Source organism: Malania oleifera, chromosome 4 (genome assembly GCF_029873635.1).
Source record: "Malania oleifera isolate guangnan ecotype guangnan chromosome 4, ASM2987363v1, whole genome shotgun sequence".
Lineage (NCBI taxonomy): Eukaryota > Viridiplantae > Streptophyta > Magnoliopsida > Santalales > Ximeniaceae > Malania > Malania oleifera.
Window position 1 is genome coordinate 101,180,025 of NC_080420.1, and position 72,089 is coordinate 101,252,113.

Genomic DNA, 72,089 nt, shown 5'->3' on the forward strand with positions numbered 1-72,089 from the left:
TTAATCATCACATCATTTTGCATATTTATATACATCATGAAAATTATCGGCCTGTACGCCGACATTTCATATTTTACCATAGCTCGGCCCGTACGCTAGCACATCATATCCATAACTCGACCCATACGCCGACACATCATATCCATAGCATGGCCCATACGTTGGCAAATCATATACATAGCACGGCCCGTACGCCTGCAAATCTTATCCATAGCTCGGCCCGTACGCCGGCAAATCATATCCATAGCACGACCAATACATGTAAAAATTCTCGGCATTTACGCCTATTTTTATTATAAAAATCCATATCTTTATCATATTTCCAGAAAACAGTATTTCATTATAAATTCTACTCATGCCACACGAAACAAGTTTTATACATATTTAAACATATCATCTTTTACAGCAGCATATCCCAAACATAAATGATATATAAATATATTTATTTTTCTAAAATTAGATGTTGTAATAACATACATACATTTTCATAAAATGACTAGCTTAGTTTATCCCCTTACCTGATTCATGAAAAGCCTCTAAGATAATCAATCCCGCGCCCGCAGGGTTCCCCGTTCAACACCCTGAAAACCACGTCTCTTTGAATTAAAGTTCAATATTTCTATGCGTACTACACTTCCTACAACTGTCAAGAAATCAAATACTGAGTAGAAAGTCTTACCCTAAATTTGGGATGGATTCCAGCTCAGCCCCATTGACAATCCACTCCATCAGATTTGAAGAGAACCCTCCCAGGAGTGTCGTGGTGGCTTCAGATCGTCAAACCGGTGGAAATCCGGCCCAAAAATTAGAGAGAAGAGAGGGAAACCAAAGGGATGGAGAGAGGGAAATTTTGCGGCAAAAATCCACCAAAAATGGTATTTAGAACTATTTATACACTAGCCCTTGTCGACGAGCCATGTCACCTCGTCGACGAGGTCATGAAGACAACTCGTCAATGAACTCTCTCCTCATCGACGAAATTCAAAATCACCCAAAACCCCCCTCTCAGTATTTTCTCGTCGATGAAACATACCCTCGTCGAAGAGCCCAATTGTAACTTCGTCAACAAGGCCTGCTACCTCTTTCTTTTCCTTTCCAATTCCTATTTCCTCCCTCTCTATTATTATTTAAATATTATAATTATTCGGGTCACTACATTCTCCCCTCCTTATAAAATTTCTTCCTCAAAATTTATTATCCATATAATTCATCCTCCCTTAAAGAAAAGTGGTCTACTTATTATTACTTACCCTCACTTATGGCGGAGGAATACTATGGTTACATTCCGAATCCTAGGAGATTACATAAACAAAATAAAATTCTCCCAAAACTAAAATACCGCTTACTAATAGAACTATTACATGTACCTACAAAAGAAATATTACCTAACTACCTAAGCTTCTTGAAGTAATTGTGGGTACCACTGCTTTATCTATTCCTCGGATTCCCAAGAAGCCTCTTCCACTACATGATTCCTCCATAAAACTTTTATCAGAGGAATCTTCTTGTTACATAATTCTTGCACTTTCCTATCCGGAATCTATACTGGTACCTCCTCATATACCAATGAATCACTGAGCTCTAATTCACCATAACTGATAATATGAGAAAGGTATGGGACGTATTTCCTCAACATAGATACGGGAAAAACGTTGTGAATCCTAGATAATACATGTGGCAAAGTTAACCTGTAGGCAACCGATCCCGCTTTATATAGAATCTCAAATGGACCGATAAACCTAGGGTTAAGTTTACCCTTCTTTCCAAATCGCATAACCCCTTTCAACGAAGCTATCTTCAGAAATACATAATTACCAACATCAAATTTCAAATTCCTACAACGATTATTAGCATAACTCTTCTGTCCCTTCTGAGTTGCACTGATTCTATCTCTGATAAGCTGAATCTTATCACATGCTTGCTACACAAGCTCTAGCCCCACTACTCATCGTTCCCCCACTTCATCCCAAAATAAAGGGGAACGACATCTCCTTCCATATAGTGCTTCAAATGGTGTCATGTCAATGTTGGCCTGATAATTGTTATTTTACACAAATTCCACCAGCGGCATGAACTGAGTCCAACTACCCCCAAAATCTAATAGGCACGCTCGAATCATATCTTCCAATATTTGTATCATCCTCTCAGTCGGTCCATCCGAGTGAGGATGGAATGTCATGCTAAAAGACAACTGAGACCCTAGTGCTTCCTACAAACTCCTCCAAAATTGTGACGTAAAATGTGGGTCTCGATCTGACACAATAGACACCGGCACCCCATGAGAACGAACTATTTCCTAAATGTAAATCTTTGCCAAACGATTGAGAGAGTAGCTGATCTTGATAGGCAAATAGTGGGTGGTCTTAGTCAAATGGTCAACAATCACCCAGATGGCATTATGGTCGTGCAACACCGTCGGCAGTCCTGACACAAAATCCATAGATATATGATCCCACTTCCACTCTGGGATAAATAATGGCTGCAACTGCCCTGCTGGCCTCTGGTGCTCAACTTTTATCTGCTGACATGTCAAACACTGAGCTACATATTTAGTAATCTCTTTCTTCATACCACTCCACCAGTACGACTCTTGCAGATCCCTATACATTTTCGTACTACCTAAATGAACTATGTACAAATATCTATGAGCCTCCTCTAAAATAGTCTTCCTGATTTCAGTATTGGCAAGAATGCATAATTTGAAACGGAACCGCAAAGCTCCATCATCTGCAATATTGAATTCCTCCCCCTGACCACTCTGTACTCTATCTATCACCTCTGCTAACTCTGGGTCTTCTTTCTGGGCAGCTTTAATCCTTTTCTGCAGAGTAGGTTGCATTATTAAACTGGCAATATGAGTCGGAGAACCACTCTCGACTAATTCGATGCCAAGTCTCTCTAGATCCATCGTGATCAGATACTGGATCTCCATAGCAGCCAACACTGGTTCCCTGGATTTCCTGCTCAACGCATCAGCTACCACATTTGCTTTTCCTGGGTGATAACTGATGATACAATCGAAATCCTTAATTAGCTCCAACCACCTTCTCTGCCTCATATTCAATTCCTTCTACGTGAAAATGTATTTCAAACTCTTGTGGTTGGAAAAGATCTCACACCGCTCGCCATACAGATATAATGCCTCCAAATCTTCAACGCGTGTACTACTGCAGCTAATTCAAGGTCATGGGTAGGGTAGTTATTTTCATATCCTTTCAACTACCTAGAAGCATACGCTACCACCCTATCATGCTGCATCAACACACAGCCAAGTCCTTTCAAGGACGCATCACTGTAAATGACATAACCTTCACCCTCTGACGAGATGATCAATACAGGTGTTGTGACTAGCCTCTACTTCAATTCCTGAAAACTTTACTCACAGCTGTTGTCCCACTCAAATCTAACATTCTTCCTCGTCATTCGTGTCAAAGGTCCTAATAATGCTGAGAATCCCTCAACAAAACGATGGTAATACCCAGCTAGTCCCAAGAAACTTCTGATCTCCTAGACATTCCTCGGTCTAGCCCAATTCACAACCACCTCAATCTTACTAAGATCCACAGAAATATCATCTCCAAATATAACATTCCCCAAGAACACGACCTTCTTAAACCAGAATTCACATTTACTGAATTTAGCGTACAACTTCTTTTCCTGTTGCATCTGCAGAACTTGCCTCGAGTGTGCCTCATGCTCCTCATAGCTCCTTGAATAGACCAGTACATCATCAATAAACACAACAACAAACTGATCTAAATATGGATGAAAAATTCTATTCATCAAAACCATAAATATGGTAGGAGCATTCGTCAGACCAAATGACATAACAAGGAACTCGTAATATCCGTACCTGGTCCTGAAGGCTGTCTTTGAGACATCTTCTGCTTTCACTTTTACTTAATGATATCTTGATCTGAGATCAATTTTCGAATACACTCATGTATCCTGGCGCTAGTCAAAAAAATCATCTTTGCAGGGTAGAGGATATTTGTTCTTGATTGTAACTTTATTAATTTCTCTATAATCTATACACATCCTCATAGACCCATCTTTTTTCTTCACAAATAGAACTGAAGCTCCCCACAGAGATACACTGGATCGTATGAAGCCCTTATCAAGCATATCTTGCAACTGATTCTTCAATTCTTCCAATTCTGTTAGCGCTATTCAGTAAGGAACCTTGGAAATCGTCACTGTACCTAAAAGTAGATTAATAGGAAAATCTACCTCACGGTCAGGTGGCAAGCCTGGTGACTCCTCTAGAAACACATCTGCAAACCTTTTACTATAGGCGTGTTAGCAAGTTTCAATTCATTCTCTGACATTTCCTTCACAACTGCCATAAAGCCCTCACAACCACTCAGCAGTAGTCTCCTGGCCTGGATAGCTAAAACTAACTGAGGCGGGGATTGCACTCGCGACCCTATGAACTTGAATTATGCTCGTCCTGGAGATCTGAATATCACTTCTCGTGAATGGCACTCTATGCTGGCAAAATTAGCTGCTAGGCAATCCATGCCGAAAATCACATCGAACTCGTGCATATTCAGTACTATTAAATAGGCAGACAAGATTTTCCCCTAAATATCAACTAAACAACCCCGAAGCACTTTACTACATCTCACTGTTGACCTAGTCAGTGTAGATACCAATAGTTCAGTATCTAATAACTGTGTTTCTGGCCCCACATAATCTAGTGCACTCCAAAGACACAAACGAGTATGTAGCTCCTGAATCAAACAATGTTATAACTTTAAAAGAAAGCTTGCTAACCATACCAGTCACCATGTCGCCGGCTGTCTCAGAATCACCCGCGTCAGATCGAACACTCTAGCTGGAGCCGTATTCCTCTACTGGCCCCCTCATGGCACCTGATAACCTCCCCTGTATGGTATTGGAGCATCAGCTGCATCTCGTGGTGTAGGGCAATCTCGCACCATATGACCCTGCCTACCGCAGCGGTAGCTCACAACTCCTCCTGTGCAACAATCTTCCCAATGTCTCCTTCCACAAGTTTGGCAGCTGGAGGACCCTGCACTACCTGAGCCTCACGACCTCCAATCTCCTGTCTTCGTCCTCTACCATGGTTTCCTCTCCTCCACTGATTCTATCTAAGACCCTACTGGTAGCTTGTAGATGTAGATCTTTTCTTCTATCCTTGCTCCTCTACATCCATGCGCTCACCAACCTCTACTAAGGCTACTCTGTCAACTAGTTCAGCAAAATCCTGGATCCGCAGCACTACTACCTACTTGAAGATACCTCGCCTTTTTCTCCTCAGCAGGTATAATATACAGAGCGAAGTGAGAGACCTCAATAAAACATGCCACATACTACTGGACTGATAACTGTCCCTGCTTCAGACTTAGGAATTCCTCCACTTTAGCCTCCCAAACAATAACTAGAAAATATCTATCAAAGAACAACTCTTTAAATAGATCCCAAGTCATGGCTATCGGCATAGTCCTCTGCTGCTCTAGAAGCCGCACAGCAGTCCACCATCTCTTAGCCTCTCCTATCAGTCTATAGGTGGCGAAGAGGACCCTCTATTCTTCCGTACACTATAACACAGCCAAGACTTTCTCGATCTCCTGCATCCAATTCTCAGCGGCCGCAGGATCGACTCCTCCTGAAAAGGCCGGAGGATTCATTTTCGCAAACTTCTCGATAGTGCATCCATGGGCAACCGACGGACCACCCTGCTCCCTAGAGCTCCTAGTGATCTCAGCCATAACCTACTAAGCCACGCTATGTAATACTGCGTCAGAGTCAGATTCGCTTGCACTCGAGGGCCTTGCCCCATTACTGCCACTCGCATGGGCACTACCTCCTCCTGGATCCATCCTGAAAACAACAAACGCAACTTAGAAATTCTGTCCTTATAATTTACCCGTCTAACCTAACCTTTTCTTCTAACATTCTCAACTTACTTCTAACCCCAGTCCTACATTCTAGGAACATAACCTGACAATAATTTAGTATGGTTTTCCTGAAATTGTCACCCTAGGAAAAATACAAAAATCACTATGGAAGTCCTGCCTCTAGACTATAGAACAAACCATAAATCATTTCCTATACTCTGGTATCGTTTCCGCTACATTCTAAAGTTAACAGAACCTATCAACCTAGGCTCTGATACCAAACTGTAACGACCTACTTAATTTCCACTTATATTTTTTTTTCCTTAAATAATGCAAATCAATACAATAAACCCAGCAAATCATGATCAACCTAAACCCGTGGGTACTAGGGATATAACATAAACACAAACGGAAGCCTAGGTAGCTGAAAATCATAAAACCATGCACATATCTTAATATCATTTAATACAATACCAGAGTATACTATATCCATAATACACATCTCAAAACAACCAAAAACCAGCCCTAGGGTTAACACCCAAAAATCCATCAGACCCTAGCAAACGACTTACCCTTCAGATAGGGCAGGTCAGCTAACTCTAGTGCTGCGGAGCTTTATCCGCTCTTCTATCTAGGGCTTCTTAAATGTTTATGAAATTTTGGGGTGAGACACCTCTTCATAAGGGAAATAAACTAATACTAGTGTGTGGCAACATGAGTCTTTATGTGTTATACACATAATCATATGCATAAACATATCCAGTAAAACGGTATGTATCATATCTAGGAAAAAACATGTATACTCATTTCAAAGCAGAACATAATGGATTTCTACAAGCATAATTTATCTCATATCATAACAATAATACGAAAACAACCCTGGTAGGTTAGTTGGTTGTTGTCATGTATTACCCCCACATGATTGGGTTATGCGGTCCGAAGGCGGGATCTGACAATGGTTGGCCGACCACTGTCAAGTCAAAAGTATAGTCTGTAAGTCCGATGGATCTGCCAGACCTGGTCCATACACTAGGGGCGCTCACACTTCTTAAAACCACATCAACCATCTAACCTCACACCAATTCGTACAGCAACGTTAACACAAATATCATGATAAATCATAAACACATAGCATCGGTACCGTGCAAGTGCTAGTCTAGACCAAGCTAACCAGGTTCTGATACCATATAGCATATAATCAAACTGTGTTACATGGATATTTCATACTAATATTTGGCAAGTTAATCATCACATCATTTTGCATATTTATATACATCATGAAAATCATCGGCCCGTACGCCGGCATTTCATATTTTACCATAGCTCAGCCCATACGTCGGCACATCATATCCATAGCACGGCCTATACGCTGACAAATCATATACATAACACGGCCCGTATGCCGGTAAATCTTATCCATAGCTCGGCCCGTGCGTCGACAAATCATATCCATAGCACAGCCCGTACGCCAGCAATACATGTAAAAATTCTTCGCTCGTACGCCAATTTTTATTATAAAAATCCATATCTTTATCATATTCCTAGAAAAACAGTATTTCATTATAAATTCTACTCATACCACACGAAACAGGTTTTATACATATTTAAACATATCATCTTTTACAGCAGTATATCCCAAACATAAATCATATATAAATATGTTTATTTTTTTAAAATTAGATGCTGTAATAATATACATACATTTTCATAAAATAACTAGCTTAGTTTATCCCCTTACCTGATTCTTGAAAAGCCCCTAAGATAATTAGTCCCGCCCCCGCAGGGTTCCCCGCTCAACACCTTAAAAACCACGTCTCTCAGAATTAAAGTTCAATAATTCTACGCATACTACACTTCCTACAACTGTCAAGAAACCAAATACTAAATAGAAAGTCTTCCCCTGAATTTGGAATGGTTTTCAACTCAACCCCACTAACGATCCACTCCAGCAGATTTGAAGAGAACTCTCCCAAGAGTGTCGTGGTGGCTTCAGATCATCAAACCGACGGAAATCCAGCCCAGAAATTAAGAGAGAAGAGAAGAAAACCGAAGGGAGGGAGGGAGGGAAATTCTGTGGCAAAAATCCACCAAAAATGGCATTTAGAACTATTTATACACTAGCCCTTGTCGACGAGCCATGTCACCTCGTCGACAAGGTTATGAAGACAACTCGTCGACAAACTCTCTCTTCGTCGACAAAATTCAGAATCACCCAAAATCCCCCTCTCGGTATTTTCTCGTCGACGAAACGTACCCTCGTCAACAAGCCCAAATGTAACTTCGTTGACGAGGCATTGTAAAAACCCCAAAAAGAGATATAAAAGATTAGTGGATTGATTTCCAAAAAAATAATAATAATTAATTAATTAATTAACTAACTAATTAATTAATCGGATTTAAAAGAAAAAGGAAAAAAATTAATTAAATTTATTTTTTATTTTATTAATAAAATATATTATTATTAATATTAATTAAATATTATTATTATTATTAATATATATATTAAATATTATTATTATTATTATTAATATATATTAAATAATTATTATTAATTAAATTCACGCCCCCCCCCCGGTATTATCTTCTTCTCCTTCTTCTTTCTTTATTTTCATTTCTTTTATTATTCTCTGCAACTCTCTGAACTCTCTCTCTCTCTCTCCTCACGTTCTCTCTCCCTCTCTCCTCGATTTCGTGACAGATTTTCGCCCGATCGAAAATTCGAAGATACCATTGGACTCCATTCGCTGCTGCCGTCATTTCTACCGAAGCGGATTGGTGGTAGGAGCGGCGTAAGCGTATTCCCTGGGGTAAGTCATTTTTTCCTTTTTCTTTAATTTCTTGTAAAACATAAGCCCAATTGACAAACGGACACCACCACGAGAATCTAAGGATGATTCTCTACAAGTTTAGTGGGACGGAATTCTCGTGGGGGTGTTAGGCCAAAACCCCAAATTTGGGGTGCGGCGGTTATTAAGAGACTTATTTTTAATTAATTAGCATTAATTTAGAAGTGCTAAAATATTAAGCATTTGAGACTGAAGTAAGATTTCTAAAATTTAGGGCCCGGGTGAGCGCCGCGGGTGTAGTTTTGGGACCCGCAGGCAAAATTTGAAAAATTAAGTAGGGATGTTAAATAATAGTTTGAATATTAATTTGAGGTATATGGAGCCTAGGGAAGGTTAGATGAGTATTATTTTAGAGAAATAGATTAATTAATCTGGGGAAAATATAAATTTCAAGAGTTGAATTTCAGGCGCTAAGGGCGTAGGATTTGGGTCCTAAGGAATTTCTCAATAGCTAGGTAAGGGAATAAACTAAAGCAGATGTTTTCCATGCAAGTTATTATTATTTATGAGCACATTTATTTTCGAAAAAGCCTATGTTATATTTGTTTATCATATATGAAACGTATGTTTGGAAAATACTGCTATTATGAGTAAAATGTATATGTACGTATGAGATGCTAGAAAATCATGATTTTAGTACAACTTTTAATAGAGCATGTGTGGCATGAATATTATTTTACGTGAAATGAGATAAGATATGAAAGTTTTTATGAGTAAAACACATTTTCAGGTATTATGAAACGATGAGTTATATTGTGATGATTTTGACGATTGTATGATGAACGATGTATTTTCAGAATGTATATACCTGAAACAATTTTGGTGCGAGGCCATATGTATGTTATCGGCACGAGGCCGTATTTATATTATTGGCATGATGCCATATTTACTATGATTTCGGCACGAGGCCATATGTATGATTTCGGCACGAGGCCGTATCTATGTTTTCAGCACGAGGCCGTAATGATGTTACGTATGATCATGTATTATATGTTTTCATAACCAGGATGTTAGTTTAGTTCAAACCAGAAGCTCAGTACCGTAGCTATGGGTTAATTTTAGCACGAAGCCTTATTAGTGCTACCATCCCATGAGGGGATGGGAGATGGATAGTCGATGTGGCTTTCAGTAGAGTGTGGACGTCCACCTAGCAGTCCGGATCAAGGTGTGGCGGGCCCATCGTACTTACAGACATGTTTGATTCGGCAGTGGTCGGCCAACCATTGTCGGGTCCCGCCTTCGGGCTGCACAACCCGTCATGAGGGGTAATACATGACACCAGCTAGCTATTCATCCTGAGTTTGTTTTCAGTACTACAGTTATAATAGATGATTTTATGTATGTTATGATTTATTAACAGATGTGAAAATATATGTTTACTCAGTACGATAGGATGATGTTTATAAATTTATGAAATGTACTATATACGTATAAATGCATTGAATATTCATGTTGCCACATAGTTGTATTTAGTTTATTTTCCTTTACTGAGAAGTGTCTCACCCCTGAACATTAAATGATTTTCAGGAAATCCAGTGAGACCTGCGAGCTAGAGCCGCCATTGAGTGATTGGAGCTTCCCTACTAAAAGGGTAAGCATTGAACTAGGATCGGAAATTTTTGTTATTTAATCCTAGTGTTATTTTGACTTTTAGAGGTTGTATATCATAACAGTATTTTAATGTTATAGAAAGCTCTGGTATTATGTTTTATGATTGGATGTTTGAGATTTTATGTTTACTGCTGCTAGGTTTTTCGCTGTGTTTGACAGGTGTCCCTGCTACCCACGGGTTCGGGTTGACCATTTTATTTATTATGTGGTATTTTATGTTAAGAAATTGAGGGAGGTTACAGGCATGATGCCACTTTCTTTTCCTTTTCAATTTCTATTTCCTTTCTCTCTATTATTATTTAAATATTATAATTATTCGGGTCACTACAAGGATTATAGCGGAATCCTTGAGTGGGTTGCTCAAGGTGAGGACGTTGGTCAGGTTGGCTGAACCTCGTAAAATCGCGTTTGCATTCTCTCTTCCCTTATCTTTACTTTCTGCACTACATTTCATTAATCGTAAGGCATGTGTATGTTGAATAACTCTACACGCACTTAATTGGGTAAACATAACTCATTGATAAAATAAATTTAATTCAATCTTAAATCCCTGCAATTGGTTTGTTAAACATACAAATAGGGATTAAGTGGTAAATAGTTTCAAAGAATTTTTTAAAATACCCAATTCACCCCCCTCTTGGGATTACACCTTAATCAACAAACTAGTCGACAAGTGGTCTTCTCTGTCTCGTCAACGAGTGCCCTGTTCTAGTGGATGAGTGCTTCTGGGCTACGAGAAAATATTTGAATTTTGAATGTAAATGTTGTGACGGTTTTGGATTTGGAGGGAAACCTTCGAGTGCTTGTTATATATGTTATTTTGTGCATATTTTGGCAAGTACGAGAGTGAAAGAGGGTGAGAGAGGGAGACAAGATCATTGTAGTGTGTAATCTTTGATCTTCATAGTAAAATCTTTTGTCGATTGCTCCCGTAGATGTAGGCTTTGCCGAACCATGTAATTCCTGGTGTCGTTGTCTTTATTATTTCTCTCTTTATATTGTTGTGGTTATGGATATATTCTTTATTCACCATTTACATTGTATACAAGTGTATGTTTGATCCTTTACAAAAATATCGTCATTCCGCTACGTATTATTGGAAGAGACCCTATTTTCACAACGTCAGTCATCCATTATATTGGTATCCTTGAATAAAAAAATAATAATGATTTTATTAATTATAATCATGAGTAAATAGGTCTCCTTAATGCTAAAAAGAAATAAAAAACAATAGTTACATCACTATGAGCATAGTATATACAAAAAAAAAATGTATGTCAAAGATAAACATTAAAATAATAACCCTATAATTGCGCTCGTCGCTCTTTCATAGTCGTCAATTATAGAATTAGTGCTGAATCAATGAGCAATTTCTTTCTCAATGTATATACCTAAGGTGTAACACCCCGAACCCTTAAACCCGGGTCTGGTGCGTTACACCTGATAAAATCCTGATAATCCATAAATCAATACATACGCAGCGAAAAACATAATATAATCTCCATATAACATTATACTGTAATACCATAATGACGTAATACTAGAGTTTACTATTTTCTATCTATAGATCCTTAAAATACAACCATCACTTGCATTTCCATAAATACATAATTCCTAAAACATTTCAATATTTTCACAACCATTCTTTACTCAACATCCTTAAAACATAAAAACATAAAACATAACATATATATCCCCAAAATATTATTAACGTATACCATTTCTCTTTACAATCCTCGAAAGGCTAAAAACCCTTGAACTCCCTAAGCCCAACCTCAAGGATGTCCTGAAAAAGAAACATTCATATTCGAGTGAGACACATCTCAGTAAGGGAAGAAACAAACATATTAAAACAGCATGTGGCAAACATGAGGTAAATAGATATTATTTTAATTACATTTTCAAATCATATCGTAACATTGAAATCATTTTCTGAACTTAAACAATCACATGCAAATATTTAACCCACGAGATTACCCAAGAATAGGAGTGATTGCCCGCTCATACAAGTAGCACCCCTCTGCCCTAATACTTAGGAAACCCTAAGGTCACAACTAAAGCAAACCAGGGTATTCACCTTACTCAGTAAGCCCTCAAGTATTAGATTAATCTCGTACTCACACAGTTCAACAATAATTTACCAGCAAAGGCACCAAAAATAAGGAAATCTACCCACTCATACAAGTAGGTTCCCTCTGCCCTAGTACGTTATGCAGCAACTGCCACATCTGAAACTACTAGTATACTCGCCTTTCTCAGCAAGCCCTCGGGCGAAAAGTATGCCCCGCCCAAATCATAGCATATATAAATACTTCTAATATCATAATACATCATTTTTTCTGACTTATTTAATCATACACATCCATTCATGTTCATAACTTAACATTGCATTGCATTTCACTATAAGTGACTCTTTCCCATTTGTATCGTTCATGTTTCACATTTTATTTCATTGCATTGTCATTTCATTGCATAACATTTTCATTTCATTCCTTCGTACTACAACTGATCTTTAGTCATCATTAGTTAGTTCACATAGAAATGCGGTAGAATCTGCTAACATGGCTATCTTTCAGCTGTCTTACATTTACATGGTTGCATTTAACATACACAAGCAATATTTATATTTTATTTATAAAGTTTTACTTACTTAACCTGCATCTCGTACATATAACATATATTTGCACTGAATCTCATGCCACACAGTTTAACAATAAAATTCATATATATATTCTTGTAAAATAGGTCAACCCACATTTAACATTTTTTCATTGAAAATACAATTTATTTCTTACATAATTCCTCAAAAAATACTTTTCACTTTCATCTGTTTGCTTTCACATATACATAGCTACCTAAGCAATCCTCGGCTCAAAAAACATAGTTTAACATGGTTGGCATTTTAATATCTCACATCAAAGCATATATACTTAAATAAAACATATTCTATTTTAATTTGTGAAAAACCTGATTTAATACATAAATTTCCCCTTTACCTGACTTTCGAGCTACGCTGATATGATCCCCGAACTGATACCCACAGCGTTCACTTGGACCCTGAATCCAAAAACCCTAGTTTAATTAAATAAATTCCAATTAACTCATATCTTAGTAAAAACACATATTTACAACTTCCTAGGCTTCAAATAATATTATTTGTTAAGGAATTCCCAAAATAACTTACTTACCCTGATTTTGGGATGTTTCCCAAACCCCTCAAACCAACGATCAACTCCTATAGCCTTGCGGAGAACGATCCTACGAACTCGTGGTGGTTCCAGATCATCAAATCAGGTCAAATTCGGCCCAAAATCGAGGAGAGAAGGTGGGAAACCAGTTTTATAGAGAGAGAGAGAGAGAGAGAGAGAGAGAGAGAGAGAGAGAGAGAGAGAAGAGAGAGAGTTTAATGAATTCTTGCTGAAAAATGAAAAACTCTTTATTTATAGGCAGGGCTTCGTCGACGAGACACGTAAATTCGTCGACGAGGCGCTATAGAAACTTCGTCGATGAGAAGATACCTTCGTCAACAAAATTCAGAGTTCCAAAATATACTCTCTCGAGATTCCTTCGTCGACGAGCTTAAAAGGACACTCATCGACAAAGACAGGACATTCGTCGACGAGGCCTGCTTTTCCTTCTTAAATCCTTCCTTTCACCCCTTATTATTCATTAATCCATTTCATTCATTATATTACCTAATTATTTTAAATTTCTGGGTCATTACATAAGGCATTCGCAAGATACTCATCTTCTATCTAATTGTGAGGTCTAATTTTAACAAGACTCATAGTTTAAAAAGCATGCTCAGTTGCAGCTGTAAAAATAGGGAGAATCAAAACAAATCGGATCGATCTATTAACAAGATGATAGATTACAAACTTTCTTGTTTTCACCAGCTCTTGACATAATTCAGAAATGGTTGATAATTTTTGAAACTTTGGGCACTGACAAACATCAAGTTCAAAATGTTGGAACTGATATCTTAAATGCAACTTCCATTGCTCAGTAAAATCCTTAGGATAAAATTTATTTTCAAGTTTGCAAATATTATCAACATTGAAGGATTTGTAACCATCTGTAACCATCCCTTGGATCCAATGTTGAGCTAAGAATAAGCAGTTCTATCACATCATCTTTAAATCTTGTATTCAATTCTTGCAACTGAGAGTGGATGGTAGCAAGAAACACATCAACTTAAAAACGATGGCTTTTTGTAAGAGGTTCTTTTATATGACGAGGTCGACCTCAACCTATTGTATATAAACAACTCATATTAGGAATGTTTATCGTATGTTTTTCACAAAATGCTTTCACCTTTTCAAACAATGAATTTCATCCATCTCTAAACTCTTGAATGAGACTTTTGGTTGTTGATACTAAATGTATTACATTCACTGTATCTTGAGATTGGCATTGTAATGCTTGACATAGATCATCAGTGATCCATTGATCTCTCTCATCAAATGAAGGATTAACTCAAACTCAAAAGAAGTGATTGTGTCATAACTTGCACTTACATAATCTTTTTGAGAAAAAGAAGCCCCTTCAACAAGTATATTTTTCAAGATAGAACAAGTGACTTCAAACATATTTATCAAGTTGTGAATAGAGCTCAAATGAGAACTCCAATGAGTATCACTAAGGTGCTTAAGAGTTCTAAATTGATTTAATCCCTTAGTAGTTTCAAAATCTTCACTAGCAAGTAGCTTTTCAATTTCTAAAGGTTAAGCAGGTTTCAATTGGTCATGTCGTTTGCAAAAGGAATTAACAATATTGACAAAAAATGCCAACTTAGCGAAAAAAATAATGAATGGATAAAACTTATTTTGATACCCCAACTAATGCTAATTACATACGATAAGCAAGGCAATAAATGTAGTGTACATAAGGACACTCACCAGAGAACAAAACTTGTAATTCATTCCACTCTCCATGCATATTACTAGTCCCATCATATCCTTAGCCTCGAATATTTTGCATGCTTAAGATGTGTTGAGACAGTAAAGAAGATATCTCGTTCTTTAAGGTCAATGATGTAGTATCAGATACATAGACAAAATCAAAGAAATGCTCTCGAACATAGCTATAAACATTAACATATCACAAAACCAAAGTCATTTGCTCTCTTTCAGATTCATCCTTTGCTTTATCCACAATATTGCAAAACTTTGCATTTCCAATCTCCTCCCTAATGGCTTTTCATGCTTTACTAGCAATGACTTGTAATATCTCTTTTTGAATTCCATAAGAAATGTAGGATGCATTTTGTGAAGCATTATTAAGTATAACCGATGCTACATTTTCATAGTAATAGGCTAAAATCTTATCCATTTCAATAAAGTTGCCTCGATTCATTGAATATAAGATTTCATCATAACCTCTTAAGGCACAAGATTGAAATGTTAGCCACTTAACCACATCAATTGTGGTTTTCAACCTCAATCGGTTATTAGCAATTTGTTGGGAGGTTTGCTTTTCAATAATATTTTCAATGTGTTGTGCTTAATTTGCAAGATCATGGCATCATTTCACAACACTTTTGTGCAATGAATTAGGAACTTTCCCAATATGATTTAGAAAAGCACACTTTTCTCCATCATTGACTTCCTTCCAAGATTGAAATTGTTGACTTTTTGAATCCGGTCCCTGCTTTGATGCTGACAAAGCAGTTAGATCTAATATGTGAGTCTAGTGTTTTGAACAGGTTTACAATTTAGAATGCACACACAGAAGAGGAAGATGGAAGCTAGAAAGAACTTAAAGCTCACATCATCCTGGTGTATTCCATGAAGATTGAAGAGCAAAAGACGAAGACATTTATTTTAATTTGTAATGCATTTTGTTTTTGTACTTGGTCTATAATAATGCATGTATGTGCATGATATGGATGAAAAGCTCAGATGACCATAGATTGACCTTAGGGACCTAACCTTTCAGGAAAAACCTTTTTCATAATTGCCTAAATCTAACACAGGTTTTTGAAATAGATTTAAGGTCAAAAAACAGGGCCAAAATTAATTTTACAAAGACAAAGGTCGACCGACATTGCATTTTTAGTCTTAATTAAAAAAGCCTCGATTGATCGACCCCAAATTGAACTGAAATGCTCAGCCAACCAGCCCTATGTATCTGGCCTCTTACCCAAGCCTCGGCCTACCAAACTTTTAGTTCAAAAATGCCTCGGCCGATTGGCCCTGAAGAACCGGCAAACCCGCCTTAAGCTTGGTCGACTGAACCTATGAAGGTTTGGTTTTCACTTTTGGCTCAGCCGACTGGCGTTGCCCACAACCAACCGAACTCTATTTGAAATTCAAAATTACTGTGAGTGTTCAGCCGACCAATGCCAGTATCGGTCGACTGAACCTCTCGAGTTGGCTTATTTTTTCAGCCCTTGAACATAATTAATTTTAATTAATCTTTTATGAAAATGACCAGCGTGTCCCTCAATGGTCAAGTTTTCTAAAAATCTATAAATACCCCTCTCATAACTCCAATTAGCAACTTTGATTAGCCAATTTTTTCTCTCAAATATTTTTAGGCTACTTTCAAAATCAAAGTCCCCCCCCCCCCCAAACACACATTTTTTTTTTTTTATTGCAAAAATTCTTCTTTGTGGTTAATTTTTACACTCTCTCAAACTCTCTTTCACTCATTCTTTAAAAACCCTTTTTAAGAGAGTATTTTGTTTGGACATTTGTTTTTAATGGTGTTTATTGCAAAAACCTTTTTAGAACACAAATCCTAACTTGTCCAAACATATATTATTGTAAATATTTGTTGGAGAAAACTTTTATGGCACTTAGATCTTTGAGGTCCTTATTGCATATTTCACCTTACATCAAAGATCATTTTTGTAAAACCACTTGAAAGCAAAAACCCTAAGTTCCTCTACTTATTGAAAATATTTTGGAGAAATATTTTATAGGATTTAAATCTTTGAAACATTTTATCATATATACTATTTTTCAAAGATTGAAAGATTTATTTTGAGAAAAGCACCCTTACTCTCTGAGCTTATTTCATATCATTAGAGAGTGCATTTTGAGCTTAAATGTTGTACATCTCTCCTTGTATTTTCAGAAGCATTTTATATGTACAAAATATTTTATTCATGTACCAATTGGGTTCAGCCCGTTAATTGAACTGAGGAGTCTTTGCCCCATAAGGGAGACCGGTTGGATTCAGCCCGAAATTGAACTGGGGAGTCTTTGTTCGGTAAGAGAGACCAGTTGGACTTATCCTGGTAATTGAGTTGGGTTTTGGCACCGCCCGTAAAGTGTGGCTAGGATATAGCTCCGCCCGATAAGAGTAGCTAGGGTTTACCTTGCCCCATAAGGAAAGGTTGTAAATGGCTTTTATTTCGCCCGTTTAAGTGAACATGAATAGTGAAATCCTTGGGGGTATGCCCAAGGCGGGGACATAAGCTGGTTTGGTCGAATCTCAATAACAAATCTGAGTGTGTCTCTCTCTTTATCTCATTTAATTACTGCACTTTAAAATTCAGTATATGTATGCTTGTTCATTCATGGATATAATTATTTTGCATGCACACATTTAAGTTAAATGAGATTCGCTCCACATGTGTATGTTTGCATACATAGATTAATCACTTTACATATACAGCTATATTTGAATGGGATATGATTTGTGGTGAATTAGCGAAATGTTTAAATTAGCTAAAATATTTTTAAATTTTCAATTCACCCCACCCCCCTTTCTTAGGATCACACCAATTACATAAAAAATCCCTCAACAATAAATGCACTTGATCTAGGAGAACCACTCGGCTTGTTAAAAAGATAGCAAGGAAGACAAAATGCAACATTTTTTTTTTTTTTTTTGGGAGTACTCCAAGCAATCTGGAAATAATTTATACCAAGATGCTTGAAAACGACGATGATGTTTATCATCAAAGGGATAATTTGAAGAAAGATGTTGATATGGTCTGATTTTAATATAAGGTCATCGAATCTCATCTAATTGATTTAGATGATTGCTGTATGAAACTCGAATTTGCACAACGGAAATCAAACATAACAATCAATGAAAGAACAAATATAGAAAACAACCACAACAAACAAATGAAAGCAAGAACAATACAAAGAATTATGTGGTTCGGCAATGCCTACATCCACGAGAGCAATTGGCAAAGAAATATTACTATCTTGTGTCAAAGACACTTCCAATGTTACAAATACATCATAACAAACATATATATAAACACCAAGGAGGCTTTCTCTCCAAACCCCCAACCAACTTAACGTTCCCATTCAAAATTCCAAATCAGCGCCGTTGCCTAGAACGAAACTGTCGATGGTTTGAGATACCAAGAGCAGACCATCTCTGCAAAGTTCAGTCAGCCGTCGACGGTTCCTTCGACGGATAAATACCGAGAGCTAACATTCTGGAATTCAACCAAAACCATCGACAGTTTCCCCCCAACATGCTAATTTTATTATGTTTTTCTCCTTATGTATGTCATCCACTCAAAGATATGAGCCACAAAACACAATAAGGATAATCCCATATAGGTGGATGCTTTCTTGGATTGTGTCCTAATGAAGAAAAACCAACCTCATTTGATTCGATTTGAGGAACTAAAGAAGGGCATTAAGAAGAAATTAAATGTTCAAGATTTTATAGAGATTGAAATGTAGAAGCGCAAGGTCCAATCCAAGTTTGTTGGCTAGCTTCTACATTTTGAGAATCCCTTCTTTTGAAAAAGGCATCAATCGTAGTTTTGTTTACCATAATTCACCTAGAAAAATATTTTCAAATTATTTCACTACTCATTAAAGCATAAACAATAAATAATTCTTAACAAATTATCAAGAATGAGAAAGCACACTAAGGGGAGCATGCTCAAACTCTAACTTCCAAGGGGATTTTACATGTATTTATAATATAATTATCAAAAAGATTCTCAAGCTTAAGAAATTAAGAGAAAGTATAAGAGAATGAAGGTAACTCTACTATTAATGTATTTCCCTAAAAAGTTGAAAAAATAAAAATTTGTATAACATTTTATCCCTAAAAAGGCATTTTAGGAACCTTCAATAAGACATTTTTTTTCATTTTAAAGTTAATTTAAGTTATAAAACAAAGATATAATAATTCCAAACACGTTTTTAATTATCTAACTGTTATAGAAAGTATTATCCCTTTTTTTCTCAAAACACAAAAATATGTTATACTATTTACAAATACACCACATATGCAAATACATAACAAAATTACAATTTACGTAAGCTACATAACAAATTCAATTTTCACATCCACTCAAAACAATTATGTCATTATTTATTTTAATTTTATAAAAAAATAGTCTCCATAATGATTTATTTACAAGCACATTCTCTAAATATTAAAATATCACCACAATAAGAGGTTAGGACATGTTAGCCAACAGGGCCTAAAGGAGCTAGAGAAACAGGGGCTGCTTGGGGATAGGAAACTTGACGAATTGTCATTCTGTGAGGAGTGTGTCTTCGATAAGTCTACTAGGGTCAGGTTTAAGAAGTCCACTCACACCACAAAACAAACTCTTGATTACATACATTCAGACTTGTGGGGCCTGCTACAGTTAGTTCTCATGGTGGTTCTAGGTATTTTCTGTCAATTATAGATGACTTTTCTAGGAAAGTATGGGTTTATATTCTAAAACATAAAAGTGATACTTTTGAAAAGTTTAAAGAATGGAAAACCTTAGTTGAAACTCAAGTTGGCAAAAAAGTTAAAACATTGAGAACAGACAATGGATTAGAATACTTGTCAAATGAATTTTCTGAATTTTGTAAAGCTAAGGGCATAGCTAGACATAGGACTATTAGGGATACTCCCCAACAAAATGGATTAACTTAAAGGATGAATAGGACTATTCTTGAAAGGGTAAGATGCATGTTAACCACTTTAGGTCTGCCTAAGACCTTTGGGGCAGAGGTTGTGACCACTGTTGTATACCTTATTAATAGGTTTCCTTCCTCAACTCTAAACTTTAAAACCCCTCAAGAAATCTGGTCGGATAAGCCTGCTAATTATTAGGGTTTACAAGTTTTTGGGTGCATAACCTTCCCACAATAGAACTGATAAATTAGAGCCTAGAGCTATTAAATGCATTTTTGTGGGATACCTAGAGGGGGTTAAAGGCTATAAGCTCTGGGTTACAGAAGCTAAAAAATTAAAATGTATTATTAGCAGGGATGTAGCTTTTAATGAAACTGAAATGGGGGGAAAACCAAAAAAATTCAAATGAAAGTGTTAGGCACTCTGATACTGGTGACTTACAGCTTGAGGTGGAGCAACCCTCCACTTCTCATAACCATTTAGAAACAGATGCTGCAGATTTTAAGGAGCAAAACTCAGAAACAAAAACCTTTGAATTAAGTTAAACCTACCTTCTAGCACGGGATAGGGAGATGAGGGTCATAGGACCTCCTTAAGGTATGGGGAAGTTGATATGACAGCTTTTACTCTTTCTGTTGCTGAAACAAAAATTGAGGTGTAGCCTAGGACTTTTGGAGAGGTCATGGATAGTAAAGAGATCGAGATATGAATTCTTGCAATGCAAGAAGAAATGGAGTCTCTAAACAAGAATAAGACATGAGTGATGGTACCTAGACCAGAAAAACAGAAAGTCATAGGATCCAAGTAGATCTTTAAGAGGAAAGGGGGAATCCCTAGAGTTGAACCACCTAGGTATAAAGTTAGGTTAGTGGCTAAGGGATTTACACAAAGGGAAAGGGTAGATTATAATAAAATATTTTTTCCTGTTGTGAGGCATAGTTCAATTAGAATTATATTATCTTTTGTCATTATACATGACTTGCATTTAGAATAACTTGATATTAAAACTGCTTTCTTGCATGGTACTTTAGAAGAAACAGTTTATATGCAACCTCCTGAGGGTTTTGATACAAAAATGAACAAAAATCAATATGTTTATTAAAAAATTCTTTATATGGGCTGAAACAATCACCTAGACAATGGTATAAACGATTTGATTCTTACATGATTCAAAATGATTTCTATAGAAGCAATTATGATGGCTATTTATTATAAATCATGAGATAAATTTCATATATATTTGCTATTATATGTTGATGATATGTTGGTTGCTTGTGGAGACTTGGATATGTTAAATCAAGTTAAGTGCATGCTTAAATCTAAATTTGAAATGAAAGACTTAGGACCTATTAAAAGAATACTTGGTATGGAAATAACTAGAGAAAAGAATAAAAAGTTTCTCTACTTGTCTCAAAAGTCTTATATTACAAAGGTGTTAAAAAGATTTGGAATGAGTCATGTTAAATCTACTTTTGTTCCCGTTGCACAGCATGTTAAATTGTCTAGAAAACAGTATCCTGAAACTGAAAATGAGTCACTGTTTATGAATAGAATACCTTATGCTAGTATGGTTAGTAGTGTAATATATGTTATGGTATGTTCTAGACCTGATCTATCTTATGTTATAAGTTAAGTAAGCAGATTTATGAGCAAACCTGGAAAACCACATTGGCATGCTTTGAAACAAATTTTTCAATACTTGTCTGGAACAAAACAGTAAGGATTAATATTTGAAAAAATGGATATGCATTGTGAAATAGGGTTAAAAGGATATGTAGATTCTGACTATGCTAGAAATCTAAATACCAGGAAGTATTTGTCTAGTATGACCTTTTCTTTTTTAGGTAGTGCTATTAGTTGGAAATCACGCATGCAGTCGGTGGTAGCCTTGTCTACCACGGAGGCTGAATATATTACCATGACTGAAGCCTTTAAGGAGGCTATATGGATAAAAGGACTGTGTCTAGAGTTAGGAATGTATAGTGGAACCGTTATAATTTATTGTGACAATCAAAGTACTATTCATTTTTTTAGGAATCATGTTTATCATGATAGGTCCAAGCATATAGATATTAGGCTGCATTTTGTGAGAGATATTATTTCTAGTGGTGAAATAGAAGTAAGGAAAAATTCAATAGAGGATAATCCTTCTGATATGATGACTAAAGCAATACCTAAATCCAAGTTTGAACATTGTTCAAACTTGGTTAACCTTGGAAGTTACTAGTGTTTGTTTTGCAGGAATCGCCATAAGAGATGCTAAGGAGGTGCAAGCCAAGGTGAAGAATTGTTGGAGTGTCAAGCTTGAAGAAAGGAAAAAAAATTTGAGTCGTCCATCTGATTGAGAGATCCAATGGCTGCTATGTGTGTGTTTTGCATTTAGGGGCATTGATGTAATTTATTTGTTTTTTATTTGTAAACAAAACAGCAGGTTCGGGGGTGATTTTGTTGCTTGGCTGCTTCAGAACAGATTTCAGAGAGAAGGGGAGACTTCTTCCATTTCAGAACCGAGAGGAGAGCCTTCACCTGCGAGAGAGACCTACAACTCGAGAGAGCCGTCACCAGCTAAGAGAGCTTTCAACCGCAGCGCAAAAGAGAGGGAGATGGCAGGAGGAGGGTTCGGCGTTTGGGATCTCGAGCTACCAGCGGAGGTTCACGCATGGGTAAGGGAAAGGTAAACACAGATCTAGGTCATGGGAGGGTTGCTTTCAAGGAAATCAGGGAGGAAGATAGGAAGAAGCCTAGAGCTCTTTGCAGGTGCGAAGAGGGGTTTTCTTGGGTCGTTCTTGAGTTGATTTTTAGAGGAGATCGGTAAGCCATATAGGTAAATCTGTGTACATGTATTTATTTCCACCGTCTTTAAAAAAGCTTCTCCAAAGGTGAGTTCCTGTTGTGGATGTAAGCCAATTTTTGGGCCGAACCACGTAAATGTGTTCTTGTGGTTTTTGTGATTGTGCATGTTTATATTTTTCTAAAATTATCATGGCTTTGCTGAATATTGTTTGGTGAATAAATATTTTTCTTGATCAGGCTTGACACACACGCACACGTTGAAAAAAGCAGGTTTTAGTTTAAGTTTGGTTGTGATTGCTGCAAAAACAAAATCAGATTTGCATTGTGGTTTATTTATAATTGATTAAAATCTGTAAATTAGTAAAAGCAATCAGGTTATTCACACAACAAGTGGTATCAGAGCAATTGTTGGAGAATTGGGCTTACTCCCATAAGGGAGATGATTTTCGTTCAAGGGGAAGCGGTTGGAACTCACAAGTGAGGGGGAAATTGTTGAGAATTCCACTTGTAAGCTTGTCCCACATTAGAAAATTTGAATGGATGATGGGTACTTATATACATGGTTGGGCTTAAGACCCAATAGGCTTAAACTTTTGGGTCAACTTGGTGTTCACCCATGTGTATTAAGTCTACCCATGGGCTCCTCTGGTCCTAACAAATATCTAAATAAAAAAAAAAACATAAAAGATTAGGGAGCAAGGGAGAGGATTCTTCGTGACCGGTGAGACCGTGAGGGAGATCCGGAGAATCAGAGATAGCCAAATTGAGATAGATTAGGGAGTAAGCGAGAGGCTTCTGTTGGAGTGCCACTGCTCGACCCTCGTTGTTGTGAGCCCGTGACTGTGTGAGCCATGAACAAAGAAGAGCCCTTGTGTCCTCGACAGAAGCCAATATCACGATCAATGAAGGCAGAGACGTCCAGCGAAGAAGACTATGAGGCTGGTACAGAGGCCCGAAGGCTGGAAGGATGGGGTCGCGAGTGCTAGGGTTCAATCCTCACAAACAAAGGAACTCGTTTCTTCTCCGTTTTAATATGCTTTTTCTCATTCATCTTTTAAAATTATTAAATTTATTCCTATAATTACCCAACATTATTACTTAATATTCCTTTACCCATATTTTAAAATTGTTTTAAAATTGTCAATCAAATTCTCAGATTGAGAATCTAAGATAGATTAGGGAGTGAGGGAGAGCCCAAGAGGCTTCTGGTCTACAACTCCAGCTCTGCCTGCTTGACGCTTCTGCGCCGCGTGCGTGCTACTAGGGTTAGGGATTCGTAATTGTGGAAGGAACAAGAATAACAACTGAGGAAAGTTTCCAGTTTTCTGCTTGACAATAGTTCACAAGCACTAGAAGCCATACAAACGGACATCATCCCAACACTGTAACCTACATGTGCACTTAGGGTTTCAACCTTCCTCACCCATTTAATAAACTAGTCGAGTCTAGATTAACCTGTTTATAAACATATCAACTTCAATTAACCAAAATCTATTTAAAACAAGTGGATCACGTGTCAACCGACCGACTTATAAACAAATCATGAATTATCTTTAACCTATTTGCTACTTCAATCATGGGGTTAATAAGTTTGGCATCATGCAGCCTAGTTAAAAGGTGATTAGTTATGACTATCAAATTTATAAAAAAAAAAATTAATAATCAATAATTAAAATTTAAAAATAACCAATTTACTTAGTATTTTTAGAGCTAAAACAAATTAAACTAAAAGCATAATTGGAATAAATTTTTTTTATTCTTACTTCAAATATCAATAAAAATATATATAATTAAAATAAAAAAATACAAAGGAATACAAGTTTAAAATTATTTAATAAAAAGTCATTAAAAATACTTTAGACAATTATTATATTTTTGCAATCACTTGTCAATGTTTCAAGAACAATTTACCATACAACTGAAAAATGACAAAAATATAATAGAAACAGAAAACTAAAATATTAAGAAACATTTTATGATTACATATTTTTTAACTATATGATAATTCAAAAAACAAAATATAAGAATAATAGCAAACCCTGAATTATAAAGAGTCAAGCTGCTCAATTACAATGGTCAAGTAAATCAGATGTAGAGAAAAGCCGTTAAAAATTTCATAAGAAATGCAAAGCAGTATAATAGAATTCAACCAAAGCCTTTGCATATAGACACTGACCCTCTGTTTGAAAAGGCCTTAAATCTGAATTTGTATTAAATTTGAATAACATGTAAAATAAAATTATATTAAAATTTATGTAAATTCATTTAAATTTTAATCTAAAGTTTGAAATCTGCGCTCCCAAATACGGGATGAGAGTTTCTAAAATCCAGACTCCATAATTGTAAGAAAAATTCCACAACAATACAACACATTTCAACACCCAATTTTGCAACCACGACGGTTAATCTCAAGTTCAAAAGAACAAAATACAGGAGCCATCTGCAGAAACTAAGATTGACGAAATCAAAGTACGCACAATTTCACAATTTCTTTGCTCCAAATTTCCCCCCAAATTAGATGTACTTGACTCTGTTACTAATTCCAATTTCTCTAAAATTCCAGATTTGCAGAAAAGGAAAAAAAGATATATATAAAGAGAAGAGTTACATTCAGAGAATTCAAACATGACAAAAGTCTTAACCCACTCTGGTCTGCTGTTCCTGGTTGCCAAGAATGATTTTTTGCCATTCTCCATGGTCCCAGAGCAATGAAGATCAAAGAATTAATTGCACAAGCTAAAACTTCATTGCAGCAGCTGTACCAACTATTAGTGTACAAAGCAGAAGGATACGATTACAGCCTTTTCTTCAAACCCGAGCTTACCAAGGGAAAAAATATAAATGTTTGATTAGATTCTGATTTTGGCCCCCTCAACCCTAATTTTTACAATTCCCAGCATATTAAAGTGAAACTAAATGAACCCCAAGTTTCCCTCAATGGTCGCTTAGCAATGTGCATGGTTGCCTCTTCTATCCAGCAAAACCAAAATGTCATACTTTCGTACCGAGGAAAGAAGACTACACAGCAATGAAAGATTTTTGAGTCATTTGAAATAAAATAGAAATTTGAATGTAAAAATAAATTATTAAAACAGTGTCATGCATGCCTGTCAATGAACAATCTGAAAGTACAGGCTAAAATGTTAAAATAAACAGTATTCCAGAAGAGGCCTCAGCATGATCTTTTGCAAGATGAAAGCAAAATTCTTCAAGAAATGTCATGCAGGCAGTAGCAACTTTCCCAAATAAATTAAAAGACATCTGAAACGATAATGTGATTTTATTAATCAGAAGTTCTTAACAAGATGGTTGTCTAGAACTATGGTGAAATCACAATTCACTAACTTCAAAGGTGTACCAACATTGCCTTGTGATGTCGAATAGGATGAATAGGATATTTCTTTAAAACGTATCTATGCAATTAACTGAAACAATACAAGCCTAGCCAAAAAACAAACCAAAACAATGCAAAGTCCATGTAAAAATACTTGCATTATATAATCACCAAGCCCTTGTAAACATTACCTCATCGACAACATTACCTCATCGACCATAAAAGTTTGGGGTTTTATCATCATGCAAAGATGTAAAGTATGCACTTTCACAGAACTCCCTATTGCTCTCTTAATTAATACAATTGTAATGCAAGTTTCAAAACAAATGCCATGACAAGACAGCCAAACTAGCAACATTTAAATTTTGAGTCCTGAACATACAATTCAAATCATGCCTTGTGCATATTTTCTGAGATAAAAGTAAAACTGGTTAACTAAATATACACCATATTGTAATAATTGCCAACTTCCATAACCTTTCTTGAGGTCAAGTCACTTTCTTTTTGCGACAAAATTTCCTTCTTTTGTTTGATTTGACAACTTACAAAATTTTCCTACCTTCAAATATGGAGATCTAATGCCTAATGAAATTAATCTATTAATCTTTTGTTGGTTCAATGGAGTACCACTAACCTTTTATTTACACTAGGTGTGATTTTGTCACCTAATAACTGTCATTTTTTAAAAAGAGACTAAGCTAAAGCCCAAGGCAGGTTTTTAGACTACTAAACAAAGCCGAGTTCGGGAGTATTGTCAAGGAAAGTATTAGCACCCCCAACACACTCATTCCATGAACAGTAGCTTGATAACTTAAGATTCTTTCAAATTTTAACTAGGCATGGTCCTCAACTTACTCATAAGACATAAGGGTGGCCTTCCATGTGAATATTGAGATATAATGCACCCCTTACAATAGCCCAACCAGGCATGCAAAGATTCTCTCACCTCAAAAAAACAAAACCCTGAGAGACCTAGTGCGCCTCAGAATTTTTGAATTTGAAACCTCAGGAGAGGTTTGCATCTTTTTACCAAACCTCAAGGTAGGTCCATGGGATTTTTGAAACCTCAAGAAGGGAGATGCGCATCTTTTTACGAAACCTTAAGCTAGGTAAGTGTCTTTTTTCCTCATAATAATAAGTTTCAAAAGTATTTAAGAAATAGGATGTGGCATAAAACTAGTCATAATTGTTGCTATTAATTGTTTTTCGCTATGATTTGTTCATAGGTGATTATGACAGTTTCTTCAATATATATGGGTGTTTTTGTGTATCTGTGTCTGCTGACATCATCGGTTCAACCACCAGTTTGATCCACAAGTTCGATGAACACGACCAATCCAATGGCTTCACGGGGTTAATCACTGGTCCAGTTCTTAAGTCAATACCTCACAGATTCAATTGCAAAGATAATACACAAATCCAGGGTTGCATACCCAAACAACTAGGAAACTTTATGTAGACCCTAGAAAAATGGAAGATTAGAAAATTAGCAGCATGAGCCATTGTAGCCTTGTAATGCTCGTGAAGCTTTGTTGGCAAATTCTCCAGAATTCTCACATGCTCTGTTTTAGGTAATGAAAAGTACTCACAGAATCAGAATCTCCTCTACAGAACTTCTGCTCACGGTTCATCTTGCTCTAGAAGCATCCTCAAGCAGTACCATGCCTCCATAAGGGCCTCAAATGGATAGTGGAACATGGGGAAAACATATCTTCATGGAAAGATCAGTGGGTGCGCTCAAGCTCTAATGAAGAATAGATGCAGATTTATATTTCCACACAGATCACCCTAAAAATATTGGACAGCATACGCAAAAACTGCAAGTGAATCTTACACTCTAAGCTCTTCCTCCTCCAACCATGTTAAGAAACAAATAGAGAGCATTCCTCTATTTGGGATCCAACAAACCAGAGGCTAGCTAATCTGGTCAGGACATCAAGATGGTATTTTCTCAACAAAAAAGGTCTGCACTCTAGTTTCAGAAAAAGGGAGTGACAAAAAAGACTGTCAAGTCTGAATATCTGGAGAATCCAGTTCCCTCCAAAAGTTCAAGTTTTTTTGGTTCATCTTTCACAAAAAAATTCATTGGAACTAAGAGTGACAAGAAACATTATCACAGATCCTACATCCCCAGATGATCTGTGGGTTCAGAAACAGTGTACATGCACTCGGAGACTACCCAATTTTATAAAATCTGAGAAAGAAACATTAACAACCAACTTTTCCCATAGTTATTTTAAGTTTATTATTACTTCCCAACACTAAAATGTCACTTAACGACTAACCTGTTTGAAAGTAAAGTAAAAATAATTTTATCCTACAAAAATCAATTTTTCTATAAAGTAGTCATAAGGAGCTTTTAGTGCAAGCTGTTTGAAGGGTACTAACAGGATTAAAAGGCCCTTTTTTTATAACAAAGGATATATTAAGAGAGGAAAAGGAGATTAGTAGATTACAACATAAAAGAGGATGAGCAATCCTCAAAATAAAATAAAATAAAAAGACTAAACTAACAAATGACGTAAGAAACGCCCTCTTTAAGCCCTTCACTGAACACTTCAAATTTGCTAATTCACACTGTCCCTTCTTCAATTTCTTTTTACCTCCATCCAAGTAAGCTCTGTTACCTCCAAGAATGGAAAACCACAAACCCATCTCATCCATCAATTGCTGAGTTTCCAAGTCCTCCCGATTGGAAGGCTTTATTGAGCTGACTGTTTATTTTTATGTTTCTCCTGATGAAGATTCCTTGTCCTCTTAATTGTACATTCTCTTTCTTTCTTATAATATATATATATATTCTTTTTCTATCAAAACAAAATAAAGCTGCGCCTAAGGGGCACAAAAAGAACTTCAATGGAGCATCACCCAAGTACATAGGAATGAAAACAAGAGATAAACTACCACTGTATCTTTAAAGGAGATTGTTTAAGTTGTTACAAAGAGACCTATCAAGCCAGAAAAATAAGGCTGAAAATCCACTTCCCCTGAACTCTCCACTGTGTTTTCCATTTCTTTGATGCTCTAGCATTTCTCTCTCTATCTCTCTTCAGATTTTACCCAGGGGCCAGAACAAAGCAAGATGCATAGAGTCGTACAGATCCCTATTCTTGTTCCTGGACCTCCTCCAAGCCTGCAACTTAGCCCCCCCAAATGCATAAACTAAGCCCCACAATTACCAACCCATTTACGATGAAACAATAAATGATTAACAGATTCACCTTGATCTTTGCATGAAAAGCTCCAGTCAACAGTGTGATGCAGGGCAGCATCAAGGAAGGATCTACAGCCATGAGAGAATGTAGGAGAGAAGGGAAGAAGGAAGAAGGAAGAGGAAGAGAGAGGAGATACGAGGGGGAAAATCACACATTCAATTCAATTAAATTCATCAACTATCTACATGGCTTTCACACACTATTACAAGAAAGCCTCTAACACATGAAATTGCCCATGTACCCCTAAAACCACATTAAATTACAAACATACCCCTAAAATACACAAATATTGCACAAGCTGCCTAATACATAATCCTATACTAATTAAACTAAGCAAATAATAACTACTAACTAAACTCATTAATCCCTTGAGTCCTTGACCCAATTCTTCTTAATTAGTCTCCAACAAGAATCTTCCCAAGGTTTTCTTATCATCAACAAATCTATCCCAAATAGAAAAAATTCGGCCTCGAATTTTGAAATGTTGCAGGATCAGAAGTGAGAAACAAGCTTGGCATCAATAGACTTGAATTGATAGTTGGCATCAATAAACACATTGTGAATGACAAGTTCAACAATAGGAATGTCTAAATGACTTTGGATGCCTTCAAAAAACACATTCCTTTATTTTCTTATAGAGTCTTCAAGTTGAGTATCTATGACATGATCAATAATCTCTGATTCTTTGTTCTGGTTGGTTGGTAGCAAGCTTCAAAATGATTTTCTTCCCATTATAGAGGAAGGCATGTGTTCTCTATAAAAAAGTCACCCATTTAGATAGGAACCAAACATCTTTCTCAATCATGTAAAATAGAGTTATCAACCCAAGATATTTTGTAAGGCTTTGGATGGGGTTCCAAATGAAGTTGCATACGAATGACTCCATTTCTAGAAACCACATTCAGAGGGCATCTTCCATCAATGATGATATTGCAAAAATTTCCTCCACACTAGAGAAAGGTGTGAAAAATCTTGAAATTATGCCCAAACTACGATAAAAGGCATATATTTTTCCAATGGTTTGTCGCCATATTGCTGGATTTATACATATATACTGCAACTATGTATCACCAAAAGTCCTTAACACACTTTAGTCACAATTCTCAATCTATTCATGTATAACCACAAGTTTGACTCTCAATTTTCAAGAGCTGTCTTCAAGTCACCTTTAATCTTGAGTATCACATAGAATTGAAACAAATTCACTTAGAAGACTCACAAATTGCAGCAAAAACAAAATCTGATTTTTTATGCTGGTAGCAACATTTCTTCACTTTTATAGCAAACTATCACACTTGCTTGCAAAATATCCAGTCCACACGAAAAATATCATGCCGCAGATCAAAATACCACAGAAGAAGCCCAAAATATTGTCGCTGGATAAATTACCGATGAGTCTGGCAGTTGCAGGGCATGACGGAAATTTTTCTTACATGCTTTCGGCAGCGCATGAGTTGCCAGCGGTGATTTCCCAGCGATGGAACTCCAGGCAAAGGTAGATCAGGGAAAAGGATTGCAATGGTGGTGGCAATGTGATGAAAAGGACAGGAAATCTTGTTTTGGAAGGCCAACGACAAGGTAAGTTAGCTCTGGAGCGTGGGGCCACGCAGCTGGTCGGATGGTGATGAAATTTTAGAAAGCTTTGGGGGGAGGGATCTATTTTTAATGGGATGAGTGGTGTTGCAGGCTGATGTCTAGAAAGTGTGTTCAATAAATGGGGACACAACTAGAATCATTGAAAGAGTTCAAAACTGTTTCCCCTTTTTTCCCACTGAAATTTGAGGGCAGATAAGATGGTTGAGGGGGATGAAATCTGGTATTGGGATTTTGATTCCTAGATGGTTTCAAGATGGACATTTTGAAAGAATAACAGATGAGATCAGGAACAGAACATAGACGAAGAAAGAGGAAAGAAAGCTGCTGGGTAGCAGAGAATTAGGGACAGGACAGAACAGAAAAGAACAGAAGGAAAGGAGGAGGAAGAAGAAGAAGGTAGGAGGAGGAACAGAGAAACATAAAAAAAGGCAGTAAGAGAGAGAGAGAGAGAGAGAATGAAGAAGAGAAGAGAAAAAAGAAGAGAAAAGGAGTGAGAAGGAAAGATAGGGGACTGAAAATGGAAGAATGGAGATCGTGCTTAGGCTCTGTTACCAAATTATGTGGGACAGCATCCAGGATCTGCAGCCATTAGAGAATGTAGGAGAGGAAGAGGGAAGAGGGAAGAGAGCAGATACAAGGGGGGAAAACTATACATTTGATTCAATTCAAATTCATCAACAACTACCTACAAAATGGCTTTCACACAACATTTATAAGAAAGCCTTTAACACATGAAATTACTCACATGCCCCTAAAACTAAATTACATTACAAACATACCCATTAAAATACACAAATATTAGAAACAAGCCCCCAAATACACAATCCTATACCAATTAAACTAAACACACAATTAACTACTAACTAAACCAAACAATCCCTTGACCCAATTCTTCTTAATTATTTCCCCAATAAGGATCTTCCCAAGGTCTTCCTTTTATCATGCATCACAGTGCAAACTCCTCTCTTCATCAGATTAGTTGCCATAAGAATCCTTTCACGTGTGACATTCCAGGTGGAAAAGCCACATAGTATGACCCTTTCTTTTAAGGAAAGCTAGTTCCTCAGCTTTTCAACCAAGAATAGCAAGATTTACCGAAAATGCTTCATTATTGGAAGGACCCACTCATCCCACTTTCATAAGAGTTTTCAAGAGGATCATTATTCATCCCTTTTGAAATTTATTCTAAAGCACAGGTCCAACCTCACATGTTCCTCATCCTCCTCCTTCACAAAGCAACAGCTGACAGCAACATTCTTATCGTAGGCAAGCCCAAAATGTCTAGGAAATTGATTTTCAGCAGAGTAGCACCACACCAATGCCAACATCATGCCAAGAGAACATAAGCATGCCATCTCCAATTTTAAAAGTTGTGCCAGAGAAAGAACTCTTCCCACCGTCTATTAATTTCCATTTTCCAGCAATCAAACTCATGAGGGGTCCTGCTCCCCCTCACTCCAGCCATTGTCGATAAGTCCATTTTTTTCCTCAATTGCTATCATCCACCACCAGCTCTCTCCAAATCCATTCAGCAAGAAAGGATTTGCTCATCACCTGAAGATCCAAAAGACCAACTGCCCTGCCTACCCATCTGGTAAGGTGTTGTGACAGTGCTCAGTGATGGCTATCTTTTTGTTCATTTGGATGAAGAAAAAAGCCAGAGTTTTAAGGAGTTAGGCCTCTTTCTCTTAACTTGCTTTGGAATTGTTAAAGCTCATTGTTGGCCCACAACCTAACAGCTTAAGCTCTTATGTAAAGTGGTATTCTAACATTGTATCATAGGTGGTTACCAGGAGGTCCTGGGTTTTGGTCCAGTTGCCTGCGTTTATTTTATGTGGTCTTTAAAAAATTATCGTATTCCTTATAATGGGTGTTATCTAACATGCGTTCATCTCTCCATGTGTTGTTGGGCTGCACATGCCAGGGAGTGTTAAAGCTTGATATACATTGTTAGCCCACAACCTAACAGCTTAAATTTTTAGGTAAAGTGGTATTCTAACAGGAATAAAGTGGTGTTTCTTGTGTTGTTGAGGGTTTTGGCGAACAGTTTCTTTCACACTTATCTTTGGCAGATCTACGATGGGATTGGGTTGCTTTGTTCCAGTAGAGCTGTTTTGGGAGGATATTTTATCCCCTCTGTTTTCTAGCTTGACTGCAAGGCCCACCCATCAAGCAGGGACGAAAGTTGGTCATAATGACCTGACAATGCCGAGTGGGAGGGCCATCACTCTAACAGATAAAGTTTATCTAGGGATAGCAGGCTGGTCTTCCTCAAGAGCTAGCATCGACAGGAAATTTGGCACCTCGATGTTGGCTCTTCACCACCTGGGGCTATATGTTCCAAGGGTTGGGCTGTTTGCCCATTAAAGCGCTACATGAGTTGTACTCTTCCTTTTTTTTTTTCTAACAAACTTATTTCTATACATATATAGACACCACCTACCCAGATGAAATTTAGACACCTCTATTTCTAGTCAAAAGAACCTCTGAATTTTTTGACCCTCTTGGCCACTGAACTGAACATGCCCAAAAAATTCAAATGCTCAAGGGCAATCCTTTCATTCATCCATAAAATTGTACCTGATTCCTTTTTGCTTGACTTGCAGCCAGATATGACCATTATTCCTGTTTTTAGTGTAGAATTCTATTCACAAGGCACTTTCAAGGCTCCTACTTTTCCAAGAATTCCTACAGATGGGAGAATTTAGCTACAATCAGTGTTTTAAAAGGCGAAGGCATAAGGCGGGGCATTTTACCCTGGTGAGGAGAAGCATAAGCCTCAAGGCATATGCCTTTCTTTGATTAAAAGAGCCATGTGCCCCTAAAAATATAAAACGAAATACATCCCCACGACGGATTTCATCTCTTGACTCTTCTTTCTCTATCAACTCTCTCGTCTATCAGCATCTCTAGATTTTGTCTCCATCTCTCACGGATAACGCTGGATGGAAGGCTGGATTTAGGGCACAGATCTGAAGATCTGTGGTTTATTGACATTTGAAGCAGGCCAAGGGAGAGAGAGAGAGAGAGAGAGACGATTGGGAACGGTGGTGCTTGATTGGCTCAAAAGAGATGACAACCTAGTAGTCCTGTTGGAGGAGTCTCTTGCCGAAGAAGGTTGACTGAGGGAAGGGGAGTGTTTGTCGACGTCAAGGAAGCTGCTTCTGCTTTGCAACTTGCACGCATGATGGGGTCTAAAATGCATACACCTTGTCTGTTGAGGATTGAAATGCAATTTTTCTGGGCTGAGGCATATGCCCAACTCCAAAATGCATGCGCCTTCGGAGACTTTCGCTTTTTAAATTTGCATTGGGGTGTTTAGCTTCAAAACACATCAAGGCATGCCACGCCTTTTAAATCACTGGCTACAATTCCTATTCTTCCACCACTTCATATGAGGATCAAATTAAGCATTGTTATCTTGGTGGTCTCTACATGACCCTGTCAATTAATTGTCCAAATATTTTGTACTTAGTGCGAAATTCCACCACATTAATCCTGAGTCTTTGACATCTTTGGGCAGTAAAACTCTCAAGAGTGCAAGTTCTTCTTAATCATGGAGAATTGATGGAGACTAGCAAACTATTACACACATAAAATACACATACATGTAACCCCTGACTTTTTTATAGCACATGAAAATTTATGAAGAGAGAGAGAGAGAGAGAGAGAGAGAGAGAGAGAGAAGTATAGAAACTAAAGGTAAACAAGAGATCCTCAGAGATAAAATAAATAAATAAATAATTTTTTTTTTAATAAAAATTATTTTAAAAACCCTTCTTCAAATCCTTCCTATCATAATTTATAAAGTACTTCAAATTATCCAAGTCTCCAACATTTCTCCTTACTTTTGCCACAACCCAATTACACCTCTTGACCTCCTGCAGAAGTCAACCTCAAGTCTATGTTATCCAGTAAATCTTGAGCTCCAATATCTTTATACAATTATTGTCCCACTTTTGCAACATAGGAGTTGGCAAAATGCCATCTCCTGTGATAGCAATTCCCTGCCCTGCCCCAACCAACTCACTTTCTTCACAAGCAAAAAACTTCCATCCCTGTTGTTCCCTCAATACATTTTTTAAAGAAAGGAACTCTAGATTACCCATTTTGGGCATGTGCATTTAAAAGCTGTTGCAGGGCCTCATCCCCTACAAACCAAACTTCTCTGCCCAAGATATGGCTGGCCCAAATCCAACACAACAATAACCATACCAGGCCTGTTCCAACAAACATCAGCCACTGCTTCATGTTCTTGCCCAGAAAACCCCAGCCGCAGCCTCTCTGCTGCAGCTACAAGTGTTCCATCCTCATGTTTCACTACATTTTCCGCACTACTGCCCACCCTTTAGTGCTTTTAACTTATCTACCTCCATCACCCTCCTTCATTCCATCTTTTAATCCCATCATTCATCCCAATGTTCCTTTCATCCCTGAAAACCACCATAATAGACTCTATCAAACCCCCCAGAGTCTTCAAACATCAACAAAACCCCTCTTAACCCCATGCACAATCCCTAGGATGAAAGATGGAGTGGTCTTTTCAGTTCAAACTCAATCCAGCTTCCAGAGCATATGTGTCAGTATTCCTAACCAACACAAAATAATTAAATCTTCCAAACTTCCTGCGACATACAAGTGCCTCGAAGTTACTTTAGTAATCTATTTAATGAAAACCAAGTAGAAGACTTAAACTTAAAATTGAAAAATGAGGTGAAGACTAAAAATATGAGATTATTCACAAAATTAGAGATATTGACGTTAAGTTTACACTAAAAAAATGAAAAATGGAAAATCTAGAGTGGATAACATCCCAATTGAAGTTAGGAAACGCCTAGGTGATAACAGAATTATATGGTTAACTAATTTACTTAACACAATTATAAAAATTAAGAAAATGCCAGATGAATGGAGGAAAAACACTTTAATACCTATATACAAAAATAAAGGAGATATTCAAAATTACAATAACTATTATGGAATTAAACTTATGAGTCATACAATGAAATTGTGGGAAAGGGTAGTTGAACAAAGATTAAGGTTAGAAATGAAGGTCTCAAAAAATCAATTTGGTTTTATGCATCGAAAATCTACTGTAGAAGCTATATATCTTTTAAGAAGATAAAGGAAAGACAATTCAGGTGGTTTGGGCACTTGCAATGTAGGCCACATAGTATATTAGTGAGGAAGAGTGAATTAGTTACTATGAGGGGCAATAGAAGAGGTAAAGGTAGACCTCAAATAAATTGGGATGAGATATTGAGTAAGGATTTAACAACCCTAAATTTGTTGAAGGAAATTATCCATGATTACATAAATTGGCAAAAAAGAATTAATGTAGCCGACCCTACCTAGTGGAACTTAAGGCTTGGTTTGTTGTTGTTGTTGTATTAGTAATTATTATTTTTTCATGTATATTTTCTAAAAATATAAAAATAGATAGAATTATTTTTTCATATTGATATGAATTGGTTGACTCAAAGCAATTGGACTAGTTGGACTCGTCAATTCAAGAATCGATCAAGTCTCTTATTCGCTTATTCAAATTTTCAAACCATCATATTAACCAATTTTCTATTTAATTTATTAAAATGATGTCATTTTAAAATATTAATATACTAAGGGCAAAATTCAGTTTTCACATATACTTGAGCAACGGTCAACTAACAAAAAGTTCGTTCGGTAGTTTTTGAAAACTTGAAGGGGTGGAGTTTCATATTCTTAAAACACGGAGGGGGGGGGGGATTGCTAGAGTTTACCTTAACTGTAATATAATAATCATATTATGCACATCCAATTCATATACACAAAATCCATAAACAAGGTAGATATTATTTATTATAAATATAGACAATTATGACATAATGGATCAAATAACATTTAAGTTTAAGCTTGGGCTTTGAATCTCGAATTTGAATTTAAAGGGAATTTTTTTCTACAGTTGAAATTTCGACAAATTTTGCAAATATTTTGAGATTTCAATAATTTCAAGTGATTTGTGAAATTTTCAACAAAAAATCTAGCAAAACGGAAATTTATCACCTTTTCGATTTTGATGGTGGTTGAAAGTGGAACCTTTGATGGAAACTTCAACAATTTCATGGAAATTTAAGACCATGCTCCCACCCTCTCATGTTTTTCCTTCGATCTACATAGATTCCCAAAGATCCCTCTCTCGACACAGCCATCAACAATCAGCTACATGGGGTGACACAAAGAGAGAGAGAGAGAGAGAGGAGCTCAAAAATTTTAAGATTTATTTTATTCATTGTTTATTTATTTATTTCCTATAACTTTTTTTTTTCAATAGTTCTTCTGGGATTGCCTACATATATTAGTCACCATATTAAAACACGGGAATTTTGGCGCAATGTAAAGAACATTGCATTTCGAATTTCCCCCCCTTGACAAATTTCTCCGTGTATGCATGCATGTGACTACTTCTCTTGTTTTCTTCCGTCTTTCTTCCCATCCTTTCACATCCTTGTTCTTCATCGATATATCTAGGATGCTACATACGACTTTTTCTACTCTTCTCCCCACCCCCCCCTTTTTTTTCTTCCCATCCATTTACATCCTTGTTCTTCATTGGTTTTTATCATTTGCTACAGAAGAGGGCTTAATGTGTTTGTGTGTGTGTGTGTGTGCCCGCACGTGTATTTGAGAACAATACAAGGGGAAGTTAAACATTTGTTGAACTCTAAAGCAGAAGAGCTCACTGATGAAATCTAATTGCAAAATCATTACCAACCTAGCAGGTTTGTATGCATAGGCTGAAATATTCAAGGCTAGGTCCTTAGCAAGGATGTGGTTCTCCTCAAATCAAAATTGGCAAAAGCCATAAGAATGCTATGAGAAAATATATGTTGGTATTTCGTGTTCAACTAGATTTAATTTACACAAGGGAGACCATCTTTAGTCCACAATGTCTCCAGTCTAAAATCCCTTGCTCTTCCAAATGGCAGTTAAATTCTTCAACATCGTAGACCAGCCCCCTCAAACAGGGTTTGATCCTACGCAAACTTAATCATTGACAAAGTATCTACATATTAAGTTTTCTATTATCAATTCTGTTTATTCTGAACTTGAGCATTAAATATTTTTGTTATTTTTCATGACAAAATGGAAATGAAGATCAAAAAACAAGATGATAACTAAATACAAAACATCGCTGACTAAAATTAGGCACAAAGCCTTCAAAACATATTAAAGAAAACGCATACTTTAGGGCCAATAAAAAAGTAACAATGCCATTTAGAAAATTCAATAATTAATGTCACAAGAATGACAACACAAGAAAATCAAGCATACACACCACTTAATATCAGTGGGAATATAGAACATTGAAATATATTCAATGTCACAAATAACCATTCTGCTCTAACAATAAGCATCAGTTCATGTGAAAATAGCAAAGGTCAAAGTTACCTTCACTCCTGCTGGGGGATTTCCAGGTTTAGCCGTGGTTGTGCTCCCAAAGATATTGACACCTGTTGAAGGGTTTCCAGGTTTAGATGTGGTCATGCTCCCAAAGTTGAACTTTGATTTTTTTTCTGCAGGCTTTAATATTTGAAAAGAGCACATTAAAGTATCATCAATGCTCATCATGGCACCGGCATTATCGAACTCCCCACAGTAGTTAGGCGCTGAGAATATGGTTACAAGTCTTCGGTTAGCAAAGAACTCATAGCCATCCTCCACAACCTGTAAAAACAAATAAAAATTATAAATAAATAAAAATCCATTTATAAATAAATGAGTTAAAACCTGACTATTCCTCATATCCTCCATGATCAACTTGTAGAGCTGTATTGAATCGACCAATGGTGCCGGACAAGTATGAAAATTCTCAGCAAATACATTTCAACCATAATAAAAGTAAAAACAAAATAAAATAAAATAAAAAAGAAGCCCAGGGGAATGCATGTATTTGGCACCTGATGGTGCTACAAGTGACAAAAGAGGATATGAATTTGACACTCAAGACTGTAAGCAATGAAATAAACTTCTATGGCAAGTGAAACCTGGTGTGCACGACAAATAAGATCCAAGTCATGCTTCTGCAGAAACTCAGTCACGTTGTCAGGACCAAAAGTATAGGAAACTCCCCTATCATTCATCCCCCAACCCTGAATATCTTTACTAGGATCTGACCAGAGAAGATCACAAAGCAAACCAGCATCTGGTACATCAGTCGGACGTTGCAAATGTCTAATTTGATCCAAATTATGCAGATCTGGAGAAAGGCCACCATGCATGCACAGAATCTTCTCATCAATCAGAGCTGCCACTGGTAGGCAATTAAAACAATCTGTGAAGATCTTCCACAACCTAACATTGAATCTTCTCTTACACTCATCATAAAACCCATAGATGCGGTTTATAGAAGCACATTCATGGTTCCCTCTCAAAAGAAAAAAATTTTCAGGATATTTTATTTTATATGCAAGGAGAAGACATATTGTTTCTAGGCTTTGCTTGCCTCGATCCACATAATCCCCCAAGAATAAGTAATTGGCTTGAGGAGGTAATCCACCATACTCAAAAAGCCTTAACAGGTCAGAATACTGACCATGGATATCACCTGTATACCACAGATAGAACACTTGATCAGAAATATTCAGAAATCTTTCTTTGTTGCAATAAAAATTTGCAATGTAAGCTAAGAAAATCATGGCGTCATAAAAGATTATTACCCAGCTCTACTTATTTGGTCAAATCAGATGAATATTCATAGCTACCCCTAGGGCCTAGGGAAATCAAATAGATCAAAGAGTTTATCGGCATAAAAATTAAAAACTCCAAATTGAAGGATTAACTTGTATAAAAAAGAAAACTTGATGCCAATATGAAATAGCTAATCCAATTTTATTGCATACAATTCACGAAAACTCCAATGGATCTTTAGTTCACAAAGTTAAAACACAATATAAAATTTCAATTCAAATATCTCAATTAAAAACATTAGGACTCATTTGAATCTTTATTTAAAGAAACAACTAAATCTAAGAGATAATTTATAAGCAAGCAAATCAAACCTGTACAAAGATTGTGCAAAGATCAAATCATTCCAAAAATTCAATATATTATGGTCACTAAGAATTTGAAGTGATTTAGCATGATTATGAAGTTCTCCACTTTTCATCTAAAGAGAGGAGATTGCAATTGGTGACAATGAGAGAGTATCTAAATAGTATTCTGAACATATTCATAAATTAATGAACTTATTCAACCTATCATCATATAAACTGCTTTTCAACTTGATATAAATCTGAAGGAATAATTAAGGTGCTGAAAACCGTGTACCGCCTTTTTCAAATAATGTCATGCATCTCAATAAATAATACAATATAAGCACCATAACGTTTCACCTAAGTATGCAAATACCACACAAATTTAAATATAAAAGCATGGAGTAAGTCTAAAATAAACTCAAGGCTAACTCTAGAACAATCAAGGAGGATTTTATAATCATCAAAACTAATATTCATCCTAGCAAGTCTAACAGTCTCCCCACTATTTATTATTGGTTTTTGAGTCTGATCTCTGTTTTGATGCTGACAAACACAAGTGTCTCTTGTGTGTGCCAAGTGTTTTGAACAGGTTTACAATTTAGAATGCACGCACAGAAGAGGAAAATGGATGCCAAAAAGGACTTAAAGCTCACATCATACTGGCGTATTCCATGAAGAGAAGAGCAAAAAAAACAAAGAAGACATTTGTTTATGTCAATTGTAATTGCATTTGGTTTTCATACTTTGGTCTGTAATAGTGCATGCATCTGCATGATATGGACTTAATGCTCAAATAGGTCATAGACGGACCTTAGGACAGACTTCAGTCGACCGATGTTGGGTTTTTAGGCTTAATTAAAAGCCTCGTGCGACCAACCGATTTATGTGTTATAGCCCTTGGTCAGCCGAACATTCTGTTGGTCAAAAAGTCAAAATGTTGACTAAGTCTCGGGCGACCGAACAAAAATGAACGTATCGTCCACAATCGACCGAACCCTGATCATTGACTATTCCACTAGCGCCGGCTGCCCGAACTTATAGTTCAAAATCACCCCGGGCGGCCGAATAGTAAGGACCGGCAAACCGAACAAAGAACCGGACTCCCGAACCCACGAAGGTTGGGAAATCGCCTTGGTTTCAGCCAACCGAACTCACCCACAGGTGCCCGAACCCAATACAGGCTTTGTGTCTAAGAACCGGGCGACCGAATCTCTCGGGTTGCCAAGAATTAATTGCGGTAATTGGGGTTAAAAATTTAATTAAACTTTTTTAAAATCCCCAATATGTTTCCAACAGTCATAATTTTTAGAAAAACTATAAATACCCCTTCATTTGCTTTGATTAGTAACTTTGATTAACTCCAAATTCTCTCTAAACTTTTTGTTAATCAAAGTTCCCTCAAACTAATTTTTATTGATAAAATCATTTCTTTGGGGCAATTTTTTCAAACAAATCTCTCTCAACTCTCTTTTGCTTGTTTATTTCAAAATCATTTTTGAAGAGAATTTTATTTTGGGCGTTTTATTTGCATATACTCACTTGTTATTTATTTACCGAAAATCATTTTTGAGAGTATTGCTTAGGTTTCTCCCGATTATTTTCATAATAAATATTATTGGGAGAAATTATCCATTGCACAAATATTTTTTTTGAGCTTAAACTCCAAATTCTCCAAACGTTTTTATCAGCAAAAATCTTTGATTGGAGATTATATATTTTATACACATATTTTACTCGTGCAAATATTATTTGATAAGCACCCTTACTCTACTGAGCATAACTCATATCATTAAAAAGTGTATTTTGAGCTTAAACGTGTACATCTTTACTTGTATTTTCAAAAACTTTTTATATGTACAAAAATAGTTTTTATTGTACTGGTTGGGTTCAGCCCGGAAATTGAATTAGAGTCTTAGCCCCGGGAGTCTTAGCCTCATAAGTGAGACTAGTTCGATTCAGCCCGAAAATTGAACTGTGGAGTCTCTACCCCGTAAGAGGGACAAGTTGGGCTCAGCCTTATAATTGAGTTTGGGTTTACCTCGCCCCGTAAGGAGAGGTTATAACGGCTTCTACTCCGCCCGTTTAAGTGAGCAGGGATAGTGGAATCCTTGAGAGGTCTGCCAAAGGCGAGGGCGTAGGCTGGTTTGGCCGAATTTCGATAACAAATCTGTGTCACTCTCTCTCTATCTCATTTATATTTTCGCACTTAAATTTCTATATGTGTATGTTTGTTTATTCACGATTACAATTATTTGCATGGACACATTTAAATTAAATGAGATATACTGCACACATGTATGCCCGAACTCATAGTTTAATTATTTTACACACACGCGTATACATTGAATGAGATATGATTGGTGAATCGGCGAAATGTTTAAATTAGCCAAAAAGTTTTTAAAACCCAATTCACCCCCCTCCCCTCTTGGGATCACACAAATTCCAATATTTATGATGAAAAAATTCCCAAAATATAAACGATTCAAGGGAGGATGTTCCTCAAAATAAAGTGGCTACCACTCATGCTATATTCATTCAAAAAAACTTAAAATACAGCAAAATGTTTATATGCAAGGTACAAGACCAATAATACCAAGATTTCATGATCCAAGTTCACAATCAAACTTCATGACATGAACTTACATAATCCATAATTCATAACATCGGTTAAGATAACGCCATAATCATAATACCAAAATTATCCCCCATTTTTGTTATAATCTATTAAGAGAAGAGCAGAGGCTCCCTATTAGAAACCTAAACAAATACAAAATTAGGTACAAAGCTGATTATAGCAGGTAATAAGGAACAAAATAAGGAAAAAAATGCACAAAAAATAAGAAATTTAGTCAATTATAGAAACAGCATAAATGCATTATAATCATGGTTTTAAATAACGTCCGCGACCATTATGCAATGCTGTTACGTAACGGTTTTTAGGGTTACTGATACCGTTACACACCGCGAAATTGGTGGGAAGAAAAATCACGGCTGCAGCGGCTGTTATGGACCGCGACCGTTATGTAAAGGCCGCTATGGCTGTTACGTAACCACTTCAGGATTGTTACTCCAAAATATTTATTTTATTTTCTACTTTTTCTTCTCACTTTTTCCCCCTTTCATAAATCATTCTCAATATACAATGTGGCGAGAGGGGGGAAAATTATAATGATGACAATGATACGAAATTTACTAATTCTTTAAATACTCACAAGAGATGCATTAATTAACAATTTGAAAATGCTAACTTGTTAGGAAATATTTTATATTTATAATATTAGTAATGTGATATTTATGTCCTATATTTTTCAACTTCAACCTTCTTTCTTTTCTAGCTATTTTATATTTGTATTATTCATATGTCTTATGTGTCTAATAGATTAATGGAGTGTATAATGTATTTTGTTTTATTAATTAATTTAGCACACATAAGAATTTACACATATAAGAACAATGAGAACTATAAATACGCACACAAGTAATGTTTCTATCAATGGTGGTTTAAAACAAATGTAAACTTGTTGCCCTTACCAGATACCTTAGTTACTCGAACTAAAGGATCCAAAATACACAAACTCTTTCTAAGAAGGGCTAAAAGCTTAAAACATTCAAGTACGCTAATACGCACAAGGTTGTGGGCGCTTCAAAAAAATTCACGACTGTTACACCCGCTTCCCCTTATGTAACATCCACTACTCCCGCTTCCTATTACACCCATTACCGTTACGTTACGCTACCCACTACCACGATTTATAACCATGATGATAATAATCAAGGAGGTGAAGTCAAGGGCTCATGAAACATAAGGCTCTATAGGTGTGCATCAAAGGTATTAGCAATGAAGGGTGCAGACACAGAGGGGCTAGGTGCCTAGGCCCAATGGGGCTTTCCCTTTCTTCTTCCAGCCAATGCACCTTGATAGAAGAGAAGGTGATGCATGAGATGCTGATTGTAGATATTTTCATATACCCAGCCCCAATAGTATGGTTAAATCTACATCTTAGCTGCACTTTAACAGACAAGACTTCCTACATATCTGGTAATATGAATTTTCCCTGCAAATTCCCTCTCCTCACAAATACTCCCATCTCTTGAAAAGTATATACTTCACAATCTTGTTCTGAAAGGTCCTGATCTCGCGCAAAGGACCCATGGACGAATCTCTAATTAGGATGCTAACATTATGTGACATATTCTCCACAAACAACCCATAAATCTGCCCCAATACATATTCCCAACATGGAATCCTTGAAGTCCCAAACCAGCTCACCCTACGGCATGACCCCTCACACCCTTGTCTTTGATGTCATTGGTGTAGATTTCAAATAAGAATTATACTAGGGTATATGGATGAGCAGATCATGTTGTTATCTCACACAAAGGACCCATGGACCAAGTCTCTAACCAAGATGCTAAGACCAAGTGGCATATTCTCCACAGACAACTCATAAATCCACCCTCGTTCAAACTCCACTGCAAGGAATCCTTTCTCCAAAAACCCTCACCCTTACCTCTAAGGCCACAGGTGTAGATTTCAAACAAGAATTATCTTATTGTATACATGATGAACATATCGACAGTTAGCATCTCATGCATCGCCTAGCCACTCCATGCCTGCACCCCTCTCTACTTATTCCTTTGATGCACACCTACAGTGCCTCATGCGTCATGGGTCCTCCACTTCACCTTCTTGACTATCATGCATTTATGTTGCTTCTGCAATTTACTAATTTTCTGATTTTTTGAAGAATTTTATTTTGTTAGTTCTATGCCAAATTTTGTACTTGTTTAGCTTGCTTAAGGGGAGCTTCTACTCTTCCCTTTTCTTGTTGACAAAAAAGAAAAAGGAAAAATTTTGGTATATGATCATTTCATTATGGACCTATGGTAACCCTTGGTATGAATCATGGATTGCGGTAAGTTCTTGTTGTAAAACTTGATTGGAAACTTAGAGCGTGGAAATTCTGGTATTACTAGTATTTCACTTTATGTAGACTTTGCCTGCTTTGTCATAAGTTTTCAATGAATATGACATTTGAGGGGAAGCCACTTTATTTTGGCAACATCCTCCCTTCAATCATCTATTTTTGGCATCTTTTCACCTTGAAAAAGGGGATGACTGTTGGGCTTGCTAGAATTGATATAAATTTTGATAACTATAAAAAAAACCCCTTCTTCATTCTAGAACTTATCAAGTTTAATTTAGACTTACCCCATGCTCTTATCCTTAAATTTGTGTGACATTTGCATACTTGGGTGAGACATGTCGTTAGGTGCCTATATTGCATATAAATTGCCATGAATGATATTATTTGAAAAAGGTGATATATTGCTGTCAGTACCTAATTATTCCTCCAGATCTATATTATCTTGAAAATCAGTTTCTATGATAGTTTGTATAACTTCATTAAATTGTGAATAAGTTCAAATTTCAATTTAGATATTCTGAGTCACTAATGGTAATCTCCTTTCATTAGATAGAAAGTGGGGAACTTCATAATCTTGCTAAATCACTTTAAATTTTCAGCAACAAAAACAAATCAAATTTTTGGGATGATTGGACCATGCATAATCTTGGTAAATCTTTGATTCATATATTGCTTCCTTATTTATCGATTATCTCTTTGATTTATTTATTGCCTTGAAAATAAATTCAAATGTGTCCTAATGTTTCCAATTGAAATATTTGAATTTATGCTTAAATATTGTTTTACCTTAGTTTCTATAGGACGAGATACTTTAAGATATGGATAATTTTGACCTTGTGACTTAGCCATTGGAACATTGACAATCACATAGTTAGCTACAATGTGGCTGCAATTAGCCCGCATGATAGAGGTGTGGGGTATGGGCCAATCAGAGTCGAAAATAGCACTTAGGCTACTATAGACTAAGGGATTTGAGTTGCACTTTCACTATCACTAACATCTTTTGGTGCAGCAGCAGGCACTCAATCTTATGAGTGGGGTTCAAAGTAAAGGTTGTGGGTTCAACTCCTAGAACCAGCAGCAGTTGCTATAGGGGAGTAGCCAAGGTGTAGCACCAACCAGCCTATGTAGTAAAAGCAGGGGTTAGGCCATTCACAATCCAAATGTAACGCTTGGACTGTCGTAGTTTAATGGATTTGAAAAGCAGTCTCATTAGTAGCTACAGATTCTGGTGAAGTGACAAAGGCTCTTTACATGACCTTTAGTTAATTAGAGTAAGTCTATGGCAACAAAGGCAGATACTTGTCAATTCATGCATAGACCACCAGTTTTCTAATGGTACATATTACAATTACTGAAAAAGACTTCACAATAATGAGTTGTGAAAAATAATCAGCCATGGCTTGTGAGTGCACACATCCACTAGAATTATTAATGAAAAAATAGTGCAATTAACATAAAGGCAATGAATTTGTTATACTATGCATTATACCATAATGACTATACCAAATTCTATTGTTATGCTGCAAAAGATATTAGGGATAAGCTTGCTGCTATACATGAAAATAAAAGCCACAATGAACTAGATGATCAAACCAAAGTGCTAACTTGTGCTTTGTTACACAAGATAGTCGCAATGTCAGTGAATCTTCCAAAAAATGAAATTTTCTTTACTTCCTTTGGTTTACATGATGCTTATGCAAAACTGTACAATGAATTTAAGAAATTGGCCTTGACAAATATTGAATTGAGAAAAATAAACTCATATCTTAAACGTGAAAATGTGTTTTTAAAAAAGGAGAATGAAAATCTTTTAAAAAATTATAACTTTGAAAATTATAATTGAGAATTTTAAAAGTATTGAGGACTTAGAAAAACAAAAAATAAGGACTTCATAGAAGAAGATGAACCTTTGGAAAGAAAAAAAAAAGTAATTACAAAGTGAAAATAAAACTTTCAAAAATGAAATGAAACCTTGAAACAAAAAATTGATTCCCTCACAATGATCTTTCAAAGTTCTCCAAAAGAAAGAAAATTTAGATCTTTTTCTTGGGAAGGAACATTGTGTTTTTCAAAAGAGAATAATTGGATTTAACCTATCTAAGAAGCAAAAAGAATGCAATAAACTTTCGATTCCAAAAGAATTTTTATGTTGAAGAACTAAATTCCACAGACCCAAAGATAAAAGTAGCAAAAAGCACCTTGATAATTCATTCGTGCACCAAAATTCAACAGGAAGAAACAACACCACTCCTAACAAGCCAGAGCGTCAGTATCCAACACATGTCAGAAATTAATTTTAATATTGCTATTTTCGAACATGCTTTTGACACTCCTGGACACTTCGTAATGCAGCACCAACATGTCCCAAGACATTTCAGCAAACAATATGAATTTTGTTTTCTTTGATCACTTCATACAAAACAAAACAAAAAAAAGTAGAGAGAAAGAGAGAGACAGAGGCAGGCAGAAGACTCAACATTCCACCCGAGTTTGGAGCCCTAGTGCGAGCACAACTGGCTCATCCTCCCATCCAAGCCATTGGACCTTTCATTCTGTTTTGGGAGTTGGAGATGCCCATCCCTTCTTTCTTCAAGTAAAAGTGCTACACATCTGTTAAGCCTCAAAGACCAACGAATCATAGAATCCTTGAAGGCCAACCAGCCCTTCCTGTTTCATTCGACTTCAAACCCAGCCGCAACAGGCCACAGCAGTAAGTCCATGCTTCACTCCATTCCCTCCCCCTCCCCCTTCTCCCCCCCCCCCCCCCCCACGGGGGATGGTTAATTTGGCAGTTCCCCAAGGGCTACTGCCCACATAAATATTTTACTGTTTTTCTTTTTCTTTTCTTTTTTGTCTATTTGTTTTAAAAAATTGATGGGTGAACTGCCTCACAACTTTCTTGCTTATTTGCTTTCATTTGTTTGTTTTTATGATAAATGGACGATATTTAGTCAGTCAGTATTAGAATAGTAGGTTTCATTTGATTAAATTGTTTGCGATAAATGGATGATATATTGATATTAGTATTAGAATATTAGATTATTAATTACTTGTAGAGTACATTGAAGTAGCATGCATTCTGTAATTCTTTGATCAGTAATGGCTTCAGAGAGATTATCATCCTCTACTTTATCACCAGCAAATTTGCACCTGATGCCTTGGGTGATAATGCCCCTATTTGGGCTTATGTAAACTAGTGAGATTAAATAGGGGAGGTGGAAACTCTATTGTCAGCAGCCCTGTAAAGGCTCATTCTAGGCTAAAAGCTCATTTACAGAAAACTTTGAGGGTAGGAATAAGGGCGGTCCTAATGTGTCTAAGGAATATGTCACAGAAATGCAGAGATTGCAAAATGAAGCAGAATATACAAGAAGGCTTAAATAAGAAATGTTGCCTTGTCCAGCTTTGCCTACCTCAGACGCATCTTTCTTTAAGAGGAAAAAGTGGCTGCAACTAGAAATTCTCCATTGTAGAAGACTTTTCAAATGGAAGCTAACAACCATATGAAATACTTAATTACAAGGATGTTTTATTCAGGTGGTCTACCCTTTCGCTTTGACAGAAATCCATATTATGTGGAAGCATTTACTTATGCAGCCAACAACACTCTTGTTGGTTTTGTTCCTCCCAGGCATAACGCTTTGAAAATTTACAAAAGGATAAGGTACATAGTCAGAGAAAGTTGTGGTCAGCCTAGGAGACTTGAAAAGAAAAAGGGGTCGGTATTGTAACAAATGGGTGAATCGATCCACACACACACACACACAAAAATACGGCCACTGATTAATTTTATGGTCACTGATTAATTTTACGGATTTTTTTTTGTAGGGGAGTGTGGGTGGTGGATGAGGGGAACTAATTTTCTCAAAGGCCATTGATGGCACAAGGGAATACAAGGGCAAACACTACACTACATTGATATATTAATGTTAAATGATGTAGGAGAGGTTAGATCAGAAAATGTTATCCAAATCATGACTAATAGTGCAACTGTGACAAAGGCTGCAGGGTCAATTGTGGATAGTTGACCATGCAGCCTTCCATGTCCCACAGCCAGCAATGGCTCAAGAGGGTACAAATCATGTTGCTCCACACGTAGATGGTGAAATTTCTGAGAAAGGAATAATTATATGTAAAGTTTTTTTGGCCGACCTGAGAATATAAGGAATGCAAAGGTGGAATTTGATAGGTTGTTTAGTTTCACGTATGCATTTGATGGCCCCAAATTCATACAAAACAAATGGATTTTAGAACCAGACATTTGGTAGTATGTCCACGGTTCATTAGCACGTATGCTTCAATCATTAGCCTTGAAGCTTCTAGGATAACCTTGCTCGTCTTGTTGTTGTAAGTGCAATTGGAGTACATATTCATTTATTCACTCATTGAAGAGGAATAAGATGGAGGGCAAAAGTGATGAAGATTTGGTAAATATCCATATCGATCTTCTGCAAGGAAAACTGAAGAATGCAAGAAAGAACCAAACTAATTGTAGGGCACTGAATAGTTGGGATGAACCATTTGGACATGCTGAGGTGCTTGAGCCCGCTAGAATTCCCCCTGATGAACCAGATTAAAGGCGCCATGTTTTTAAAAGATGGTGATGATGCATAGTTGATACGTGTCTTCTCTCATTTTCCAGTTTTCCTTATGTGTACTTGGACAAATGTTTTCAATGTTTCAAATTGAAGATAGCTAGTTGTACACTGCTTAGATGATTTTTGGGTTGTTAATAACAGTAGAATAATAATATTCTCTAATATGAATGTAGTTGTATTTTATGGTTGTGCAATTGATAATTGCACATGAATGGTTCCTATATTTTAATATTAAATTAAAATTACCTCCATATTTGTCATCTAAAAAGATAAACATGTCCAAATATATATTTTTTATATTAATTATTTAATGTATCCCAACCATGTCATAACCTCCTTTTTTCCCAAAATCACCATAGCTATGTCAGTATCATGGTGTATCCATGTCTGCTTCCCAGATAATAAGAAATTTGTGAAGCCAGCAAGAAAATGAGAAACACTTTTGATGGTAGAACTTTGAGACTAAAGAACAAAAATTGATGAGAAATTTTCTATAACATAAACCAAGGTATTATTTTCTTATCTCCATCGTTTGAATGTGTTAGAAAAGGAAAATATAGTGACCTCAATGTTTATCGTGAACACTTGCTCATTGCTGTAAAAATATTTTTTTCCATTCCCTATCTTGATTAGCAATAGTTTTGCCCTTATCAATTTAAATTATGCATAAATTTAGGGAGAGCAATAGCTAGATTTATTTAATTTGTACATATGTCTTGATAACAACATACTTGTTTTGATTTAATAGACATGCTTAATAATTATATCCCTCATAATATGCTTTAAAAAATTGATTTTTGATACTTTTTTACTTTAGTGCATGCTTTATTATATTGCTCATATGTTGTTGTTCTACATTAAAAGTATATTAAATAAATAGACATAGTTTGCGAAAAAGAAAAAACATTTTCTACATTAACAATGGGGCAATAGAAGAAAAACAAAATAAACGTGTGATATTGTTACCTTTGTCAGTTATATTGAATTGGAATTTATTTCTCACATTTTCTTGATATACTATGTTTTGAAGCTTTTTTTGACATATCGGGTTGGATTAGTTGTCCTTAATAATAGGAAAGGAGCTTTCTTCCCTCCAGGGGAACCTATTACCCTCATTCACACTTGTCTATCTTTTATACCTTTGTATTACCTTTCTCCGTTTAGAATCCTGTGAGGCCAGCAAAGCTAATGAGGGATTTCTTATGGCCGAGTGGAGGGGAGGGGGGCTAGAGATCATCTTGTAGTGTGAGAGACTGTGTGTAGGCCTAAAAGGCAAGAAGGCTTGGGTTTGGGTGGTTTGGTATCCAAAAACATCTCTTTGGTGGGAGAACAGTTATGGTGCTTCCATTTAGAATCTAATTCTCTTTTGCATAAGGAAATTCAAAGTAAATTTGGAATACTACAAAATCAGTGGGATGCTCAAGTAGGAAATAATATTACTTATTCAAGTCCGTGGGAGTTTGTATCTCAGATTTATGATTATTTCCTTAATAAGGTCCAGTGTACAAGTAGGTAATGGGGAGCGAATTCATTTTTAGGACCATTGGGTGGGAGATAGGCCTTTGTCTACAAAATTCCCTCATTTTTTCATTTATCTAATCTCCAAGATACTCCTACTTCCAACTTTTTTCTTTCACAAGAACAAAGACATTCTTGTAATTTTCATTTTGGGTTGATAAGAGTCTCCCTCTTTTCAACAAGAATCACCTTTCTAGTCATCAAGCTATCTTGCAAACCTTTCCACAACTCAATCCCACACTGATTTGAATTTGAAGTGAAGCACTAAGGTACACGTCATCAGAAGATTCCCAACCATAAAAACAAGATTTGCTCCTAACCTCTCCATATTCCTCACTTTCCTCACCAAAAAAAAACACTCACTCTCTTTTAGAGGTTATTCATGAGCCACAAAAAAGCTTCAAACCATAAGAAGACACACCTAAGACACCACAGTTCTTCTTCTTTAGCCATGCAAAAAAATGATGGTATCATCCACAAAGGCAAATGAGACACTTCCATGCTAGAGTAACTGGATGGCCTGATGACCCAACTCTGAAGCCCTTAATGATACCCCAACTCATTGCTTTTTAATCAAGAAAGCAAAATAGCACCTCCATTACTACAATCAAAAAGGAGGGTCTCCTTGTCTAAACCCTCTTGAGCTCAGCAAGAAGCCTTTCAGAGTTCCATGGATGATGATTGAGAATTCTGAACAGAAGCAATAAAAAATCTAACCCATTTCTTTCACCAAGGCACAATGCCAATTGTTCCAAGAATATGAAGCAGAAAATTCCAACAAACATGGTTGTGGACTTTTTTTCCGGATTCATACTCCAAATTAATATGAATGTGTTCAGCTCTCTGAATCTAGAAATCAATGCATTCATCTGCCACAAGGGCAGCCCCCAATATCTGCTGTCCAGTGTCCAGGAACAAAATCATGATGCGTGTCGGACAATTTTCTCCATAATCTCTTTCACCTTCCGAGGAAAACTGCTGTAGGACAAGAAGCAAGGCCTTGAGTAGATCCTTGAAGGAGAATAATTAAGAAGAGTAGAGTTAAGGAATTGTTGCGTTAAATTAGTAGTTTATTATGTGTATTTGGTATTAATTAATATAGGATTATGTGTATTTGGGGGTTGTTCGTAATATTTGTGTATAGTAGGGGTATATTTGTAATGTAATGTAGTTTTAGAGGTTTAAGTGTAATTTCATGTAAAGAGGCTTTCTTATAATAGTGTGTGAAAGCCATGTTGTCGGCAGTTAATGAATTTGAATTGTTGAATTGAACATGAGTTCCCCCCTGGTATCTCCCCTCTCCTCCCTTTCCTTTCCTTCCTCTCTTCTATTTCTTCTAATCTCTCCCATGGCTGCAGAACCTTGATGGTGCCCCTACATCATTTGGTATCAAAGCCCAACTTCAATCTCCATTCTACCATTTCAATCCCCCCATCGTCCCCTTCTCTCCTCCTCTGTCCTATACTCCCCCCCTCCCCCCTTTTCTCCTAATTTTCTCAATTCTCTCTATTTCTGATTTCTTCTCTTCTCCTCTCTTCTCTATTCTGATCTCCTATTCTGTCCCTAATCCTTTGCCACCCAGCAACCTTCTGCCCTCTTGCTTCTTTTCTCTTTCTCTTCTCCTTTTCTTCTTCTTCTCTTTATTTCTCTCCCATAACTCTCTCAACTCTCTCTCTCATTTCTGAATTCTGTGGCTGTCTCTTGGCAATTTCTGGCAGTTACTGTCTAGCAACTCCTCCAACCTCCCATCTTCTTCTCCTCTCTCTCTCTCCAAATTACAGTATTAAAAAAAAAAACACCACCGTAATGCAGTTTCTAAGCTTTTCAGAAATTCCACTCATGTCCCCAAATCTTGAACACCACTTTCCAGCAAACATCCTGCAAAACCACCCACACCACCAAAAACAAAACCCTCCGAAACCCTTCCCCTCAAAATTTCATCATTGTCCGACCACCGGAGGAACCGTGCCGGCCAAAATTTCTCCAGCCATCAGCACTTAGAAAACTCTCATCTCCTATGTTTTTCTCCCAACATAACCACCACCAATAAACTCCTCATCCCCTGATTTCCCCTCAACCCAAGTTTCATCACTGGAGGTGCCTCACTGGCGCACGCGCCCCATGCACCAGCAACCTGTGACTGGAAAGCTTCCACAGTGTTCTGCTATTTCCAGTCTCGCGAAAAATTGCTTCAGCCACGAGATTTTGTATTTTATCATTTTGATCGCGAACACAATATATTGTAAGCAAGCCCGATAATTTGGCACAAATTCGTAGAAGTTGTTGCTGCCAGCATAAAAAAATCAGGTTTTGTTGTTGTAACTTGTGAGTTTTCTTCATGAATTTGTTTCATTTCAGCAGGACAATCAATATCAAGGTGAATTAAAGATATTTCTTCAAAATTTAGAGTTAAGAGTATGGGTTTGCACAATAAGTTTGAGAATTGAAGGCAAGTTGTGTTAAAGGGCTGTTGGTGATATATGGCTGTAGCATATTGCATAAATCCAGCAATATGGTGACAAATTATAGGACAAAGTAATGGCATTTATCATACCTTGGGCACAATTTCAAGCTCTTCAACAACTATCTCAATGTGGAGAAAAGGTTTGCAAAATCATAGCAACGCTGTAAATGAAAAACCTCATTTCTTCCAAACACATATTTCCCCACTATCTCAATAAAATAAATATGTCCTAAATTAATCAATTATAGCAAACCCAAAACAAATGTTTATGAAAAGCTAAATGTGATTAACAAAAGTTGTTGGCCTAACAAGGCTTACGAATCTTATTTTGATGATAACAAATCAAGGGAAATTAACATGTTTTGGATGAAGTGATGATGTTTCAGGAATCAAGCATTAAAGTCAAGATCAAGAGTGCATTGATAGCCTACATTCCAAAAAAGTGATCAAAAGAAAACTCAATAGATCAAGTTTGTCAAATCTTATGAAAGCTTAAAGACTTCTGAAGCTCAAAGTCAAGATGGACTCAAAGCAATGTATACATGAAGACTTCACACTTAGAGAGTTTAAGTTTTAAGGAAAGTCTTATTTATGTACTTCAATTTAAGATCAATACGGATGCTTTGAAGTTCTTTAGGGATGATTACGGACTTAGAGACCTATTTTTAAAACCTTGGGAAACATATTTTTCAAATTTCAAATCAAAGATTCCAAGATTAAAAGCTAAAAGAGTTTTCGGAAACAAAATCTTAAAAACTGTTAAAATGCATGCTCAGGCGACTGACTAGGTTTCATCAAGCGACTGACAAATTATATGGTTTTTAAGAAAGGCAAACAAAACCGTAACAGGCACCTCACAAAACATTCTCAGGCGACTGACAGTAGTCAGGCAACTGACAGAGCATTGTCAGGCGACTGACAAAGCATTGACTTTTGAAATACGCTGAGTTTTTAATGCGACAGGCGACTGACACCTTTTGATCAGGCAACTGACGTTTGTATTTTTTGAAATAAATCAGCGTTGAAAAGTCTTCAAAAATGTTTGCTTGGGCTCCAAACTTTGTAAATACTTGGGAAATACTCCAAGTAAACTTGGGCAACAAGGAATTACTTTTAGAACTCTATAAATACATGGAAGACCAAAGGATTTTTATAACAACAACTACAAGTAATCAAGCAATCAAAGTCTCTAATTCTCAAAGCTTGCTCACTCACTCATTCTTGCTGAAGTTATACTGAACTCCTGCTGATACAACCACTCGGGTCTTGTGTTCTTAACAAGCTTCTTTCAATCTAAAGAAGAACCCGGAGATTAATTTCTTGAGCTTCAAATTCATTCTTTATTGATATTTAAATTTGAAGTATATTAGTGCTCTAACTTGTACTAATTAGTTCTATTGTAAGAGTATCTTTGTACACAAGAATTTGTTCTTATTTCTTGTTATTTTTTACGGTTCAGGTTGTTGAATGGTTGAACCGAGCATGGGGTATCGCTTGGAGAGGAAGGCTCTATCCTATTAAAGGAGTGTAGTAAAGGTTTGTTACATCCATAAAGAAGTGGTATAGTGGAATCCTTAGGTGTGTTGCCTAAGGCGAGGACGTAGGCGGGTATAGTCGAACCTCGTAAAAACTCAGTGTCATTCTATTCCCTGTTCTCTTTAAATTTCAGCACTTATAAACTGCGTAGTTGTGTACTTAATTTGCTGGATATTAATTTGTCTTTAGGAATTGCGGAAACCATAAGGGAGTACGTTGATTGATCAATATATTGCGAAAACCACAAGGAAGTACGTTGATTGATTAATACCAAAACTCATTAATATATTGGTTGGTTACATACTTAATTTAAGATATTTAATTGATACCAATATTTGAACTTTGGAAGCTTGGTTGGATTTTCTATTTTATTTCATATTGCAATATCAAGCTTACTTCATTGATTGGTTTGAGTGTTGGTTGTTACAAATCAATTGTACTTTAGAAGTTGATTGTTGTGATTATAATAATTACTCAAATTGAAAAAGGGGTTAATACTTAACTAAAAGAACTTGTAAAATAAGAATTTAAAAACAAAGTTTTAAAAACCCAATTCACCCCCCTCTGGGGAGTACACTTTACCTTTTCAATTGGTATCAGAGCGAGGTTACAGCAAATCTTAATTTAGAAGCTATATAAAGATCTATGGCACACCTAGGCATATCTCCCTTTGCCGAGGGTCAATCCTCAACTAGACCTCCTATCTTTTGTGGGATTAATTATACCTTTTGGAAACAAAGAATGAGAATCTATCTACAAACTATGGATTGGAAAGTATGAAAAGTTGTCACACATGGTAACCTTATCCCAACTAAAATTGTGGATGGTAAAGAAATACCTAAAGAAGAAAAGGAGATGACCAACAATGATGATAAGATGTTGCAAGTAAACTCAAGTGCTATAAATGCATTATATTGCGCCCTTGATGTAAATGAATTCAATAAGGTCATGGCATGCAAAACAACCAAAGAAATATGGGATAAATTAGAAGTAACCTATGAAGGAACAATTGACGTGAGAGACAATAGAATTGACATGCTCACTAGTGAATATGAAGCCTTTAGGATGAACCCAAATGAAACTATCACTAGTATGTACACTAGGTTCACTCATATAATAAACTCCCTCAATGCCTTAGGAAAAAACTACTCTACATATGAGATGATCCGAAAAATCCTTAGAGGACTTCCACCAATTTGGTAGCCTAACGTCACAGCAATTACGGAAGAAATAAATCTCAAAAATACATCCCTAGATGAATTAATTGGATCGCTTCTCACCTACGAGATGGCTATGAATGAAAGGGATTCTGAAAATAACAAACAAAATAAATCAATAGCCCTTAAAGCTGCAAAAGAAAGCTCTAGTGAAGAAGAAGATAATAAACTAGAAGATGATGAAATAGTATTGCTCACTAGAAGACTCGGAAAATTCTTTAAGAAAAATAAGAAATTTGCTAGAAAGTTTAGATGTGCAAAATCTGAAAAAGGAGAAACTAGTAAAAAGGAAACTAAGAATGAACCTCCTACTTGTTACAATTGGAAAAAGGTTGGACATATTAAACCTAATTGTCCACGGCTCAAGAAAAACAAAAAGAAGAAGAAGAAGACTATGAAAGCTATTACATGGGATGACACGATTATTTCATTGATTGGTTTGAGTGTTGGTTGTTACAAATCAATTGTACTTGTGAAATCGATTGTTGTGATTATAAAATAACTCAAATTGAAAAATGAGTTAATGCTTAACTAAAAGAACTTATAAAACAAGAATTTAAAAAGAAAGTTTTAAAAACCCAATTCACCCCCTCTTGGGAGTATACTTTAACTTTTCAAAAGCAAACAAATCCACTCCAAATTAACCAATTCAGCACCCACAACACATATTCATCAAAAAGAAATGCGGTATAAACAAAAGGCGAAAAAAAAAACCCAAAGCAAATTCAATATAAATGTTTTCAACCATCTCCACGAGGGAGAGAGAGAGAGAGAGAGAGAGAGAGAGAGAGAGAGAGCATAGCGCATTCCAGATTGCGACCATTATTAAAACACAAAATATTACCAAAAAAAGGGAACCTATAATTTCAACCACAATATCTCAATTTTAATCAATGAAGCGAATATCCAGAACAGGAACTCATCAAACCAATAAGTGGGAGTCGATGAAAATATACCGCATATCTTAATGGGTGCTTCGAGCTCTAACAGATTGGGCTGTTGCAAGAAAATCTCCCTGGAAACTACACAGAGTTGCCGGATCTCGGACTCGGACAGCTGGACCTGCTTCCCCGGCCGGCCGCGAACTTCAAGAAGGCGATTGATAACGTCATCAAGAACAGAAAGGTCCATCACACACCCTGAAAGTCAACCTCTGTACTGGGTCATTCGAGATTTCAGAATATACGTAAGAGGAGAGCTATTGCCAAAGAGGGTAGTGCAGAGAACAGTGAAGAGAGTATTTACCTGCTTACAGGAATGGGATAATCGCCGTTTTATGTGTTCAAAGGCGTCGTTTGGCGATCGTAGAAGATTGGGAACATTTTGGTCGATCGATGAGTTAGAGCGGAGGTCTCTGCAGCACAGCAGAGCAGCGCAGAGAGAGAGAGAGAGAGAGAGAAACGCGGGATCGTCCAAAGGGCCAACCAGGCTAACCTAGAGGGAGGGCGTGGTGCGTTCTGGAAGTAGTGGGGGTTGTGCGCCGGGCGTGGACATTTTGACTATTGAATGAGCCAATGGTGGTCGGCTGTCGGGCGCCAGTCAAGTTGCACACGCGGTTTTATTTTATAGAATATACATACATATATATACAGACACAAACATTTGGTGGAATCAAAATTTATAACATGGGAAGAGTGAAGACAAACAAATGAAGAGAAGCACAAGATCGGAGGTAAGGTACAATGAACAGATTTGTAAGGGACTATTAAATTGCGCTATATGTAGCTCATTTATGACAATCAGAGTAGGAGAATAGAGGAGAGAATAGTGACAATAGATATTAAAGTTGTAATGCTAGTTGTCGTAATTCGAAGAACATTGTGTGCACTATTAAACAAAGTATAGGTTTAAGTGTGAGAAATTAGAAAATGGATTCATACGTATAGTTAAATTGTCACAAATAAGAATAGAGATGACAAATTTTGAGTCAAGTATGAGCGTGAACCATGTTGAAAGATATAAGTCTTGATTTGTATTGTTATTTCTATAGGATTAGGTAGTTTATTCAAAGCAATAGGCATTCCAGTACTTCCAAATGTGTTATAAAATAAGTGTCATGTACTATCAAATGGCAATGGAGATGACCGAGTAAGCACAAGGCTAGCTAACCATGAAATCAACTTCTAATTCAATAAAAATGAAATCATCATCAAAATACCTCAATTGCCAACCAAACTAACATGTGTCATTCACAATGTCAAAATAAATGTTTTGTAGTTTTTTGCGCGCTAAAATATATTAGGCAAAGAGTAGTATCAATTAAGTGCTAGCAAACACAATTCCACACATAAGTAAGATACTATAAAGATTTTCCACCTGAACATTTTGATTTTGGGTAGTAGTTGGCTACTTCCAAAATCTTATCCAAATGTCTAACGAGACAAAAGATAGGAAGTTAGACCTTGGTCCATGTGTAGCCAATCCCAAGCTCGAAAAAGGGGGAGGGTTAAGTTAGATAGCTAACAACTAAGGTAAAATTTGTTTGATCTATATGAAATGAATTCTTATTGATTATTGCATAGGGCGCCATTTATGAGCAACATGTAGCACATCTACCACTTGTATGTGGCAAAACTTGGACAAGGGTAGAATAGATTGTAGACTTGAAATGATGCTTGTATTGGCACCTAGGCATGGTGCCAATTATATAAAGGTTTCTTGCATCATTTTCAAAAGTGAGTAAAAAAAAGTTAAGATAATAAGCTTAGATTAGCAACTTCTAACATAGGATTTTTTACTAGTTAAAAGTATGGAAGCAGTTGAAAATTAGCATAATTTGTCTTTGACAAGTTAAGTGGGTTAAGGAAATAACTAGCATAATTCACTTTCCTATTTAAAGAATATTAACAAAGGAATAATTGATAGTGACACTAATGTGTTCTATTTTTCAAGACTCATTTGTGGCAATTTGCTCTTATTTGTCTTGTAATAGAGGTTATGTCCAAATCTATTCACTATTAAAAGGCTTTTAGTAAGTATAGAAGGTGTTTGGTTCATGGAATTAACATTCCAATAAATCTTCATATTGCTAGAATCTTGAATTTTTTATAATCAAATTACCATCTAACTATGATTCTTATGTGTTTGGTTCACTAGTCATATCACCAACAAATTCCTCAGAATGCAGCATTCCTAGGGTTTGCTTAAGAAAATAATACAAAGTCATCAATTATCATCTCCACCAAATGTGGGTCTAGATAATTTATGCTCAATTCAACCGCAACCACATCGTCCAATATCTAAAGAATCAAAAGTTCTCCTACCATGAGTAACTTTTCAGTGATCGAGAGTTCTTTGGTTTGGGATCAATTTACGATTTGTAGCTCTATTGTTTCAAATATGGGAGTTTTATTGTGCATTTGCAATGAAGAGAGATAATTCTATGTTGTTTTGTCATTGAGGAACCATCACCATTACCGGTATAACATCCTCAACAATCATGGTGCTGATGTTGCCCCTTTTTTTAATCTTTTTCTTGCATTTTTTAATATATTTTCTCCTTAATTATTGGTTACCAAACAACCTAATATTAATGAACAATGCACTTTCATTAAAGCTCAAATATATTAATTGTAGAAAATGTAAATTGGTATGCTTGCATCACTATTGATGACACCATAGTTGCACCAAATCAGAGATTTGTAATTGTATCAAAAGAAGATGATTTTCTTAGAATGCATTCTGCTAGGAAGTTGTCAAGGAAGGGATTAAGGGATCATGAATATTTGCAAAAAAATAAAAATGAAAAGAACCAAGGCAACTTGTTCATTTTTGTTTTTTCCTTTGATGAATTACCTGATTTCTAGAAAGTTAGGTTAAATCCATCTCTTATATGCCCATAAAGTGTGAGTGGATAATATAATTGGTAATATAAGATGATTGTAATGTTATATTTTATTTGTAAACAAAACATTATAATATCTGCACATTACTAAAGTACTGCACTACTAGTACCCATATTCTCTCAACAAAAGGCACCCTAGGTGTTATGTTATGAAATTTAAATCAAGTTCTGAATTAGTGAATGGGTTTCATTGAATCACTAAAGACTAAAAAATTTTAATTTTCTCATAGACATTTGAATAGACATTTTATTTCTAATTATAAAAATTATCATAAAATACAAAAGAACATACAAATATCATCTAGAATATTGAACAACAGAATAGAGAAGACAAGAGAACTTCAATGCCTCCCTCGATTACCTTTAGGCCACAACAAGAAGTTCAACTCCCTTAACACTCATCTGAGATCTTTGGCAATGAGCGAACTTCAAGTAGTTGCTAACCACCTTTCCAACTAGGAGCAATTGCTAACCTAGGTGGGGGTAGTACTAAAGCAATAAACATTGAAAGCAATGCACATTGATGGCATTGGCATTGGTATCATCAACATCTTCATTACTATGAAAGTGCTACAAGTGTAAAGCTACATGCTAGAATCCATCAACAAATGCCACACCGAACCTATTATTGCCCCCCAAAACTTCAACTAAAGGTTGGATAAACGAAACCACAAAAGTAGTACTACGACTAGCCTTTCGCAAGGGAGCTACTAGAAGTATTATTAGAGGGAGAAGGTGTTTTTGCCTTCTTGTGCTTTACACTCGTCTAAGCCTAAGTAGGCAATCAGGGGGACAATAAGGTGTAAAAGGAGCACTTGGTCCAACTGATAAATAATGAGGTGGATGTTGAAGACAATGCTGGCAAAGGTAGTGGATGATGCTAGAGGTGATGCTAACTTGGCTACTAGAGGTGGTACTATTTAGAGGAATTGGCTATCATCACTACTACCATCTGGAGCATGAAGGGGATTAAAGGTAATTGAATTTGGGAAAGAGGGATAAAGCGAGGAATCATATTCCATTCTTATGAGACTTGTAGTTTGGCTGATTATATGGGTTAGACCCAATATGTGATCCTAGTCACACTAAAATCTCTGATATTAAGTTAATTGTGCACCAATTTAGCTTCACCTTTTGCTAATTGGTCAAACTTTGATTTGTTCATAAAGGCATTTGAATTGTATGCAAGGAGCACTTATTATGTCAAACACAAGCTTTTGTCTTAATGAGATTCAAATTTGGGGCTTTGGTTGTGTATGCACATTCCCTCAATTCCATCTCCCATAGCCTTACTCTCTCTCTCTCTCTCTCTCTCTCTCTCTCTCTCTCTCTCTCTCTCTCTCTCTCTCTCCTACGACAATCAATATCCAAAATTAGTTTTTCTCCACCTCCTCAAGTTGTTATGTAAGAATAAGTTAATTAGAGATTATATAGGAGACATGTTGTCCATATGTGTATTTTTTGGATGTAAAACATGTGACAAGTAAGTCATGTTCCTTATACAATCAATAATAATAAATGTGAAAATCACAACCACATGTTTCATATCTAAAAAATAAGCACACGGACATATGGAGGAACATGTTTCTTGTATAATCACTCTAATTTAACACAAGACCATCCACATCCACAACTAAACTATTTTGGTGATCAACAAAGCAATGGTGTTTAGTTTAGGAAATTGGTCCCAACAATTGAAGGATTGAAATGAATAGCAATGGCAATATAAAAAATTGATAAGCTAAAGATAGCAATTGATTCAATTTCCAATTCAAGAAATTGGATGATGCATGTTCCATTTTTCTAAGAATTTTGGGCCATATTTTCTTCAAAATTTTAGGGATAGGTAGGAAAGAAGCATAAGATTTATTTGGGTTTAGTTTTTGATATATTGTGTTTGATTTCTTTCAAGAATAATAAGAATATTTAGGATAATTTTTGGAAATTTTGCAAATTTTTTTTGAGTTCCCTAATACAACTTTGGTTCCCATGATCTATATATTTTTGAGATACCAATTATAAATTAAAACAAACTTTCATGTTTTCTTTTATTTTTAAATTTTCTAATTATAAATTTTGCTTAAAAAATTTATATTATCGATAAAATCAAATTTCAAATTTTCTAATAAATTTGGAACGATATTTTATTTTCGTTTTCTAGTTTGTTTTTTTATATTTTTAAAATTATCAAAACAATCAAATAAGCTCAAAGGTAAAGTGGTAAAAAATGAGGATATATGATGATTAAATTTGCAATATTTAGTTGCTCAAGTTCGCTTTAATTCCAATTCATCCATTTAGAGCTTTAATCAATTCTTAGAACTTGACACTAGATTTATTAAATGATACCTAAGCCAATATAAGAATAAATGATTGATAAAAAATATTTGGCCTTTGTTACATTTGAAGAAAAATTATACTACTCCTAGAAAGCAAAAAGGCATTTTTGTGGCAGTACTCCTTTTTATTACAAAATTGTGTCTTTTTATAATACCTTTTCTTAAGAATGATTACATGTCTCTTGTGTCATTTAAAAGTCATTGAAGCCTCTTTAGCTATTGTAAGCATTGAATGATTAGAGTTTTTTTTAGTTTTACATGTCTTGTAGGGTTCATGCCTCTTTAACCTTCTTGTTGACTAAAACATTTATGAACAACTTGGGTTTCTTTGGATTTGCCCAATAGGGAAGAAACTACATACACTAGCCAAAAAAATTCCTCTCATGTCATTGAGTAATTTCTTTTGCTCCTCTTTATTGCAAATTAGAGAGAGGAAAAAAGCAAAACAAGAATGTAACTAGTTTCTTTGTTCATCACTCTCCAAATATTTTTCTTGAAATATTGAGTTTAAGAAAAATTAGTTTCACCTTTTGGAGAGAAATTCTTTATAATATCTTAATTTATTTCATGTAATATTTCGATGAATCTAATTATCATAGACATCTATATTATAAATAAATAAAATACCTTCAATACGTTTTCAATATCAACAATTGACCTTGTCTGTATAGAGAGTTTATAATTTCACATCACTTCAGAATTAAGGATGAGTCAAGCTTATGTAGGTTATGGGTTACCTCGTCAATATGAATCATCTTTTGAGGATAAAACTATAAGTTTCAAGATCTTATAGGAGTTACGAGACAAGTTTCATTGCCATTAGGATTGTTAAAAAACATGTATTTAGGCATAATTTGGCCCTCTATGACTTTTTAAAAGGACCTTTTAAAAAGGAGTTGATGAAAAAAAATTTGATTATATTTTTAAAATGTTTGACCACATGAAAAAAAGAGTTGTTGGAAAGAAAAATTTGAGTTAGTTTTTGGTAAAAAAGTACTAACAAAAACAACAAAATCAAGCATTAAGTCCCATTAGCTGGGGTCGACTACATGAATCTTTTTCCATCCATTTATTTGATCATAAACAATTTCTTTCGACGAATTCAAGGATATTAAATCCTTACTATCTCATTTCAAGTTATTTTAGGTTTAACCCTACCCTTTCTACTACCCCACACAACAACTAACTCAGCTATGTGGCCTACATTGCAACTGCCTAAATCATCTGAGTTGTCTCTTCCTTATCTTATTTTCTACAAAAGTTATGCCTAACTTGTTGCGAATATGTTCATTTTTGAATTTATGTTTCAATGTTATACTATTTATCCATCTAAGCATTCTCATATTAGTAACTTTCACTTTTTGGATATGTAGTTTCTTAGTTGCCCAATATTTTGATCCATATAGGATTATTGGTCTTATAATTGTCCTATTAAACTTTCCTTTTAATTGTAAGGGTATTCTACAATCGCAAAGCACACTTCAAACACTTTTCTGTTTTACCAAACCTGCTTTAACTCTATGTGTAACGACCCCAAAATTATTACCATTTTTTTTTACACTATTACTTTGATACTCATAATAATATCCATCATAACGTCTCGAACCCAAAGTGGTACCAAGGACACCCGTTATAATACATACCATCTATGCAGTGGAAAACATAAAAACACTTTAACCTTATTTACAATATCGGAGTTTCAGTATTTCCCAAAATATACATATACATCTCCCAAAAGAAACCCAATGTTCTAGGGCATACCCAAAAATACAACTCCCAACTCAAAAACTTACCTTGTAGTTAGGGTAGTACTAAAGTCCCCTCTATCTCGGAGCTCGCTCCACACATCTATCTAAATCACTTGAAATGTTTAGAATTCTGGGGTGAGACATCTCTCAGTAAGATGAAATAAATTACAACTAGTGTGTGACATTGAGTTTTACTTGAATAACATATTATTAAATCAACTATAACTGTAATAACATTTCAATGTAAAACATATCATAACTCACGCCTATGCCTTTTAAAATAAACCTTTATTTGAACATGCTTTTAACTGTAATACATAGTTCTTGTTCTTTTTAAAACTATATACATTTATCTGTATAATTGTGAAAGCTTCCTTGGATGGATAACTGTACACATGAATTAACTTCGCATGCGCGGCCCGTGGGCAGGACTTAACTCTGGTTGGCCTACTAGGCTAAGTCAAACTATAACCTCTGTAGAATGATTGGCCTCCTCAACTTGGACTTGACTGCCAAGGAACCTTCGCCTCTCTTCTAGGCACAATCGACTGTCAATTCCACACTCTATCTAAGAAGTGTAGTTGTACTATCTATACTGTACAACTACGGTACTGTGCTCTGTAATCTATTTTGGTCCATTAGGGATGTGATACTATATAATACTATGTCGGTATATTACTATTTTATCATTAGCTGACCTCACTTAGTGCAACTAAGGCTTGGTTTTGTTATTATTGTATATTACTGTTTTGTCATGATTCTGTATAAACTGAAATAACCATAATTCTATATAATAATTGTAAATCATAGCTCTGTAATAACGGTATATCATGGTTCTGTAATAACTGTAAATCATTGTAGTAACCGGGAAAAAAATAAAATTTTTTAAAAAAATAATAATAATAAAATAATAAAATAAAATTAATTAATTAAATTAACAAGTAAAATGAATAGTATGATAAGGACAATATATATATATAAAAGTAATTATGATATTTTATATATATATATATATATAATAATACAAGCTTCTTCAAAAAAAAAAAAAAGCTTTGAAAAGTCAAATAAATTCAAACCACAAGCTTAAGCTTTGAAAAGTCAAAAAAAAAAAAAAAAAAATCCAATTTGAATTGGATTCATTTGGTATGCGTGAGTGCACTCTTCTCTCTCTCTCTCTCTCTCTCTCTTCTCTCTCTCTCTCTCTCTCTCTCTCTCCTACAACTCTCTCTCTCTTCGATTCCGGGCTAGTTTTACGCTGGATCAACAAACCGAAGCCACCACGACGCTCCTGGTGAAGTTCTCTACAAGTCTGCCGGAGCGGATCGTCAGGGAAACGAAGTTGGATTTCATCCCAAATCCAAGGTAAGACTTTATATTCAATATTTGGATTTTTGACAATTGAAGAAAGTGATATACGCGTAAAAATACTGAACTTTAATACTGAAAATTTTCAGTTCCAGGGTATTGATTGGGAACGTTGGGAATTATCCCTAAGTTGAGGTAAGACTTTTTAAGTCGAATTTGACTTAATGGTAGTTATAGAAAATGTTGTACGTACGAAAATACTAAACTTTAATTCTGCGAATTTTCATTTTCAGGGTATTGAGTTGAGAACCTTGTGGGTACGGGGAAGATTTTCTTAGGGGCTTTTCAGGAATCAGGTAAGGGGATAAACTAAACTAGTTTTGTTTTAAGAAAATGTATGTATATATATATAGCATCTGGTTTCAGGAAAAATAAATATATTTATATATATGATTTATATTTGGAAAATAATGTTTAAATGATGATATGTTGAATACGTAGAAAATTTGTTTAGTGTGGCATAAGTATAAAAATGTTGTGAAATACTGTTTTTTTTTAATAGGGACGATATGGATTTCTATGATGGAAAATTGGCGTACGGGCCGAGATATTTTTATATGTATATGTGATTTGCCGGCGTACGGGCCATGCTATGTGATTTGCCAGTGTACGGGCTATGCTATGTGGTTTGCCAGCGTACGGGCTGTGCTATGTGATTTGCGGCGTATGGACCGTGCTATGTTAAAATGTGTAATACCGGCGTACGGACCGATGATTTTCATGATACACGTATATATGTGAAATGATATGATTGATGTGAAAATAAATGATATGAGATATTTATGTATCATGGTTTTAGTATATGTATATGATATCAGAACCTGGTTGGCTTGGTCTAGGCTAGCACTTGCACGGTACCGTTACTATGTGTCCATGGTCCTCGTGATCATGATATCTGTGTTAACGCCGCTGTACGGAGTGGTGTGAGATTGGATGGTCGATGTGGTTATTTTCAAGAAGTGTGCTGTTATCGCCCCTGGTGTATGGACCAGTCTGGGTAGACCCATCGAACCTACAGACTACTATTTGACTTGGCAGTGGTCGGCTAACCATTGTCAGGTCCCGCCTTCGGGCCACACAACCCAGTCATATGGGGTAAATACATGACAACAGCCAGCTAACCTACTAGGATTGTTTTATGTTATTATTAGTGTATGACATGAGATATGTTTATGAAAATGCAGTATATTCTGCTATGTGTTGATATATATGTATGTTTTCCCATATTTGATAAACAGTATTGAATATGTTATGTATGGTATATGTAGAACACAGAATACTCATGTTGCCACACACATAGTATTAGTTTATTTCCCTTACTGAGAGGTGTCTCACCCCTAAATCTTATACATTTTTCAGGAGCCCCTAATAAGAGAGCGGGAAAAGCCCCGCTGATCTAGATCAGTTGTTTGCCCTCTTTGGAAGGGTAAGTTTTTGGTAGGGACAGTTAGGTTTTGTGGGGATTGTCCCTAGATTTCATTTTTGAGATGTATATACTGTGAGATAGTAATTGTAGTGACTCTGGTATGTGTTATGCACATTATGATGAGATGTATATGATTTTATACTTTCTGCTGCGTAGGCTTCTGCTATATGTTTTGTTATATCCCTGGTGCCCATGGGCCCAGGTGGATTGTGACCTGCTGAGTTGGAATGTATGATGTGATGATAATTTATTTATATAAAAAAAAATATATGTGAAAAAGGAGCAGGTCGTTACAATCATGGTTCTGTAAAAGCTAAATATAATCATGGTTCTATAAAAAGCTATAATATCATGGTTCGATAATAGCTGTATAAAATTTTGTATTAAATCTTTGTATTATATGTGATATTTCTCATGCCACAAAATTTTAATGAAACTCTTATACTATAATCTATACGGGGAAAAACTGTATTTCCCTGCTATATAAAAATAATATATATCATTTGTAAAACTTTCCTATAACCCAAATTTCTGAATTTTCACAAATATACAACATATGTAAAATCCAAATTTCATACCCTAAATTTATATTCTATAATATTCAGTAAATCATATGCTAAAATCCCATAAACACATGTTGTACTTTAATTGATAAAGTTTCTGAATTTATCTAGCTTAACTTATTCCCCTTACCTGATTATCGAGAGGCCTGCTAAAATTCTATACTCGCGGCCGCGACTTTCAGAACTCAAAAACCCTGAAATCATGTATCCCCCAAAATAATATCACATTCACATTTTTTCGAACCTAAATACTCCATTTAATTAATGAAACATCAAACAACCAACTCTTTATTACTTTTATCTCATTCCCTGAGGAAACGCCTATAGGGACCCTAAACCCGTTCTTGCGGCGTTCGCACCAAAACCCTAAAATTTACATTTTTCCCAGTTCAATCAACTTTAACCCAACAATTATACTCATTTAAATATCTCTAAACCTATATTCTTTATTTAATAAATCAAATACCAACATTTAACACCCTTACCTCAACTTTATAGTGGTGCCTGAGATCCTCAAAACATAATTCTACTTCGGTCAAATTGACGAGGATCGCCGCTAAGTCTTAAATACGGAGTCTGATCGTCGATGAGGCGAGTTTAGAGTGAGAAAATGGGGGGGTGGAGAGAGAGAGAGAGAGAGAGAGAGAGAGAGAGAGAGAGAGAGAGGGAGTGTTCGTAGCTACCAGATAGAGTGAGGGTTTTGAATTTTTTTACCAGAAAAATGACTTGCAGCCCTTTTATAGTATTCTGTCTCTGGCAAAAACCGTCGACAATTTTCTTAGGCTCCCAAAAAATTGTAAGAAAACCGTCGATGGTTTTCTTAAGCTCCCAGAAAACTGTCGCCGGTTTTGTCTTTAACCAAATCGGTTTCACTTACCCTTTTACCCGGCTGCGGTAACTATATAACCGTTGATAGTTTTCTTTGCACTCCAGAAAACCGTCACCAGTTATGCCCTCAACATACCATTTTCCTCTTTTCTTCAATTTTTCTTATCATTTCTATTTTCTGGATCTTTACACTATGCATTACATCCTCTTCAATTTCTCCTTCAGCTTGCATAATAGATCCAAGGTATTGAAATCTACAATTGTTATTTATTTCTATATCTTCAAGTTTAACTTTGTCTCCAATATTCCTCCTACTATTATTGAAATTACATTTCATATATTTTGTTTTATTTCTACTTATCCTAAAGTCTATAAATTCTAAAGCTTCTCGATCTCCATGATTCTAACTTAGTCTCTACTCCATCCCTAATTTCAACAATCAATACAATATCATCCAAAAACAACATACACCATAAAACCTCATTTTGAATACTCCTAGTCAGATGATACATCACTAAAGCAAAAAGATAAGGGCTCAAAGCATATCCTTATATACACCTATTGTGATTGAAAATTCTCTATTCTCTCCACCTATAGTCATTACACCATCATACATATCCTTAATGATGTTATACCTACTACATATACCTTTTTTCTAAAAGCCACCATAAAATTTCTCTACGTACCTTATCATACGCTTTCTCTAAATCAATAATACCATATGCAAATCTCTTTTCTTTTCCATTAACTTTTCCATTAATCTTCTTAAAAGATATATAGCTTCTGAAGTATATCTCCTAAGCATAAAACCAAATTTATTTTCTGAGACCTTCGTTTCTAGCCTTAATCTTTATTCAATTACATTTTCCCACAGTTTCATCGTATGACTTATAAGTTTAATTCCACGACAGTTATTACAATTTTGAATGTCTCCTTTATTTTTGTATATAGGTATTAAAGTGTTTTTCCTCCATTCATATGACATTTTTTTTATAATTGTATTAAATAAATTAGCTAATCATATAATTCCATTATCACCTAAGCATTTCCAAACTCCAATTGGATATTATTCGCTTCTATAGCTTTTCCATTTTTCATCAATTTTAGTGCAAATTTAGCTTCGTTGCCTTTAATATTGTGAATAAAACACATATTTTTAGTCTTTACCTCATTTGTCAATTTTAAGTTTAAGCAATTTATTTTGTTTTTGTTAAATAGCTTACTAAAGAAACTTCACCATCTTTCTTTTATGTCTTCTTCCTTAACCAAGACAATATTACCCTCACTTTTTTATATTTTACAACACCTAAGTCCTTACTTTTTCTTTCTCTAGCTCTAGCAAATTTAAATATATCTCTTTCTCCTTCTTTTGTATTTAATCTATCATACACATTATTAAATGATCTATATTTAGTTTCACTAACAACCTTTTTTGAATCTTTTCTTGCCTTTTTATATTTTCAAAGTTATCCATGTTTCTACATTTTTACTGTAACGACCTGCTTATCTTAATATATAATAAAACAAAATAAATAAAATAGTCAACCTGAACCCGTGGGCAGCGGGGCCACCTGTCATATACAGCGGAACCTAGGCAACAGTAAATATAAACCACATTCATCAACCATAAATTACATAATACCAAAGTCTACTACATCTCCAAAATACTGTGTTTATATACAATCTCCAAAACATCAAAATAAACCTAGGATCTTACAACAAAAATCTCTTGATCCTAGATCAAAACTTATCCTTCTAGTTAGGAAGCTCAACTCACTCAGCGGCAGCCCAGACCCGTCGGTCTCTCTGAGTTTCCTGAAAATCATTTAATGTTCGGGGGTGAGACACTTCTCAGTAAGGGAAAATAAACTAAATACAGTTATGTGACAACATGAATACTTAATAATAATATAGATATACAGTACAATCTTCATACCGGAAAACATTCATCATTTAATAACTGCAAAAACGTATACTTTCATATTTCTAAGAAATCATACTAATCATAACTGTCTGGTATAGCTAATAATACTGAAAAACATACCCAGGATGAATAGCTAGCTGGTGTCATGTATTACGCCCCATGACGGGTTGTGCAGCCCAAAGGCGGGATCCGACAATGGTTGGCCAACCACTGCCTAGTCAAAAATGTTTGAAAGTACGATGGGGCCCCCACACCCTAGTCCGGATTGCCAGGTGGACGTCTACAACTCTACACTGAAAGCTACATTGACTATCAATCTCCCACCCCCTCGTGGGGTGTTTAGCACCAATCTGAATACAGATATTTGATCTATATAGTTACGGTACCGTGCTCCTGAATTGAACTAAACTAACATCTGGGTTCTGATAAGATATAATACATGATAATATAGCGTTTAACATAAATGGATTGATAGCATTTTCTATAATTTTATAAATACGGCCTCGCGCCGAACATTTCATAAATACGGCCTCGCGCCGAAATCATACGTAAAACACAGCCTCGTGCCGGCTATCAATCATGGCCTTGTGCCGAATATCTCATACATATCATTTTGAATAATAAATCAATTATCATATATTTTCAACATCATTATGTACTGTATTATTCCATATTCCTAAAAACATGCTTTATTCGTAAAATTGTCATATCATAATACTTTTCATAAAAAATAATATTCATGGCACACATAACTGAGTAAATTCGTACATTTCATTCTAAAATTACATTTCCTGTATAACAGTAGTATTCCCAAATATGCATTTTCTCAATAATATCAAATATAATACATGCTTCCTTGAAAATTAATTTACTGATAAATAATAATAATAATACGCGTGGAAAAAAAATTGCTTTAGTTTATTCCTTTACCTGGTATTGGAAAGAAACCCCCTAAAATTTTCGGTCTTGCACTCGCAGGTTTCCTCGTTCAACTCCTTGAAAATAATAACTCTCAGAATTAAACTTCAGTATTTTCACGTGAGTATCATTTCCTATAACCGCAAAAAGATCAAATTTGGAATAAAAAGTCTTACCTCAACCCAGGGATGAATTTCAACTCACTTCCACCAACAATCCACTCCAGTAGATTCGGAGAGAACTTCCCCAGGAGCGTCATTGTGGCCTTAAATCGTCGATCCGGCGAACGACGGAGCCGAAATCGAAGAGAGAGGAGAGAGAAACCGTAGGGAGAGAGAAATGAGTGATTTCTGATTTTCTTGTGTGTTAAAACTGAGTTTCACACTATTTATACCAAGGGCTTCATCGACGAGCCACGTCACCTCATCGACGAGGTCAATAGGCAATTCTTCGATGAACTCTCCCTTTCGTTGACGAAATTCAGAGTCGCCCAAAAAAAAATCCTCTCAGTATCTTCTTGTTGACGAAACATACCCTTATCGATGAGACCCTATGTTATCTTCGACAACGAATCCCCTGTATTCATCGACAAGTCCTTGATTAAATTCCTCAGTTATTACTCCCAAAGTGTAATGTCGTCGACGAACGCAAAGCCTCCTTCTATTTCTGTTTTCATTTCCCTCCCTTTTTATTATTTAAATACCATTATTCTTCGGGTCATTACATTTACTATGTTTTATCCCAAATTATTTTT

The 72,089-nt window shown here is 35.9% G+C and overlaps 1 protein-coding gene and 1 long non-coding RNA gene across 5 annotated transcripts; both read right to left on the bottom strand.

Annotated features, from left to right (window-relative positions):
* Positions 1-11,887: 11,887 nt before the first annotated feature.
* On the bottom strand, positions 11,888-13,379 carry LOC131153157 (uncharacterized). Its single transcript, XR_009136182.1, has 2 exons — positions 13,318-13,379; positions 11,888-12,107 (listed from the first exon to the last, which is right to left on the bottom strand). It is a non-coding gene; the product is annotated as an uncharacterized LOC131153157 (long non-coding RNA).
* A 12,142-nt stretch (positions 13,380-25,521) lies between these two features.
* LOC131153158 (serine/threonine-protein phosphatase PP1-like) lies at positions 25,522-58,002 on the bottom strand. Of its 4 annotated transcripts, none has more exons than XM_058105276.1 (5): positions 57,626-58,002; positions 57,337-57,519; positions 39,127-39,686; positions 38,531-38,806; positions 25,522-25,975 (listed from the first exon to the last, which is right to left on the bottom strand). In XM_058105276.1, the coding sequence occupies exons 2-5, from the start codon at positions 57,509-57,511 to the stop codon at positions 25,949-25,951; spliced, it is 1,038 nt and encodes a 345-aa protein (XP_057961259.1). In that variant the 5' UTR covers positions 57,512-57,519; positions 57,626-58,002; the 3' UTR covers positions 25,522-25,948. The 4 variants fall into 4 exon arrangements, with proteins under 4 accessions (XP_057961259.1, XP_057961260.1, XP_057961257.1 ...); XM_058105277.1 differs by having other exon boundaries at positions 57,337-57,533; XM_058105274.1 differs by lacking the exon at positions 25,522-25,975 and having other exon boundaries at positions 38,326-38,806.
* Positions 58,003-72,089: the final 14,087 nt, after the last annotated feature.

Coding starts and splice junctions, on each gene's coding strand:
- LOC131153158 (XM_058105274.1), bottom strand. CDS start 57,511: ATGGACCTTTCTGTTCTTGATGACGTTATCAATCGCCTTCTTGAAGTT. Junction 39,687..57,336: donor AGCACCCATTAAGATATGCG/GTATATTTTCAT, acceptor TGTGGTATACAG/GTGATATCCATGGTCAGTAT. Junction 38,807..39,126: donor TTATTTGTCGTGCACACCAG/GTTTCACTTGCC, acceptor TTGTTTTTACAG/GTTGTGGAGGATGGCTATGA.